This window comes from Battus philenor, unplaced genomic scaffold (assembly GCF_028537555.1).
Source record: "Battus philenor isolate CCGP_79_NKW_IND1 unplaced genomic scaffold, ilBatPhil1.0.hap1 SCAF_28, whole genome shotgun sequence".
Lineage (NCBI taxonomy): Eukaryota > Metazoa > Arthropoda > Insecta > Lepidoptera > Papilionidae > Battus > Battus philenor.
In genome coordinates, this window is record NW_027181691.1 from 9,391,697 (window position 1) to 9,463,785 (window position 72,089).

At 34.0% G+C, this 72,089-nt stretch overlaps 2 protein-coding genes across 2 annotated transcripts; one reads left to right on the forward strand and one right to left on the reverse strand.

Annotated features, from left to right (window-relative positions):
* The first annotated feature begins 12,488 nt into the window (after positions 1–12,488).
* Positions 12,489–46,549, forward strand: LOC137925916 (thyrotropin-releasing hormone receptor-like). The gene is made up of 4 exons (XM_068769402.1): positions 12,489–12,957; positions 25,716–25,896; positions 45,424–46,238; positions 46,317–46,549. The coding sequence occupies exons 1-4, from the start codon at positions 12,489–12,491 to the stop codon at positions 46,547–46,549; spliced, it is 1,698 nt and encodes a 565-aa protein (XP_068625503.1).
* An 18,292-nt stretch (positions 46,550–64,841) lies between these two features.
* On the reverse strand, positions 64,842–67,147 carry LOC137925848 (uncharacterized). Its single transcript, XM_068769310.1, has 2 exons — positions 66,439–67,147; positions 64,842–64,969 (listed from the first exon to the last, which is right to left on the reverse strand). The coding sequence occupies exons 1-2, from the start codon at positions 67,145–67,147 to the stop codon at positions 64,842–64,844; spliced, it is 837 nt and encodes a 278-aa protein (XP_068625411.1).
* Between the last annotated feature and the right edge of the window lie 4,942 nt (positions 67,148–72,089).

Sequence of the window (72,089 nt, forward strand, 5' to 3'; positions counted from 1 at the left end):
TGTAGCTCTAACAATTGCTTGTCTAAAGTTGCAGTGCGCGGGGTACATCGCTTATGAAGCCAACGACCGGGGCAGACAGGTCATCAAGTGGCGACCACGATCTGGTAGACATTGCTCCCCATTAGGTAGACATGGCTCCACAGTAGGTAGACATGGCTCCCCACTAGGTAGACATGGCTCCCCACTAGGTAGATCGACAACATAATTAAGGTAGCAGGAAGGCGCTCGATTAAGACAACACAAAACCGGTCATAGTGACAATTTTCGGGGAAACCCGTGCCTTAGAATATACCTCTATCGGTAAAAATAATAATTAATTTTCACACAAAATGACCTAGTTGATTCTCAAACTTTTATAGAAACTTAATTACTCACGTAAGTATAATAGTTAGTGAGATATGAAAATACCATATACGTTTCGTATTCTTGGAAACGAAGCATCCGTAGTTATTTTAATCTGAAATTAAGTATTTGATTATAATCATGCCAGGTAGTTAAAATTTTATTTTTAATAAATGGACATATAAACATGGATGTTAATTTGATTTTATTATCAAAAATGTTCGGCGCCTTGCGTTTGACGATTTACTTTTTTAATTTGTCAATAAACTGTATTTAAATGCGTTTGACGTACCGACAAATTGGTATTTTTTAAGTTATACTTTTTTAATTATTTTAAATATTCTCATTTAAAAATTCCTCTGCTATGTTTTGTCTCAGCATTTATGTATTCTTTTCTCGGTATAACACCTGCTTAATTGGTGGCCTATTTGTCGTAATTTGGCACGAAGGTTCTTTAGGAAACATCGACTGTTCAAACATAACACGCAATATTATCGGACAAGTAAACCGCGGATTGGGAAAAGGCTCATAATTCCGACTCAAAAGCTGGACTATTTCTACCTAGCTAACATTACTACCTCTTTGGAAAGAGAACTAGAAGAAGTGGCAGAAGATCATCTAGCAGCGCTTCTGGTGATGAAAGCGACCATTACTGAGCGAAGTCGATATTATTTAAGACCCAAAAAGACAATTTGTAGGTGACTCTGAACTCGCCACGTATAAAATAAGTCATAAATTTAAACGACAAAGCCACCAATACTCTTTAAGTTTCCAGGCTTCCTTGCTTTAGTATTAACAAACAATATATATTAAAAATACGAAACTTGGGATGCGGCATTAATTCAGTCACAGCTGCGTCGAAGCGTGTGACCTATAAAATATTCAATTGTTCCGTGGACGCGCGAAATATTAAAAACAAAGTATAGCTCTATAGGAAATGCTATGTTGTTAATTTTATCATTATCGTCATCATTTCAAACCTTTGGCTGTTCACGAAGATGTCCAGTAGTAGTCGTAAAGACGACGTCGTATAGACCTTTCTATAATCTTACATTTTGTGAGTGAATGTTCTAAGCTGCAATCTAGTCCGTGGCAATGTCTTCTGGGCGCTATGTGCTCTGCCCACTGCCATTTCAACTTGCTAATCAGTTGAACAATGACGATAACTGTCGTACCTTTACCAATCTCCTCATTTATCACTCGATCCAACAGAGAAATCCCGAGCCGTTCTAACTCTTTGAGCTTACCAATGAGGCTAAGTGAAGGTCCACAGACCAATATTCGTCGTAGACTTTCGTCTGAATGTACTGACCGGTATTGTTTTCAATGTTAGTAACTTATAAAACTGTTATATATCTTAAATGAATTACGTACTAACAAAGTTGTAAGCATTAGCTGGAATTAAACAAATAATAAATCCTATTTCAGTTCACGAAAACATCGGGAAAAAAAAAACTTGCGAACCCAAAAAATTAAACAAGTCTGAACCAAAACATATTTACATAACACCGAGCAGAGTAATTTAAACTTTATGCCGTGAACAATAAAGTCGTTATTCGAACGCGCGAGCGTGGCAGTTAATTGAAAAAGATCATCCATAATTCAGTTTCAGAACTAGAGCCAAGTTTTAATGAAACACATTAAGCCAGCTAAGACGACGCCGAACAAAGTGTGCTCGTCCATCAAATGGGGGGATTTGTATGATCTATAGATCCACCCGTTTTTATAGATGAAGTATTGAAATGGAACTAATAATTCTATAGATGTATTTCTTTTAATATCCGTACATGTATTATACTCTTTATTTACTAGAGACAATTAGGAGACTTCAACCATTGATCATACAGTATAGAAACGTTGCTGGAGTTCCTTCTGCTATTTCTTTTCGCATCGCTAACGTTTTCCGAAAAACTAGTAGTGATATTAGTCAGGTAATATAACCAGCTAAGCCGAGATTCGTCTCTCTAACGCCCCCTTGTGTCGGAATGATGAGCGAGTATTATCGACAAGTGACAGCCTAAGCCAAGGTCCCCTCCATGACCTTAGTCACTCCATGGAGCGTTCACCGAAGCGATCTAACAGCTCGGCAGCCTCTCAATCTGGTAAAATAGTAATATGTATGAGCCCGAGCTCAAGATCACCTGGCAGTCCTTGGACTTGGTAACTTTAAAAAAGTCTAAGAGTAGGCGCATTCCACGCCCTGCCACCTTATACCAGCAAAATCTGCAAATTCCATTTGAGCAGCAGTGAGATTCTTTTATAAAAAACACACTTGGTGAACATGAGACCGTAGTAGCATTTAAACATATAAATGCTACTAGAAGAAAAATAAATACATTTAAAAAACTTAAATTCAACGGTTTTTTGATACCCATATTGTGGTGGTTGTGAAAAAATATGTACCTAGTCCGCCATATTGGAACGGCGTCCATCTTGAATTTTAAATTTTGACATAATCATCGTGTTTTACTAGTGTAGCCCTTTCATTTGATACCCATATTGAGGGGGTTAAGGAAAAATATGTAATCCGCCTGTGGCGTGCTTATCGCGCGCCACTCAAACACCAAGCTCTTACCCACGTGACCGTCAATCGCATGGCGGCGGCGGCAGTGAAACAGATACATGACAGATGGCGCCACAGTAGACGCAACGAAAATCTGCATCGCGCTGTTGAGAGTCTCCGCGCTCATTATAAGGGCTAGCGGAGGTGCGGTCAACACAGGAAGAAGCAACTGAAGATCAAGAAGCAACCGACGAACAAGAAGCAATCGACGAACGAAATACAACCGACGAACTACCGAAGCACAAGAAGCTACCGTACCACGACCACTCCTACACGCCATTTTGTATCGGCGGCCATCTTAGATTTATTACTATATTATTGATTTTATTGTATTGTATTATCATCTAAATTAAATGTGTGTACCAAATTTCAGATCAATCTGACAACGGGAAGAGGTGCTTAAATTTCAAATTCTAATTTAGACCTAAATAAAACCGTTTAAAAACAAGATTACCTATGAAGTACTTAAACAAGTCGATTGGTTATATATGTAATAGCTTTCTTTAAAAGAGATGAATACTCTCATTTGCTGTCAACTAACAACAACTAACTATATATGGTACAACCTATCCAAAAATGTATTATTTTAGAAATAGTAAAAAACACAATATATTAAGAAAAAGCTATTTTACAAAATTCGTATTATTGCGTATTAAAATTATTTTGGTTTGCTATCTGTCGCCACAGACTTTGTACTGCTAGAAGTTATTACCCTGTCGCATTACTATAAAAAATTGACATGTTTCAGAGCGATCAAAATAGGTGGAAAAGCTTCAAGGTTTTTTGCTGATAAATAAGCCATACATTTTCCATTTAAAAGCACACCTGTAATCAATTACTCTGTATAAATAATACCTTCAATAACATTAATGTGAATCATGATTTCTATTATTAAAATAGAATAAGGTTTAATTGTTGTAGACAAAACTATTCCATTTTTTTCGTAGCTACATGGATTATAATTTGCAAAGCATATTATGTTTAAAGTACGAGAATTCTTTCTCACAGTACTGCAGTTGTAACGACGATGGTCTAGTGCAGTGATTCCCAAAGTGGTCTATATCGACCCCTAGGGGCCTATGACAACCTGCAAGGGGTCTACATCAGCGAAAAAAAATTTGGGGGTACATGAAATGAAAATGGGGGTCCACAGACTGGACATCATTAGCCGAGAAGATTTAAGATTAACCCTTACAAAATTGACGCCAAATGTTGATAATTTATTATTAAAGCATCAGGTTCATCCTTCTCACTAAAAAATTGACTTATTGCTTATGCCATTTCATTTATAGTTTATTTAATGTTACGTATATTTTACATGACAGATATAAAGTTTTATTTTGAGTAGTTTTAATTTAAATTAAATTAATAAATGTATAAATTAACGTGTTTTTACTTTAAGTTTTTAACACTAAACTTCACTACAGTTAGAAATTTAGAGGAAATCAATATCAGGTAAGTAGGGGGTCTACCCGACACGGAAAAACATGGCAAGGGGTCTACGACACAAAAAAGTTTGGGGAACTCTGGTCTAGTGCCTCGATGTAGAGTAGAGCTGGGTAAAGCTGCAGCCTGCCAACGTTATAAAGACACTATTAGTTCGCGTATGCTGTAAGGTTTTCTTGGAACTTGGAACTTTGGCCTTCCTCAAAGATCGCCTCGATGTCGGGTCTTGCATTACCCACATTAAACGGCTTCTCCCGATCTTTATTTCGTCGGTCCAGCCAATGGGGGGCTTACTCATCACGTCCACCGGCTCGATGACATATTATCTGTATCTTATAATTCTTACCTTCAAAATCAATATATACACGTCGATCATTTTTTTCCTTTACGTTTCATCACAATGTTATTTTGATTTCGATCAGATTTATTACAGAACACACAATAAAAGAATCAAAAAAGGAAAACGTTATCTTTACACATTTACTTAATGTTTACAACGGAATTGATTTAATAAATACTTTCTTTACAACCTCGCTATGTATATCGCTTATCGAGCAATCAGCGATGAGGTAAATTAAAAAAAAACATTCAGTTGTCCAACGCCGGCGTTTTTCAATTAACAAAGCCCCGCTATAAAGTATTTCGGATATAACACAAATTCCAGCACGGTCGACGATTTGATTCATCACTTATACCAATTCTGAAGGCAGACAAAATGTAATATTTTTTTTTTCGTTTTTTATCGTCGAAAACAATTAAATGGTGAACAACTTATGACTTCCAAATGACGTAAGCCTGTTGTGGAGGTTGTTAATTTTTATTTTATCACATTTGGAACGCAAGCCATCACTTATTAGTAATATTTATCACATAGGATCACTTAGGTACATCGTGTGAAGAACTCTTCCAATATAGTATAAACTACATTCAGATCAGAACTTTAACTCCTTCAACTTTAAGTTACAGTTCCGAAATCTCTCCAAATATGGTTTTTAAAAACACATAGGAACGATATATATTTTTAATGTAATTACAATAATGAAGAAACATTCGCAAGACATTAGAGTAATAAACAAGGAAAACATTGCTTTTTCCTAAACATGGTTTATGTAATCAAACAATGACATTTTTCCTTTTAACATTGTTTATAACTATACTAAATATTATATCATAATATGTATTTTCTAATCATTATTTGAATTCTGAATTTCGTAATTTTTATAAAAATAAAAATATGAACTATTTCAAATTTCATTTATTTTTAAAAACTTAAAAGATATCAAGTTGGTTATCGCGCTGTATCTGTGCTGTTACGCACCAAATTAGATTCTCAAAGAACTCAAAACTGTAAATATAAGCAAAAGATTTGCTTTTAATTTAGACATTAGAAAAAGATGGCTTTCGTGTTCACATCTCTCGGAAAGATAGAAGTACAATGATAGATACCAAATACATGTATTTACCAGATTCTAATTTATGTATATAACAAGAGATGTATATAGTAATATAGCATCTATCTCCTCCTTTCTAATTTAATTCCGCAGCGGAACTGAGCATAGCCTTCTCCATTGCTCTCTTGCTGAATTTTGAATAGCTTGTTGGTAGAAGAAGAGGTAGAAGAAGTAACAGTAAGTTGAGAGTTCAATCTACTGCTTCCAATTCGAATCCAAAAAACGTAACCACGTGACCTTTTGTGAAAATCTTAATATACCTCCGTTCAACTTACCGGACCTTCTCAAGAAAAAATCTACAGCAGAATCTTTTGATAAGTTGGCCCGGCACTTTGTCCTATATCTCAAGGCATTTAACGGTCTGTAGCACTTGGGCAGTAGCATGAAATAAAATAATGTACCAACTAATGTATAATTGAGTAAAAATTCCAAATTGTATTGTTAATATGTATAAATTTTAGATGTATTTAAACATAAGAGAAAATTGTATAAAGAAAATTGCAAATAATTGTTAAACGCCGTCGTGTCTCGCAGCTGGGAGAAGAAAGATCCGCATCAAATAGCAGCAACCCTCTCACACCTGTCTGCGTTTAGTAAAAGCGAAAAAAAAAATTATAAAAAAAAAACTCTAGCGATACAAATAAATATTAATAAAAAATAGGCGGGCCGTATAAATTATATAACGCTGCTATTAACAGAAGGAACGAAAATAATAAAACATGCGAAATTCGAATCCGCTCTTGGTCCTGATGATGTTGATGTTCAACAGTTTCTTGTATCCCCGTGGAGACATTACAAGGCGTAGTAACAAGATATTATTTGTAACGGATATTATTTGCAACGGCGCCTAAAACCCTACTAACTTTATTACTTACGTATAGTTTGTCGCGATAAAACTTAGCGAGGGCGCAAAAGACATTAAACAGTCAATCAAACTCATAAACAAATTGCAGAAGTTGTAAAATTAGCCCATACTGAGTTATCGCATTCGATCCGGGGACTTAGATGTTTGTCTTATGAACTGTTAAGTTTTAATGATAGTTTTAAAACTAGGTTCGATGAACAGGAAACGTTTTACAAAAAATAAATACGTGAAGTGTAATAATCTATTTCTATATAATGGATCATAGAAAATCAAAAAATAACTATTAAAATCACAAACTTTTTTATCGCGATCTTAGGTCGCAGATTCGGTTTTCAGCATGCAATTTTATGTAATTCATTCTTCCACCACTGCCACTTCTTAAAAGCAAGTTTCTTGATGATGGGCAGCAGCGTTCCCACCTTCCGCCAGTTTTGACAATTATTTTATATTCAGCTGTTAGACGCCCACTGCAAGGCATAACCGGTAATCTATCTTTTCAGCTGATAGACGCCCACTGCAAGGCATAACCGGTAATCTATCCTTTCAGCTGATAGACGCCCACTACAAGGCATAACCAGTTATCTATCCTTTGAGCTGATAGACGCCCACTGCAAGGCATAACCGGTTATCTATCCTTTCAGCTGATAGACGCCCACTGCAAGGCATAACCGGTTATCTATCCTTTCAGCTGATAAACGCCCACTGCAAGGCATAACCGGTAATTTATCCTTTCAGCTGATAGACGCCCACTGCAAGGCATAACCGGTAATTTATCCTTTCAGCTGATAGACGCTCACTGCAAGGCATAACCGGTAATTTATCCTTTCAGCTGATAGACGCCCACTGCAAGGCATAACTGGTAATCTATCCTTTCAGCTGATAGACGCTCACTGCAAGGCAGAACCGGTAATCTATCCTTTCAGCTGATAGACGCCCACTGCAAGGCAGAACCGGTAATCTATCCTTTCAGCTGATAGACGCCCACTGCAAGGAATAACCGCTAATCTATCCTTTCAGTTGTTAGACGCCTACTGCAAGGCATAACCGGTAATCTATCCTTTCAGCTGATAGACGCCCACTGCATGGCATAGCCGGTAATCTATCCTTACAGCTGTTAAACGCCCACTGCAAAGCATAACCGGTAATCTATCCTTTCAGGTGATAGACGCCCACTGCATGGATTAGCCGGTAATCTATCCTTTCAGCTGTTAGACGCCCACTGCAAGGCATAACCGGTAATTTATCCTTTCAGCTGTTAGACGCCCACTGCAAGGCATAACCGGTAATTTATCCTTTCGGCTGTTAGACGCCCACTGCAAGGCATAACGAGTTATTTATCCTTTCAGCTGATAGACGCCCACTGCAAGGCCTCCTCTAAAGATCACTACTATGATCGGTCTTGCCTTTTGGTTTTTTACCTTCATTTTTTACCTTTCGATATCTTTGTGTAAGTTGCTCCTCTAATTTAGAGGTTAATTCTTTTGTATTATTATTATAATAATATAATAACAATAATATAAATAAATACATATAATATAATATATCTTATTAAAAATAATAAAAAATATATAAATTGTCTAATAAATATAAATAATTAAAATAAATATGAAAGTATATCTATATCAACAATGGTATATTAATTGTATTCACCTACATCGATAGTACGATACATCCAATGTTATTACTTAAATGTATTTTTAAAAAATATATGTAATAATATTGTGTACAAATAAGTAAAAAAATTCAAAAATTATTGCAACATTTTAAAAGCAAACACTCTATGGAATGTAAACGTTGATCGTAAATGTGTTTACCTGTTTACATTTCAAATGCGTACCGTTGTGTTTGCGTACAATATTTGTCGAGACGGCTGCGACTGACGCTTTTGTATGTTTCATAATATCATGCACATATATATACATTGAGTAGCGAATTGGCAAGTTGAAGTAACAAATAAGCCACACGAAGCCTTAAGGTTTTGAAGTGGAGTTTACAAACCTACAAGCTCAGCGTAGAAAGTCCAGCAGTGAACAGACAACCTATTTAAGATATTAGGACGAATCTGTACGCTTTTCGCTTTCAAACGGTGGTTTTGAAATTCTGAGATGAGATATACGTCCAGCAACGGATATCCATACGTTTAAATGATGATGATATATAAAATGAATCCTTATTCTAAGTATGAAAAGGACCAACATTTAGCCGCTTCCGCACATGCAGTGATAGTCGTGCAACAAAGTGCACCGCCCGCCAGCCCGCTGATAAATGCGCAAGAGAGCTTCTATGGTTTGAAACAATGACAACTGTATAACTATTTCATAAACACAAATATTTATACCTCCATATATAAATTGAAATCAATACAAATGATAAACAATATTGAAAATACGTAAGAAAGGAAAAAGAAAACATTGCGAGGAAGCCAGCATCATCTGGAGTTAAAATTGTAGTAGATTTAATATTTTCTTTCTTCTATTCTTTCTCCCTCTCTCTCTCCGTTTCTCTATTTATCTTCCTTTTTTTATATTCGATTGTTTCTTTTATCAATCTCATGTGACACTTTATTTTCTTGTGATATATTTTTTATCGCATTTTCTGTGCAGATACCTTTAAGAGTTTTATGCTAAATAAAAGTAGAAACCTATTAACTTTATAGTTATATATATAGTTATTAATTGTTTTATGTATTCGTCATACGTCATTTGAACGAGACGACGCGACATGTACGTCAAAGATTACGAACTTAGCAAGTTTATAGGATGCGGTATCGTGTGATAACATGTAATTGGCTCATAACTTGACTACGCTCACTATTACAATATATAATTACATCTATTACTTACTCCCTCCATAGACATAAATGATAGACAAATTTACTGCAATAGAAGAAATTTGATCAACGTCCAGCCTTCTATAAGTTTTCCTAGTGTTTACAGATATAAAAATGTCCCACTTAGGAGACACTAGCAAAAAAATTTGACCCACACTCAATGAAAACTTTTAAACCTTTATTACTATTTCAATTTATATAGCACACACTTTATATTGTACATTTGGGTATTCACAAATACATAAAACAAATAAACATACAAACAAGCTCTCACACGCAAAAACTAACATACACACGCTCATACGCCTGGGGAACCCTGGTTAGGCCGGAAGGTCAACACTATATGACTTTCCTCATAACGCCTTAGGAAGCTAGGAAAGGCTGAAAATAACCAGTGCAGAATTAGCATATATGCCAGCGCAAGTTTAATCGCTACCTGTTGTCTTTGTTATTATAGTATATATAGAAATATCTGTTATTATAATAAGGCAATGAATATTTTTAATCTCTTTACTTATTAAATAATATTTAAATATAAAATAACGGTAGAGTAGGTAGGATAACGATATGAAATATTAATCAATGAAGCATTTCTTTCACCGTGTTTATCTATCTTTATCTTTTAAAAAGGATAAATATAGGTTTACAATGTTTCACCAAAATAAAAATTGCCACCTCCATAAATTTAGTAGATCGATGTAGAGAGCATTTCCATTATAACAGGTGATCGTAGCTCCAAATTAATTCGACACCGCGACATACAGCGGCTATAAAAGTAATGAACGTACTCCAACACCGGCCACCAATTCGTTTTTACGAGACAAGAGCATCAGTTTATTTTTGCATTTCAAAATTTAATTGATTATTTTTAATCTGTATGTATAAAATTGGTTGGCATATTCCGGCCAGTTAAAGTGACATTTGACTATTTTAATACTAACTTTATTTGTAATAATTGTAAAAAAATATATATTTTTGATCACGTATGTATAGCGTAGCCTCAAATATATTTAAAATGACAAAGAATTTCTTTTTTCAGATTTTATTGTTCAAAAACAAAAGTTTTTTTAATAAGTACGAAATAAATGTATAAATTTACATATTAAAAATTATACACATAATTATACAGTACCCGACGATATATATTGCACATCGACCTTTGTATTTTGTATTTTATGTTGATTATTTAATCTATACATTTAACACTGAAGATTTTATATCTATGACCAAGCATCCTGTAAACTGGCATTATCAGCAAATAACTCTTGTTTTATATTTAAGAAAGTAATAATATGTGTCAAACAGAATAGGCATGTATTCAATCCTTGACTTAAATCTTTCATCGGTAAATAAATCCTCTCATCAAATTATAATAAAAGCGAAAGGTCGTATGAGGTATAAATAACTTAGAGATATAGGCTTCATCACTATATTTCGCTACATAAATCACCAGTGATGGGAATTATCGGTGTTTGAAAACAAGTAAGAAAGGTTGTTTTTTGACTTCGTACTGTCAAAAGTTTAATGACCTTTCGCAATCTAATCTATCTATATCCTGTATATAAGTTACTTTACTTATCTGTTTTGGAATCGTAGTTTAGAAATATGAAATCTAGTAAAAAAAAATTTCCGTAAAAAGATAGGCTGAGAATGGACTTTTATCCGCAAGTAGACATATTATATATATGTAGCTAGAATAGTAATTTATTTATAAAATGCCTTTAATAATTTAACGATTAGTTATAAAAAAAAACGATTTTGTGATATTATACCAATGATTTCTTTATTCAGACGATAAACCTATCGTTAACCTTCCAAAGCTGTCACATTTCAATTATCTCAGGACTTATAAACTTTGTTCCTAATCTTAAATTACTACTTAAAAATTAAACATGTCTCCTGGTGGGTTAGTGTATTGTGTATGCGGTGCGTTCCTGTTCCCGCTGTCGCTCGCCGTTTCTTGTCCCGGAGTTCCTTTTGGTTTCTTATTTTCGGTTGGCACTATAGCTTCGGCATGTTCAGTCATTTTGTATGTCACTTGTTTATGTGGCTTCCCTGATTTTTTTGGAAGACATCTTTTGATTACTTTGTCCGGTGCTGCGTGGTATGGCCCACGCTTTTTATGGTAGGATTGTGACCATGATTACGCCACTAGTTGGACCGACCACATAGTTATGATCGCTGGAAGTCGCTGCTTGCGTGCAACGTAAGAGTGTTTTTGTATGGGAAAATAAATTTGTTATTAAATATTTTTTCATAATAATGCCATTCTTTCTTTCTTTGGAGGTTTTACGAAAATGTAATGAAAATTGCCGAATTTGTCGAAACTTCCATTAGTTTTGCCCTTGTCATCACATTCGGGGATTCCTCATAATACAAATTTACAATCTTCCTAATATATAAACAATTTAATAATGAAATAGTTTTAGGATCATAAGTCATAAGTTTGTTCGTTGGCAAACGCAATCATTGTACGAGTACAAATATTGTTATAGAAATGGAGTCGATGTTAAAAAAGTAAACTAGTATTAATATATAAATGTGTAATAGAATGTTTGTCTGGATGTTTTTTATTTGGGCGGCTTTTCTATTTTAATAATTTATTAGATCTATGATAATATTTGTATTTTATTTTTATGTATTATAGTTTGAAGTGGTTTGAAGTATCCATAGTTCTAGATCAGACTAAATTGTTAGTTATAGTTTGAAACTGTGTACATATTTGAAGTCGATCGAACTAATACCTATAATTAACAGGTCTAAAGGAATTTCGGAATAACTATTCTGTGCAATGACGAAAAAAACCTTAAATAATAAGTTTTACCCTATAAATTACCAAAATGTTTTAAACAATATAACTAAATAGTTGTCTTTACGTTGTTACAGATTGAGATAGAGCTGTAACGGAGTCGGAGAAAGAATCAGAAACCAGCGCCGAAGCTGATAAAGATGTGAAACTAACCACATGATCACCCAAATCGCCAAACGCACATGATTTCTATAGCCAATCTAACGCACACAACCAATACAAATTCACCGCTCCACCACTACGATAACCGAATACAAAACTACACATACAAAAATGAAACCCAAGGGGAGACATACTCGAAGGCGTCCGCGATATTCGACACGAGATTCGAATTTCAATCGAATTCAACATTCGAAAATTCAAATTCGTCATACGAGATGTCCAATGACAACTTCACGGAGTACGCAGAGATACCATATTACATAAAGGCGACGTCGATGACATTCTGTATAGTTATAATGTGTTTAGGTGTGATAGGTAACGTGATGGTGCCAATAGTAATTCTGAAGACGAAAGACATGAGGAACTCGACGAATATCTTTCTGGTGAACTTGAGCATTGCAGACCTCATGGTATTACTGGTGTGCACGCCAACCGTCCTCGTGGAGGTCAACTCGAAACCGGAGACGTGGGTGCTTGGTAAAGAACTATGTAAGTGTTGTTTAATATTACCACTGATCATCATCATTATTATATCAGCCGTAGAACATCCACTACTAGATATAGACGTTCCCCGTATATTTTCAATTACAACGGAAGCAACCAACCTGCAGACCCTACATTCCGACGATCTTTACTACCTTGCCAGCGCATAGTCTTAACTCCAAAACGTTGAGGCTCCAGCTACCATTTGTTCTGCGCGTAATTTGATCTACCTATTGCCACTTCAACCAATACTAATAGAAACAAACATAAAAGTAATTCTCTATCATCACAATCTTTTTAGCTGTAAGACGATCACTGTTGGACTTATGACTCCCAATGAATTTCCAATAGGAACTTCTCCTAACTTTTACCTTCCCTTATCCATAGCCTCGCCTTTCTACTGCATATCGTGGCTAAAGAGTTATATATAATATTTGGCGTTGAGTGGTTACCGAACGTTGTTATATCTTAAGCTCTAGGACAATAGTGACATTGGTGTAATGTTGAGTTCACGTTATCTGGAACATTCTTTTCAAACACCATGTTTCCAAGTTATCAATACGCTCCTTCTATCTCACGTACCGTCAACATATCTGAGCCGTATAGTATCACTGGGAACCGTAAGGATCTTACAAGACATATATTTGTTGCTCTCATAAAGTTATGATCTTATACGTATGTATATATAGAGCTACCGAAACCGTTGTACCGCGCCTTAGGTAACTGTGAAGTGGGGGACGAGGAAAAGAGTATGAGCGCCAATACCGCTAACGTTCACAGCGAACTGATTTGACGGAGCGGTTGATGAAGGCGATCATACCTAAGGCGTGGTACAGCGGTTTCGGTAGCATTATATTTTTGGTTACATCACTTAATTTCGCCTGAGTCTCCGACATCTTAGACAAATGATCCTAATTATATGTACATCAATACGACCTCAAAGTCACAGACCTCACAGTGATAATTGTATCAAAAACAATTATCAGCAGCAACATATACTTGCATCAAAACATTATAATGTGCAGCTATACAGATTTCAATAAAAATGAACATACAATCGTAAAGATGAAGTTAAAACCAACAACATATCAACAAAATTATTGACTTATAATCCATTCGTTGTACAACAGACTCACTTAGGCTCTTAACAATTTCGGTTCCGTGTACTTACACATGGGAGTATATTTACATAAATTGTTACACTAAATCCGCCGCCATATGCCTTGCCTCGTCATTTCTACGTTACAGACCATTAAACAACAATTTGGCTCACATTGAGACAGAAACATCGAATAACGTATCAACATTACAGTAAGTTATTATTTAAATTCTCGAATATTCATGGTCCAGTCACTTCGGCTTATTGCTGGTCATTAGGAATTTATATTTTCATTGGAAATAAAATGTAATGCTTATATTCAATTAAGTGAGCTTCGGCTGCATTATCCTTCCAGTTTGCATTCTTCGCCCACCCATATATAAATGGTATTCAACGCTAAAACTCTTTACCAAATATCCTTAGTCGATCGCAATAAAGTTCAAAATTGCAAGTTATAGTTATCGTTAATATGAAAGGTTTGTTATTGGAATATACGTTGTAACAGAACCGCACTGTCTTTACGATCTTGCTTCGAATATTTTAAATTAAAATTTTCAATTATCACCGATGCTAATGCGTATATAAATTCAAAATTAATATTCGGCTTGCTTTAATTAAGAATCAGAAGAATACGATTATTATTTTTGTTGACAAATATACAATTATTTATACAAATGTGACTTATTTATTAAGTAGTGTTAGCTCAGGGGTAGAGTATTGAGACTTGACGATTTGTAGGTTGCGGGTTCTATTCCTGAAATACAATCTTATATGATTCACACTAGGTGCATTCATTATATAGAATTTCCACTACTAATAATCAAGTTTCCTGAGGATGGGAAGCCGTGTCCTTTGCGTACCATAATACCACACCACAATTGGCCCCACATATATCTGTATTGGGGCCTCTCGTATATTCTTTTATCTTAGGTACGCAGAACAAATTTTGAAATAATATATTCACTTTTTAATTTTATTTCCCTCCTCTTCTTTCATTCTTTTCAATTTCTCACACTAGGTTCTCTTTTTTCTCTGACATAATCTTTCATTCCGTTTCATTTCGTTATCATTTATATATCAGCTCTTTTTCTTCACCATTTTTGGCCCATACCTAGCAGTGGGCGTTTATGGGCTGAAACGCTTTTAATTTATTTAATACAGGTCATGGAAACAAAATGACATGAATAAATAGAGGCATCTAATAAATATTCCGTTAAATATTTACGAAATCATATTTAACAAGTTATTAGTTTATAATCTTATAATAATTTTCACAATTGACAACCCTAATTAGAATAGAATCTTTTATGCGCATTTATCAGCGGGCTGGCGGGCGGTGCACTTTATTGCACGACTACGACTGTATGTGCGGAGGTAGCTATATATTGGTCCTTTTCTTACTAAATATGATTTCGTAAGTTATAATAATAAACTAAACAAAAGCCTTCAAAGATAGTAGTATTCCAAGTGAACTTATCAATTAGATGACAGACGCTCACTGCTAGATAGATCTTCCTTAAAGATCTCCGCGATCACATGTCTTTCGCTGCCCGTATCCAACGACTCACCGCGATTTGGACTTGAACTTGTTCCAAAATTAAAAAAGGTTCGTTGTTTTAGTGGCCATACTCAAAACTACCGCAATTTTGTAAAAATTATACTAATCAATAATATCTTATATGTTAGTTAGTTTATGACCCTTTATCCCTCCTGTACATTCCCCAGTCTCATGTACGAAGGGATAGAATTTTTCTGAATAAAATTTTCACTGATTTTTTTTATTTGCATCCTTATCTTCCTTTGTGGGAGTCGTATGTATACTGATGTGATGTCTGAATGAATAATAGGTGTAAGATTTTGTGGGCGAGCGTAGCCGACGGGCGAACTTAGTGTGCCGAATTAGTGCAGCGGGCACATGCACGCACCGGTGACGCGGGCGCAGACCTTTTGTTACTGTTGTTTCTTTTGTTTCTTTTATTTCTTTTGCGCCTTTGTTCTATTGCCCGCTTTCACTCGGTCGCGGAGCACAGTGCGCCCCAGAGTTCCACGACGAATGCACGTCCTTTTTGCTCGCACTCAAGCGCTAATAAAAATTTGTTCGTGTGTTAAATAAATTGTTAAAGTGTTACAAACGTCTTTTAATAAGACGCTTACTCTTTACCTTCATCCATACTTTATATTTCTTTCTTTCGTCACCTACCTTACTTCGCCTTCGCCTGCAGATCACTACTTGTCAATAATATTGTACATTGCTACTTAAAAGTTAAAAATATTTTTTATTAGTCACAAGTCTTCAAAAGTGTAAATGTGGAGTTAGGATTAAGACAATAAGCAGTTAATCCACTGCCAGGAGAATTGAAGATACGCTCGTTAAAATATTTATAACCGCTGACTTGATGTAACAGATGCCAGCTATAAAGTGTTACTGGATTCGGAAAACAATAATTGTTTATAATGAAATCGAAACCATTTCTTTTCCTCTCTTTCCATTTTCATTAATTTTATTAAATCAAGAATAATCAAACGATATCATTGCCAAGGTTCTTCTTCTTGTCTTTATAAATTATTTAAATATTTCTTTATTCAACAATAAGCCTTTTCTGTCAATTCATCTTTAAAATGCGTTTTGATTTTTGTAAATGATAGTCCAATAAAGTTTTGGGGAATTTTCTTAAAAAATCTGATTCTATTTATTACAAATTAATTACAGTCTTTTTGCAGTCGAAACTTTGGTACAGGCACACGGTGACTAGTAAATACACCGTGGACATCCGCTATTTTTTTTAATTTATTATGTTTATTGTATTATTATTGACATACCCAAAAGTCGAACTAAACGGTTTGACAGCTCGTTTTTGGTGAGGGTCGCCAAGAATTGAAACGACCTGCCCAGGTCTATTTTTTCTGATAAGTTGAACTTTGCAACCTTTAAGAGTAGAGTAAATGAGTGAGGTTTCTTTTGGTTGGGCGTCTACTGCCTTCGTCTTCATCTACACTTTCCATCAAGTGAGATGGAAGACAAACGCCTATTCCATTATAACCATATAAAAAAACGTACAAGATGTTATCATAAACATATTGTAAGGCCACTGCAAGAATATTGACCTCCTTAAACCGCTTTCTCAAGGAGATTTGCGACCCTAAGATGTAAATAGCTCGAATGGCTCTCTTTTGCAAAACAAATAAATTTTCAATCTCCGCACCTCTACCCTGAAACATCAATAAATAGAACATAATGCTGTGGAAATAACTAAAATACATTATATTAGCTGTATCAATATCAGGGTAGTGTTTTATCTTCCTATCAGCATAAGCTACAACAGCCTGCGAGACTCAATGTGAAGCCTCCATTGAAGTTAAGAATCGATTGCTACACCCAGGCAAGCCGTAGAGCTTACATAGTTAAAACCGTAAGTTCTGCCGGCCAGCTGGGTCGCGCTGGGTTTGTGTCCTCGAGGGCTGGTGGGTGAGCCCCGCTGCTTCTATCTCGCGGACACTACCTTTGTGACTTCCTCGTCTCCCCGCCGAGTACTGATAAGGGTTCGGAAACTCGAATCTTGTAAATTTTATATAGTTCACGGACCCTCCCGTTCCGTGAACTCATTTCCGATGAAGCTGTAAAAGCCGCAAGGCTAACACAGCACACGAGACTATAGACTATAGTTAAAAATTATTAGGAGTATTTGATTTAATGTTCGACAAAGAAAATTTGTTGTGGCGAAAAGGTTCTCAAGTGGCAGACGCGGCGTGAATAGGTCCCCCACAAGGGGAACCGTCGACATAATTTAGGTCACGGGAAGTCGTGGATGCAGGCAGGGCAAGACAAGTCATCTGAAAAATTTATGCATTTAGTTATTGTATATTTTAATTGAATCATTTCCTTTTACTTGTGAATAAATAAAGTAGTGAATAGGCCACTAAAACGCGGTACAGTCTTACCTTCCAACGAGTTTGACGTCTGTTCTATAATTAAGTATTTTCAGCCGGTTTGCAAATGATTTTGGCAAGACAATTTAATTTGACACGCTGTAGTGCATTAGCGGGACAGGTTTATGGGACGAAACATCTGCGCGGCGTTTTAGATATCAATTGTTGGCACTATACTAACGATCTACCGTGACTTATGCATAAAGGTGGGGCCCGTATGTCAACGATTATAAGCAATTACGATAAGTAAATTTTAAAAATGCAATATGCATTCTTAACTAGTATAAGTCGGATCCATTTTATTCTTATTTGGTAATTAATTCCGATTCAATGGAGCAATGTTCTTATATGTGACTACCCATATCGTGTCGTGTCGTTCACTAGAGGTGAGTATAGGATGTCCTATAATTAATTAATAAAGTAACAGTGTCTTACATTTCAACTATCAAAAACTAAAAAAATTGAACCAGTGCCCAAAATATCTATTTTTTTTAAATATATCATGCTTTTATCGAACTTAGCGTACTTTCATGTACACCACGGTGAATAAAATTTAGACATTCTTAATAGAAATGCTATTAATTATATAAGTAGGTATTCCAAGATTATCCACGGGACAGGCCTGTGTAAGTACGTCTGAGTCTTAATAAAAAAAGAAATAATGATGTGGGTTGATGTGATTTTATAATCATTTCAATCGAAGTTAACACAACAACTTTTCGATTAAAGTTGCCGACGCCTTTAGTAGGCTAAAATCGCTCGGACGTAAGTCATTCAACCAGTCGACAACGTTGTAAATTTTTGAAGTGCTTAGCCGATACAGATCATACTACATAGAAGTGTCGCTTTAGTTCCTTCCGCCATTTCTGCTCTCAACGCTAACACTTTTAGAAGTGGTAGTATTATTATATCCCAGGTAATACAGACCGATTAAGTCAAGTTTCGGACATCTTGTGCACTCTTCTGTCGGAATATTAAGCAAATATTATTGATGAGTGACAACCCAAGCAAAGGACCCTTCATGGAAACCCTTGAGTGTCGTCATGCCATGGAGTAGCCACCGACACGGTCTGATAACTCGGCGGCCTCCCAATCCAGTAAAATAATACTATGTAGCGGTTCGAGCTGAAGCTCCGCCGAATGCCCTCGAGTCTCGGTATTTTAAGAGAGGTTTTAGGTTCGGTGTACTCTACGCCCTAAACTTCGATACCGCGGAATCTCTTAATATTATTTCGGCGGCAAATAGTCCGACCTGAAAAAAATTTAGGCCTCCATTATTGTGACGCCAATTGCTTTTAACAATCATTACTATTTTCTGACGAGACAAAATTGTAAAAATAATGTTACCTTTTTCTTGTTTACAAATTATATTTGTATAATAAATCTAAAATGAAAAAGTAATTTGAATAATTCAAACATGGCGCACATTAAGTTGGAGTTATAACTCAAGTTTTACTAACAGCTAGGTTTAAAAGAAAAAAAATTATAACCTAGTCCAGATTAAAAAGTAACAAACTGAACTTTATAGGAGACAAAGACAAAAAAAGCAATTTCAATTTTGCAATTCCACTAACCGTTTCTCCAATAAACGCTCGCACTACGCCGATCCTTTTCCAGTGTCCATTGGTGGCACATGCTGGCATTGTATTAAACGATCCAAGCCAACGATACCAAATTCAAGCTGCACCCCGCCTAGATCTTCTTCACAACGCAATTAAGTCTATATTCCCTTGACCGGGTCGAGTCGTAAAACTGCAGTCGGAACCACAGCTCGTCCTAATTAAGTGCAATAAAGTAAACGTTCGGTGAATTTTTCCTCGCGTCGTACAACTTGCCACGATGTTCGCATTTACTTTTGAATTTATATCACGCGACTATGTGCCTTGTGGTATAACGTTAAGGTAGATTTTTGCATGAAAATTCCCTTCAATTGATGATGGTGAATATTGTTGATTGTATTCAAGTGAAAAATATACTTTCTGCGAAATAATGATCGTTTTATGTTATTTTATTTTCTTTTATTTTTGCCAAATTATGACATAAGGTACTCCATTATCAGTTTATTATGATCTTATCATATTTTATTATGATCTTATCATATTTTATTTGCAATTAAAATTCTTCGAAATAATTTTGACAATTCACACGGGGCTTCGACTTTCACTGCGAGATTAAATACGGAGATTCAAAGACAAACGAATTTAACAAAAATAATCCAGTGAAATAGCAAGTTGTATTAGAAATGGGCAGACCAACTCGCAGAACACATGGATGCAGACCATCAATCGGCAAGCAGTATAGGATATCCAACGACAAGGTGGTTTATAAAAAAGTAGTAACAAAGTGCCGAATAGTAAAAGAACAAAATAAATGTAAATAAATAAAATAAATATAAAGATTCTGAGAAAAGAATAATCTGTGATCTAGGAATGAAGATGAAAGAAGCAAGGAGATGCAAGAAAGAAGATCTGCAAACGAGAAATGACAGACCATGTGAAGCGTAAAAGAAATGAATGATGATGTGAAGAACGAAAAAGAATGTAAAATAAAAATTTAAAAACTCATTTTACCCGAATTTGCAACGTCACTGCCCCACACAAAGCAGGGGGAATGACAGGCCCCTAAGGCGGGAGACCCCAACATTACAGAATAAAAAAAACACAATGTGGACAGACAGATGACCTTTAGACGACGTTAAGGTCGGCCAAATTGTAGACACCTAAGAGCTAAAATGAAAACATATAGCTTTTAGATAAAGTATGCTATTAGACTCTCACCACACAACAACAAACGTTGTTGTTGGATCCGGATCCTTCCTTGGCTCACCTGTAGTCCCCGCTGCCATCCCAAGCTGCATATACACAACATCAACGCTACAAAGGTCTAGCTCTAGCGATTTACTACGTGCGAACGTTATTGTACATCTGAAATGCGTCTGTCCAACTTCTGTTTTATTTTAAGTTCAGGGACCCTTTCGCTCCGTAAGCCATTTCCGAAAAATCTACAAGAACCTACGGGCTATCAGAATCAACTTCAACCGAAATCAAGCCATGCCATAATGGGGGAATTTTATCCGATTCTAATTTTGATTGAAATTGAACTTCATCTAGAAAATTTATAACCTACAAGACTGACTATAATTATCTTATGTGGATAGTAATATATGAACGTCATGGTAATTAAATAAACACAAACGGCTTCTTGTTAAGCAATTAATAACAAAGCATTGATAGCTGATTGGTTTACATTTACATTCGTACGCCATATTGCTTTGCCGCCATATTGAATTATGTGACAGTTCTACACATGACAATATGGCGGCGATATGTTATTGTTGTCGATAGCCTATTTAATATTCACAATGCGTCATATGCTTCCACTCAAAGAAAGGGTATAGGGCGAGACACAGGATGATTGGAAATAGATACTAAAAGCTTTAAAGGAGTGAATGTATGGCTATGAAATGATATCTTTTTTTTTAAATTACGACTGGCCAATGACTTCTGGCAATATAGAGTATAAAGGGATAGATAGTAAACAATACACTAATTAATTTTAACATATAATATTGTTGTAATTTGAATTATGGAAACGCTTTTACTTACAATGTTACATTTAAGTCATTTATTATTTCTAAAATGATCGATTTTTTAGATAGAGTGTACTGTGGAATAATTGACAGCTAATGAGCATTCACCTCTCTAAAGAATTTACACATAGAATCAATCAACCTGTATACATCTAATATCTTTTAACACTAATCATACCGACATTTACCAAGTACATATTTTTACCATAGCGGGTCAATTGATAAGAAATTATGTTTCCCACTTGAATATATCAAATATGGCTGTTAGGAAGGAAATAAATTTTATTTATTCATAAAAAGAAAGGGAAAAAATAAAATAATAACTGTTGATTAAAGAGTAAGAAAAGTGCAAAAGAAATAACACATACACCTTCAGAGCAAAATCATCAGTAAAAAAATTATGTACTTAAACACATTTTTTTCTTATTTCTGGTATTTATCAGTGGGACTGAAAAGTTACGTCGTTTCTGTCGACGTATTTTACGGAAAAATCGATTGATTTTTACCGGTCCGGTATTGAAAATTTTGTATACTAGACGGCAAAAGGTTGTTGATAACGAAGGAGAATATATTGTCGGTTAGAAATAAAAACTTGTTAAAAATCTAGTCGTGCGAGTTTAACTTAAGAAAGCGACATTACTTTCCGGTCCGGTATGTTATATTCTATCCATTCAACAATTCTAGAAATATCGACAGGCATCGCTGAAACATGAATTGTTTTTCTAAATCCGACAAGATGTTTTCCTCGTCCGAGATATAATTGACAGAGCAATGCCTCACTATCTAGCCTCTATAAATCAGTTGCCAAAAAAACGTCTATTTGGCGGCGAAAAAAAAAACATCGTACGCCGATAGATAAATAGAAATGCGGGTTGAATTTATTGTTAAGATAAATCGAAGGTTGTTTTTAATGTATCCTCTTGTTACGAGTTAGGTGAAAGTTTATTGTAACATTGTAATGTTGTTGTAAAGATATATTTAAATATATCTGTTTACTGTTGCAACATTTTTAGCTTGATGACTGTTTTGATATAAATACTTATAGTATTCTCAGAATAAAGAAATTACTTCAAATTTATATGAATTTCCGTGAATTATTTATTTATTTATTTACTTTATTGGAGATAGACAATAAGAAAAGGCAGTAAGAAAGTACAAACTTAGAAGCTTAGAAATATAAAATTAGTTGCAGTTGTTACCTTATAACTTATATCGATGAAAAAACAAATAAAAATAAAAACATAACTAAACAGGGATCAAAGACTATGGTTTATATATTTATATTGTTTGTTTATATATTTAAATTATATATTTATATTATGATTTAAATTGCATTGTATGTACTCAATAATTTCGAACGAAATTGTTTTTTAAAAAGATACGAGAGAGCACGAGAATATATCAATATCACTAACATATGAATTGTGGAGGTCACACATTCTGTATAAGAGTGCATGTTTACCGATAATAATAATAATTCAACGTAAGTTTGCCAAGTTATAGAGAAGGTATTTGGTACGGTACTCGGAGCTGATAACAGGTACGGAGGGACAAACCAGACTAAGGGAAGCCATGTCGTACTTATTTACGTTCACGCTCACGGACCTGATCTTGTCAATGTTTTTTTCCTCTTGCACCCTTACCTAGTTTTGTAAACAGCTTTACATTTTTAATATGCTATTTATTTTTTATTTTATAACTAGCTGATCCCGCAAACGTTGTTTTGCAAAAAAAATTAAAGTTTTAAATTAACAAATAAAAAATAAGGGTTAATCGTAGAGAGGTGAAAATTTAGGGTTGTATGCATTTTTGTACGCTGTATCATAATTAAAGAAAAAAAAACTAAAAAAATTGTCTAAAAAAATAAAAAAAAATTAGGGGTGGACCACCCTTACCACTTAGGTGTATAGAAAATAGATAGTAGCCGATTCTCAGAGTTCAAGTTCGAACACCGTGACACGAGAATTTTATATATTAGATGTTTATAACATTTTTTCACGTAAGAAAACGACCAATATTTAGCCACTTCCGCAAATGCAGTGGTAGTCGAGCAAAAAAAAAATTCCTGAAGATGCCCCGTAGAGGGGTGAAACACGTGTTGAGTGATTTAACAGTGGCAGTTGTCTAATTCGCATTGTTTGCCGCATACGCATTTATCAGAGAGCTGGCGGGCGGTGCACTTTGTTGCACGATTACCACTGCATGTGCGGAAGTGGCTAAATATTGGTCCTTTTCTTACTTAGGATGGACTTCCGCAAGGTAACGCCTGATTCCATTAAACATTTTTTCACAGCAATGTCTTAAATTTATTACATTACTCCTAGTTTTTTATATACTTTATTATTATCTCCATATTTTGTTTACAATTCTTGTTATACTTTTATTTTTACATGCTTAACCGCAGCCCTGCTAATGTTGCTTTAGGAGTCCATAATCAAAATTTAATCCAAAGGACATTTAATGCTGGATATATGCCTGCAAATACAGTTGAAAACATTTGGTACACTTTTCAATCCGTGGTCGTCTCTCTTGACCATGATTGCACAGACTTATTAAGACTAGGGGCCACTCGGGCAAATCATGAACTGATGGCGGGCCGGCCGCCAGAAGTATAGGAAATTAAAGACAATAAAGAATTGATAATAATTAGAATTCAATATTTTTCGAATGTACGAGAGTATTATTTTTGCTGTCGGCGGGCCACCAGTATTCGACCGGCGGGCCTTGGTCTGTGCATCCATTCTCTAGACTATCACTTCTTCATGCTATGAAGCTCTACTGCCTCTTTCTTCGGTCCTCCTTAGATTTTCTCACTCCTGGTTCGGCCTCTTAAATATCTATATATATTTATATATGTTAATAGATGTGTGTTTGTATAGATCAAAAAGCACTTATATATTTTAACCCTTTAAAAGTCATAAGGAGTGGACAGTGGAAAAATAAAATTGATAATGGTTAAGGGTATATAATTAAATTAAGAACATATGTACATATGTTCAAACTTTCTATTGTTTCTATTGTGTCAAACTGTGAAAAAATACGGCTGGTGGACGAAATTTCGGTGATAAAAAAAGAATAAAAATCATGGTGGTGAAAATATCGCCTCTGACTTATAAAAGGATTAACTTAGTTGGTCTTATATATCTTGCACTATGTGATTTCAATATATAAATAATAAAGAAAGGTTCCTTACAAAAATAAGTTTACTTTTTTATACACTGTAAGACTACACTAATTATATGTCATTGAAGATATAATCATACGGAAAGATATTGGTATGACAAAGAGATGATATTATGAAAAAAAAAAACCAAATTGTTATGACTGTTTTCCTGGTATTTTTTATTTATTGATTTAACGTCTTATTAAAAAAATATTATTTAGAAAATAAACTTTCACTTTTACATAATGCATGACTTTAAATACACGATTAACGCAAACAAATTAGTACAAATGTTTTAATTTACACTGTGGTTTGTATGTGTATAAAAAAGTGGTGTTTTATGTATTCAACGTAATTTCAACTTATTCTCTATTACGACTGCTCTTGTGTCTTATTGAAAATATTAAAAATGGAATACTGGGATTCATAGAAGCGTTTAGAAAATTTGGAAAGCTATGGGCAGTACCTATGCACTTTTCTCTCTTTGTGGACATCCTTTAGAACGTTCACTGGTGGTAGTGAAATGTTGATGATTGTTGTATAAGCCTTTGTAGTAAGTTTAATATATATCCTAAAATCTTATACAAAATTTTCATTTAACACGTTCACTGCGGCTTGAGGTCGATTCAGCCTCATGGTAGACTTTGCACTGGTGCGGCGCGTAAAACTCGTGTTTTCTCTCTAGTGCGGCGGCTGTTTAAACTCAACCGTATGAGGTATGACAAAGACAAATATAGCTTTCTTTATGTCTGCGAAGCATTGACTCAATATTGTAAAAAAATATTGATGAACATGAGGCAGAAAAGGCCTCAACCGCACTACTAGGAAGTTCAGCTTGAGGCTGATTCGACCTCAGCCGCACCAGCTGAAAGTTCTTCAAAATTGTGCCCGCAGTGAACGTGTTAAGATACCATCTGTTGATTTGCGTTCCACACAAATACATGTCTATATTACGTAAGCATTCTATGATGTCTTATTCTTTCCAGGTTTGGCGGTGCCGTTCGTAGAACTGACTGTAGCTCATGCATCAGTGCTGACTATACTAGCAATCAGCTTCGAGAGGTATTATGCGATCTGCGAGCCCTTGCGCGCTGGGTACGTCTGCACAAAGACTAGAGCTACCCTCATCTGCGCACTGGCTTGGTTCTTCGCAGCCCTCTTTACCAGGTATTCATATAGTCACTTCCATACTTTTTTTTTTGGTTAGTGTATTAAATATTTTCATCCTCAGATGTTCACGTTCAGAAAAAAAGGTTCTTATGATGTAGATGATTAATAAAAATTATACTCGCTATACTTTCGCCAATATCTTAGATGGCTATTACCAAAACACAAGGTTTTAGTACACTAGAGCAAACGTCAAACGTCAAACGTCAAACGTCAAACGCCAAATGTCAAAAGTTAAACGTCAAATACATCTTAGCAATTGTGTATAAAATTTTTCTAGCGCAGTTTTGATTTTAACGCTATGTACATTACATGTTACTTTTCTCATAAGAGTTATATCAAATTGTTAAGATGACTAATAAACAATTTTAATGCATTTGCAAGAGTCCTGAGAAGACGGACCAGATGTTATAAGAAATTTTATTTTTAAACTATACAAGTGTTGGAAAATCGAGTTTTTTAATGTTATTATATTAACCAAAAATTACCAAACTATTTAGTTTAACAGAAAAATAATATTTTTTTATAAACTTTATTTTGAGACACCGAACAAAAGATTCTAACACTAAAGGTATACTGCAAAAGTGGTTAGTAAAAAAAACCGTGTTTCGGTTTAAAAGTCGATGGCATTATAACCATCTCGTCATTAAAAGCGTTGGTAACTTAATCTAAGCTTCCATGATAAGTAAAAACACAGTTAAATTAGTTTATAGGACTCTGAAAAGATTTCATAGCTGTCAAATCCGATAGACGTAATCCTACGTATTTTTTTAAGACATTAAATGACTTTGATATTTTAACCTCACCAAGTTTAATTTATTTATGTGTACAATATAATTTTTTATGTAAATACTATGTATTAATAATAATTAAAAACATGCGTGTGTTATGTAAGAAATGTGTGTTATAAAATGTCAATTTCGGAAATTTAACACAGATTAAACAACCTCACTAATACACAAGCGAAACTTTTATTAAATAACCAATTTAACAAAATTATTAATGTGTTTTATGTCTGTGTTTACAATAGCTTGCTAGTTTTGAAATCATCTTAATTGTATTTTTAGTCATTAAATATTATTTATTACTATACGCATCATAAAATTATTGTACTAATAAACATTGAATTCTTTTTTTTATTTTAGCCACAGATAAAACGTATAACATTCGTTCTTACAGTGATTGACGTTTCGAGTATTTCATTTTTACAGGGTACAAAGCAGCTTCCAAATTTGCTGTAAATTAATGTATATTACGATTAAAAATAAATCAATGGTGACAGAAATAATAACGGTATGAAAATACAGTAAGAAAAAAGACAGAAACAATTGTAAAATCGAACTACTACATATTAAAATTAATTATTGTTATCTATTCCTGCAGTCTGTATTGCCAGGAGTTATTTGTCTGTAAAAATAAAAAAATAAAAATATCTAATCATTTTATAGAGGATGGATTGGAGATAGATACAAAGGCTATAAAAATGTTTGCTGACAAATATACATTTATTACACCTATACCCAATCAAACTGTATATGACAGAGCAGATTTTATATCTATAGTATTCTGACAGCGTTTTCGACATCAACGTTATTTAGGTGATATAAATCGATATATCGGAGTTTCTTGTGAACAACTGATGATGGAGTAAAGATTTTAGAAGTGTTGTTCAAAGCTGATGTCGGCTCTTTCATCACTAACATTTTATAATTAAGCTTTTTCAATACACCTTAGTTTTATCTTAAAAGATTTTATCTTCTACTTGAATAACAAAGTAAGAATATTTTAAAAGAAACGAATACATTGACGGTTCGTCCACTACTGACTGTATTACTATATATTTCAGACTAAGGAGGCTTTAGGGGGCAAAGCATTGACATTGCTTTACCTAAACATTCTTTACCCTATTTAGCTTTAGTTATCCTGGGGTCAGTTGGTCGCAATATAGAATTGCAAGGTTGTTACGGTCTTAAATCGTTTTATTGACAAACATCTCCACAAAATGGTATGCCATTCGATACGACGCGTATGTTAAACTCAATATTTCCGCATGTATATAAGTAGCTAAGAAATTTCGTAAGTAAAAATATTCCGTATAGACATACGGTGTACTTCACAGTAATGTTATTAATTTAAATTATGGTAAAAAACCATTCTCTAATGCTACAGTCATCGTTATTATGTTAGCAGATAGAACCTCACTGGAAGGCATAGGTCTAAACGAAACACCGCGACGATGAAAAGTCATTCCGTGAACTTAATTATGTTGATCCACCTGTGGAGCCTCTTGTTTTTCAAAGATAACGCAAATAAATAAATACTTAAATCTGTGACGAATTTAGTGTGAATAGTAATGTAAATACTCAATTATAAAGTAAGAAAAAGCATAGAAATAAGAATAAAGCAACACAACAAATGTAAACCTATTGTATTTTATAAAGAAAGAATGAAAGGATTAGAAAAAAATTATGGAATGAAATAATTAGTCAAGAATGAATGAAAAAGATGAGAACGCAAGTAAATTGACGAAAAAAACATTTTTTTATTTACTAGAAAAAAAATTAAGAGCCTTTCGCCATGTGACAAGGCGATGGGCCTCGCGGTCATAATTAAAAAGTATTCCGTTCCCAACGGCTATGGGTTGCATGAGTAATGTACCCCGCCCACTGTCAATTCAGACGGGTAATTCTTCGAGCTACGTCAGCAACCTTTATTCTACCAGATCTTCTCATTTTGGAAAGTCCGTGCATAACCCTCTTTTTTCTCTCCCTAAAGTACTAAAAATTTAGAAATATTTCTCTTTATTTCGTTTACTTATTCCTTTTCCCGCTATATTGCTAGTAATATTCGCCATACTGTTATTTAAGCTTATTAATAGTGCAACTGCACAAACAGCTATTTTGTGTTGACTGCTATAAATAGCATTATTTCTCTCCATCTACGAAGGCCGTGTACCAACAACTCCCATTTACGAGCAATAAATTTCTCCGTCGAAATTGGTGGAATATTTGTACTCGAGTTCAAGTTGTGAGCAGAACTTAGCTAAGTTAGCATCTAAGTTGGTCTCGTTGAAGTTTTACTGCCTTATTTATTTGCGCTTCGCGGTTGACGTACTTCGAATACAGTTACTTACGCGGTTTGGAAATAGAAACCTGGATTTTATGTTTAGCAAGTGTATTTTAGTATTTCGAAATGTTTCTAAGTGCTATAAGTATTTTAGAATACGTTAATATTATTTTATGTGACAGTTACACCAAAAAGGATCTCACTCACACTGAGTATATACAAATAAAAAGACGTATATTAATGCAGAAAAATACATCTCTTATTGAGTCTACAACTTATTCGGACGATAAATAAGTCATACCAGAGAAGTAAGAAAAGGACCAATATTTAGCCACTTCTGCACATGCAATGGTAGTCGTGCGATCGTCGTGCAAATGCGCATGCACAGAGTCTGTGTTTGGTACTAATCGGTGTAACATAACTCCCGAAGATGCCCCGTGGAGATGTGAAACACGTGTTGCGTGATTTGACGGTGGCAGTTGTGTAGTTCGCATTATTTGCCGTATGCGCATTTGTCAGCGGGCTGGCGGGCGGTGCACTTTGTTGCACGACTACCATTGCATGTGCGGAAGTGGCTAAATATTGGTCCTTTTCTTACTTAGGATGGACTTCAGCAAGATAACGCCTGATTCCATTAAATGTACCAGAGAAGAATAGATCAAAGAAACACCGCGGGGTTACATATTTTTTAGATTGATACAAAAAACTTATTTAATAAACATTGAAATAGCAACGTTAATATAAGAGATTGTAAAAAATGAAACGACAAAATGAATTTTTGAAAAAGTAGTATACCATAGTACCGTATAATAGTTTACCCGATTTATAAAGTCCCATGTGGTAGGAGGAAGGAGAGGTCTCAAAACGAGACGAACATATCACTCCTAAGTTGTGCTATTTTTAAATTCTAATAAACCAAAAAAATAGGTTGAACTATGTCACTACGGATATCTTCATTTCTGATACAATCTTCGAGAAATACCGAGCATAGTCCTCTCACTGAGCTCGACTATGAGCTTGCTGAAGAGGTCCACCTGGGTAAGACGCATTCGTAGAATACTTTCGTATTTAGGAACACGTATTTTTTGGAGATGTTTCGATGTTTCCAGAATGCTACCCAGCCAAGTAAAATTAGCCGGTTGACCTCTTTTACTATATTATTTATTCTATTCTCAGCAAATATAGTTTATTTATAATACCAAAGACACGTCTAGCCAAATAATGTAACACTATAATAAAATAGAGCTGAGAGATTTGCGATTGTAATCGAGCTCTTTTTATGGTGTTAGCAAAAATCATGGAGAAAAATACAGTAGATTATCTTGACGATTTATATGTGCAATAACTCTTGAAAGAGTTTCTACTTTTTCGCTTTCAAGTGGTTTATTTTTATTGAGTTTGTAAAAAGGTTTATTCTAGAAATACGATCGCGGTTTCAAGATTTTTTTCCTATTCTTCATGTTTATTATTGAACATAGGCCTCCTTGAGATATTTTCTCTAGTAGCAGTTTTTTTTAATAGCTAGAAATAACGGGTATTGGGGCATCTCAATCCCCTTTCTTCTTTTTGGAACGAGGATATATTTTACAATGATTTTTTCGTTAAACTTTTTCATTTCTCTCTCCCTTTCTTCACGTTTTCTATCATTCTCACAACATTCATTTACATTACATTCAAGCATCGCCTACCATCTTTCGCGACATTTCTCCAAATTTTAATTATTTACATTTCACAATTGACTATTTATATTTTCTACAATTTTTCTACATTGTGTTATTAAAACTTTCTCGTTTTCTATATAACAATTTCTTGTATAACATCGTCTCCTTATTACCCGGTTTTGTTAGGCTTCAATAGTACCGTCTTTCGAAGACTTTAGCAAAGTCACCAGTTCGTTCTGTGGTCTCTCTTACGCGCCGCCTTGATCTCGAACCTTCAGCTTCAGAAAGCTTCAGAGTCCATCTGTTGTGTGGGCTATATGGCCCGCTCCTTCCTTCCTTTTTTTCAGGCGATGGAGACTCTCTACTAGGCATAGGCATCCCCAAAAGATCGTTACAAAGACCTATCCTGCGCTTCCAGCGATCTTCACTATGTGTGTGTGTGCAGTGGGAGACCTACACACGCCACGTCTACTGGCTAGTGGTGGCCACTTGAAAACCTTTTAGCCCCAACGGCTGTCAGCTGCACGAGCGATGTTTTCCACCCACTGTCACTTCAAACGAGCAATTCTTTGAGCTACGTCGATGAACTCAGTTCTCCTTGATACTCCTCATTAAAATAGTTTGTAAATTTGCTTGGCTTTGTATATATCGTTCGCCCACGTATCTCCATCTAGCTCATTCGATTTCTTAAAGTAATCCCAAACGGCGGACTCAAAGTAAGCAATAAATGTAATGTTGCAAAATAAAATAGTAAGGAAACCTAGAATGTAGTGGTTGAGGATGGATGTATGGCTAATGGAATGAAAGAGAAAGACTGGGAAAATTGTAGAATGAAAGAAACAGTATGACAGATAATATGATACATGAAAGAGAAGAATGATAATAATAAAAAATATGAATAAATTACTAGAAATAAAAAGTCCCTGTCCTACACGAGATAGGGGAACGAGAGGTCCCCAACAGCGGGGACCATTAAAAAAAAAGTAGCCTGGTGATGTGGTGATTTCAACAAATTTGCTTAAGAGAATACCAGATTTTACATGAAAGTTCGTTATCAAAATGCTATCGATACCAATGTACTGCGTTTTGACGGCCAATAGCGAGATGGCCGGCTGCTGCAGCTGATATTACTCTTCTCAATTTCGGTAGCCTTGTAATTAATCACCTTCTTTACTTATTTTGTTAATTTATATCAAAATCTTGCTCTATTAAAATACATCATTTATCGCTTCTAGTATATAGGGTGATTGGTAAGTGATAAAGTTTTAAAAGGGTTGATGTATACTTTATTTTTCAGAAAAAAAAATGTTCACACCTATTTCTAAACACTATGTTTAAATTGATCACTTGGAAATATGTTATATTCATATTTTTTCCGTTGTAATGACAAAGGTCAATAACTTCTGGCAGTACAATGTCATGTACAGATAGAATAACAATTATTTTCACTATTAAACTAAAAATTGATTTTCAATAATGTACCGAATTTTAAAATGGCTTTTTAATATATATTATTACTAGCTGATCCCGTAAACGTTGTTTTGCAAAAAAAATTAAAGGGTTGATCGTCGAGGGGTGAAAATTTAGGGTTTTATGTATTTTTAATGCCACATTATAAAAAAATAAAAACAAAAAATTTCGTCAAAAAATTAAAAAAAAATATTTTAAGGGTGGACAACCCTTATCACTTAGGGGTATAGAAAATAAATAGTAGCCGATTCTCAGACCTACTGAATACGCATATAAAATTTGGTAAAAATCGGTCAAGCCGTTTCGGAGGAGTACGGTAACTAACATTGTGACATGGAAATTTTATATATTAGATTATTACAGTATATATCATCATTGCTTTAATTATTATTTCAGAAATTATTGGTTTTAGGAACAGTGTGTTCTATGCAAATGTGCAATGGCCATTTGTAAATAAATTTAAGTATTAAAGTATTCCATGAATTCAATAATACTTGAACTCTCAATATACTTTTTAATGTATCGAAGTATCTATATTAAAAAGAAGCGAGGGAAATCAATTGCGATTCTGAGAGAATGGAAGTGATTTATTCAAGTAATACCGTTTAGTTTCTTATGAATGTCTCGGTTGCAATGTCTTCTGATTTATTAAAGCCAAAGTGCATTCTTTATTGTTACTGCATTGTCGTTTCACTTGGTATTTCTCGGACAATTCGCTTATACGGGGTTAATAATAAAAGGTTCCCGCCTTGACGTTTATATATAACTTGGGTTATTTTTATTTTATTTATCAATAAACTAACGGCTTTCACGATTGTGTGTTAAATTTTTCAACGTATTATCGTTGAAGGCTGTTAAAAGGTTTTCGTGTATCGTCATCTTTACAGACGTCGTCCTCTACAATTTTATTAACTGTGAATGGCTCCTTTATTTTAAGTAAGAAAAGGACCAATATTTAGCCACTTCCGCACATTTACAGATGTGGCTAAATATTGGTCCTTTTCTTACTTAGGATGGACTTCCGCAAGGTAACGCCTGATTCCATTAAATACTTTATTTTAGACCTCTAGTATATCCCCTGTCTTTTGTAAACACGGAAATTACTTTTCTTAATAAGTTTTTCATTTAATAATTTTATACATATTCTAAAATAAATTTTAAATTACAGATGTTATTTTTTTTACATTTTAAGTCAAAAATTGTTTTTGATAATTCTGTCTATATATTCGACAATAATTATTCTAAAACCAATTAATGCAGGCATTGGAAATCCAATAAAACGTATCACCGACGAAATAGAGCAACAGCCGTTTGAAACGGTTCAGTGAATTTGCTTCTCGCTCTATAAATTTGATAGTTTCCATGAGTCGATGTTATAGTCAAACATGAAACGCATAATGTGTATAATTTTTTTTTGTTTTTGTTGGCCCCCGCTATTGGGGGCCTCTCGTACCCCTAATTTCTTGGGATCAGGGTCTTTGTTTATTAATAAGTTTTTCAAATTTTTATCTTTATTCTTTACTCACTTTCATACTTCTCAATTTCTTTTATTCTTACCTTTTTTCCTTCACAATATTATTCATTTCGTTCTTTCATTCCTTCTTGCTTTCATCGCCTTCCTTACATCATCATATTACTCTTAGGTGGCTTGGTACATTTTTTTTATTCTCTATTTTATTATTTATATATTCTATTTTTTATATACCACAGTTTCTTTGGGTTGTGCTTTCTTAATACATTACTACACTTCTCTATTTTTAGTTTATTTTTTTCTATTATTAATTGACTAGTTATTTTATGTGCAGTTTATTTAATATTTATCTATACTGTTTTGTTTCTATTAACAGTGTCACTCAGCACCCTACGAGCAAACGTTAGGAATGATGGGCAAGGGTTGTCGTGGCCCATCATTAAGGCGATGCTCTCTAAATCTATCTTTAACTTTACCTCCGTTTCCACGGCACTGCGCATCCTTGCATGTGCGGGACAATAGGCCCCAAAGTGGGCCACGGTCTGGTCCACGCCCGGTTCGCAGTAGCACGAGGGGTCCTCCTTGAGCTTGAACCTGTGAAGGTACTCAGAGAACCCCCCGTGCCCCGTGAAGAGCTGGGCCAAGACCGCGTCCACCCCTAATGTGTATATTACTTTAGGAATATAACATCGTAATGTTATAAAACGTACTTTTATCGTGGCTTTTTCCGGTCCCAGACACAGTCTTTCTCCGGTACAGCTTTCAAGTTTTTCTTCGATTCGGATTTGTCCACCCAATTGAGTTTTCTGAATAGAAAAAAGTAGCACAGAACCGAATGAGGCGAATAAAGTGGTAACGGAACAATAGTAATAGAGTTTTTTATGGTTTCTTTCGATTGCTACCAGAAAACCATCGGATGAAGATGAGAACAATGAAGCAAGGGATGGTTTAAGCCGTACATAATTAAAAAAAAACTACACATATATACACGTATACATACAAAAATGTAGATTGCTATACAAACACACACACATGCGTATGTGTGTATGTGCGTGCAAGCGCGCGCATGTTTGTGTGCGTGTGTGAGTGCGCGTGTGTGAACATTTTATATTAAAAGTATATAACATAAATGCGATTAGGTAATAACTGCCAGTCAACGTCTTATTTTAGGGTCTAAGGAAGTGCTCTTTCCCTTTTTCTTTTTCCTATATCGCTTCAAGCCTTTGTAAGTCTAAGCTTCCTCCACGATCCTTTTTCATCTCCATCTTCAGCTGGTCTTAGCCAAGATGTCTTCCTTCCGATACTCCTGAACACTCTACACCTTCCAGCTACCTCTCGGACCCAGGATGTCTTCCTCGGAATCTTTTCTTTATTTTCTTAATACCAAAAGTTTTCAACGGATTTAATAAATTGCACTGTATGAAGGTTATATTTAAGAAAATAACTTCTCTATATACCGGCAAGATGTTCCATTATTATAGCATTGGACGCTGGTGTCCGGTTCAAGCAACATGACGTCACAGCATTGTGCTGGTCGTGTTGCTTTGTGCGTTTCTTCTCATGAACGCAATAGCTCTGCAATAAAGCGGGGGTGAATTTTTATTAAATTCCACTGTCCGCATATTGTTAGGAGAGCGGTTTAGAAACACCGCATATTTCTTGGAATGTTTATCTAATAAAGATGATACAAAAACGTCTAATCTACATGTTTTATAGTTTCTTTTCGACCGCAATTTTTCGAGAAAAATAAATCAAATGTAAAGATGTGATTACATACGGAAATTTAAATGGGCAATTGACTTTTTCTCAAGGTATTGTTAGGGTTGGGGTTATATCCACCGTCTTCCGAGACGGTGGATATAACCCGCTTTCAAAAGGTCCTGTTGGAACTCTTCTGAGGAGGTTTATGTCCATTAGTGGACTTCATACGGCTGAAACGACGAATGATGATGATTATAGTTTAAACGGAATTTCTTTTGTATTTTTAATCTATAATTTTTTTATATTTTTTATCACCAATTCAGATTTTTTTTGAAATTCAATAAAAAAGATGGTCTTTTGTCCCCATCTTATTTACCATCATTAGCTTCATGTGATTGCCATAGTTGCGCAAGAAGCATATCAAAGTACAGATTAAATAAAAATGTCAGCAGGAATATGTCAAATTACAGATTAAATACAAATCAAGTCATACACACATAATTTACATCAATAAGAGAATCTATGAATTCATATTTGCTTACATGTATCTATCTATTACACACCCCGTCATTAAAAACTAATAATGTGGAAACAAGAGTCTATCTACAAATACGCTAAGTCTATAACAAATGTTTTTACCGGTGACGATTTAACACGTTCACTGCGGCTTGAGGTCGATTCAGCCTCATGGTAAACTTTGCACTGGTACGGCGCGTAAAACTCGTGTTTTCTCTCTAGTGCGGCGGCTGTTTACACTCAACCATATGAGGTATGACAAAGACAATTATAGCTTTCTTTATGTCTGCGAAGCATTGACTCAATATTGTAAAAAAATATTGATAAACATGAGGCAGAAAAGGCCTCAACCGCACTACTAGGAAGTTCAGCTTGAGGCTGATTCGACCTCAGCCGCACCAGCTGAAAGTTCTTCAAAATTAGGCCCGCAGTGAACGTGTTAAGACTAAAGATCGTGGTCTCCCATCGCTCTTTATTCGCAAACACGCAGACTCTCAAAGACCTATAGCTATGCTCGTGAATTTCTCTACAAATCAGAGATGTATAAGACAAGATCCAAAGAACAAAAGTTACCAACATGACCTAGCGGATAGGTTAGTTGAAGTGGCGATAGGTACGTCTAATAGCGCGCAGAACAGATAGCCGCTGGTGCCTTCATGGAATGAATACCACGGCCTGGCAAGCGGAGAGTGTATTGTCTACCCAAGGTAGACAGTCGACCTTATTACGATCGTTGAAAGACGCCGGACATAAGTAGCTTGCAATTGTTCATGTCGGAAAACAATACAATAGTGAAAGTCCTATATATTTATAGTTATTGTATATATATGTCATTCCAGTCATAGGACATTCACTGCCCATATTGCTTCCGTATTGTTGAACCAATTGTAAGCTGCCTATGTCCAGTTTCAAAAGCTGTTCCATATTGAAAATAATACTGCACACGAGAAGTTTCGATATTTAAATAAAAATTACTTTAACAATCAATCATAAGAAGAGATGAAATTTTATTTATAACTCTGCGATGAAAAAGTAAGATGAATTTGTTTATAAAATTTACATTATTTATTTATTTATCCAAATCAATTTCATTTCTCTCAAAGTAATCTTCGTCCTATAAAATGCAATCATTCCAGTCCTCGAAACAGTGTTAATATTCTTTTATAGCCTTCACACCTTTGATTCGGTTTTAATCTCCCTAATCGAATCAAAACTACGACCCAGCATTGGTATTTGTAGAATAGCCAGAAGACACACGAAATCAAATAGAGTCAAGTTTTTGACGCTTTTTTTTCAAAAAATTGATCGATCTACCCATCGAGACTTGATGCATTTAAGACAGAAAACTTACGTGGTGCTTAGGCCAAATTAAATTTCAATTTATGCAAAACAGACGCTTGATAAATGTTATAGACAGTACTATCAACCTAGGAAAAGCCTAGGCCAGCCTTCCTTCCCGGGAGTTTTGATTCACAATTTCACCTTACTTTTTGATCACAGTAGTAGCTGTTAACGTATTGGATCTTCCACAGTCGTAGCCCCATCTACCGTCAAACTTTTATGAGCAGTGAATGGAAGAAATTAAATATATATAAATAAAGTTCAAACGTTTATATGTAACCAAAATACAAGTGCTTAACTAAACAAAAATTTTACACGTCATCATAACCCTTTAAGATACAAGGTTCGTAAAAATTTCAACACATTGTATACATAACAGCTATATTGTATATACTTCGCTTTTAGTGTTACTTACATTCGATTAGAAACTGTAAATATTAAGTATGAAATACTCCCAAAGTTGTGGCAACTTATGTTATAAAGTAAATATAACACACGTAGATTATATTCTTAACTTAGTCTTATATTTTTAATCCCTGTAAACAAGTAATAATATAAAAACATATTTACAGAATTGACAATCAGAAATATACTAATATAAAGTTTTATTAAATATACTTCTCTTAAGGCGATAACCTAAAATATATTTGAAGATAGCGTTCGAAATATATATTTTATATATGCATTTATACCAGCATCAATGATCGGATTAGTGGGATTTATTTGCAAGCATTATAGTATTGTAATATTTTGAGATTACGAAATATTCAAACAGAATTTCGGAATTCGAAATTTAAAAATAATTGGTGGCCAGTATCGATGTTCTTAATTTTGTATCATCCTTTCATTTATGAACACCAGATATTCGTAAGTTGGTCCATCAGACCGAACGATCGTGACAAAAAGTAATATCGTATGTCTGACGGTATTACAAGGAGAAAAAATATCCAAGTGATGGTTTCTCTAGTGATCGTGAAGAAAGAAAGAGTCACACTGCACTCAACCGATCGTCAATCCATCACGGCCGATCATCAGTCCATCTCGGCTTGCGCACCGCTGACATCTTTTATCTAAAGGACCACACATCGCAATATTTTAATCTCGTTTGTGTATGTTGTTAAAACTGCACCACAATAAACATGTAATTTCATAAACAATATAAAAATAGTAAGGTTTCATTGTTAAAAATTAACCAAGGTCTAAAAAAACAATTATAAGGCTTCAAAATGGCTTACATTTATAATTATTGCCTTAGGACAAACCTTAATTTAAATTTCAAAATAATTACTTTTGTTTTCAGACAATATCTCTTACTCTCTCTTTGAATTTCCGTCCTTGTTTATTGTTATAAATAAATTTAAAATAATTAATCTTAATAATGATATGGTATATCAGTATTATCATATCATATTGCAATATGCAGCAATTGTTAAATTTCTTTACCTAATCCGATCATTGATCAAAAGCTATGATTATTTAAAATTCGACAAATTTTGGGATAAATCTAGAATATTTGAGATGTATTATATCCACAACTTTGGGAAGTTTTTTAGCTTTGTCTATCGCACCGCTCTTTTTCAATACACAACTTCATTCTGTAAATAAACTTCTTTTTATCTTTAATGTTCACTTCTACTTTTTACGTTAAATTACTTTCAAAATAATTTCTTTGCGAAATTAGTTTATAGTATTTAAGGAAGAAATGCAATGTAAACAATAACAGATGTACATGATACAATGTATGTAAGGTAAAAATACTTGCATTTCTTCCTAGTAGTGTTAGATTTTTATTTTAGCACGTAGAAATTGTACCTTTCGCTTTTTCTTCTATTGCAGTCCAATCCTGGCCATCGCAGAGCACCACACGATCACGCGTCAAGACGGGACAGTCTCATCGCAATGTCTCACGCAAGCCGTCACATTCTGGCAAATAACATTCTTTATCATGGTCATAATATTACTCTACCTCCTACCTTTACTTATACTTATAGTGTTATACAGTATTATTGCCAAAAATCTCATCACTGCCGCTTCGAAAGTTGTTCTGAATAAAACAGTAGACCCCTACAATACGAGGGCAAGAAAACAAGTTATACTTATGTTAGGCACTGTTGTACTGTGCTTCTTTCTATGCCTGATGCCGTATAGAGTCCTAGCTCTCTGGATTATTGTAACTCCATCAGAGCTTTCAGATAATATAAGCCCTGAAAAATGGTACAACTTACTCTACTTCTCAAGAATAATGTTATACATTAATTCAGCAATCAACCCGATATTATACAATCTAATGTCATCAAAATTTAGAATAGGTTTCTGTAAAATATGCATTTGCTATCAAAACTCATCAGACAGAACTCAGAACAGACGAGTGAAACGAACCGTAACGAACGGATCGACAACCAGCAGCAGTTTATCAAGAACGACAAATAGCTTGAAAAAGTTTTTCAGTCACAGAAGTAGTTTGGACAAAAGTGACAATGAATCTGAAAGCAGAGAAAGTAGAGATGAAACTAGAAAACATAACGCATGGAGAATGTTTACTAACAAAAGGTTTATAAGGCAGCAGTCAGCCCCAGTTTGTCCAAGTCCAAAACTAAACAAGATAAGCAGAATGAGGAGCGAAGGCAATATGCTTGAAGCATCAGATGTCTTCGATGTTGATCGAAAAACAAGACAAACCTATCCGAAAGACGTAACAGCAAAATTCATATGTCATTCTAATGTTAGCAACAAAAATAATAGGTCAGATATTGAACTAGATATATCTAATCGCAACCAAGGCTCCTTGAGGCGGAGTGTTCTAATAAACAGCGCCAAAGGAAAAAGTTTCGAAGGCGACGCTAATAAAAAGTTTGTGTCTTACCACAAGATAAGGGTCGACTGCGTGGTTGGCTTTAAGTCAAGCGGTGTCGATTACGGCTTACGGAACCCTGAGAGTTTCGTTTGATATATGTAGATTGTTTAGATACAGTTGTTTGTGTTAGCACATGAAACTATTCTCATCTTACCATTCTGTATCTTTATTAATGAACTTACAAATGATATCAACTATCATAATCGGAAAGGGATGAACAGTAATGACCTCATTCATACAAGTAAGAAAGTGTCTAATAAGATATTGACTTTCAAAATGGCATTCTAGAATCTTAATGTTATTGAACTAACGGTTAATCTTGTTTTTTATGTATCTATTAACTTGAATATATATAAACAAACAGATAAAGATAATTTTTTAAAATTTGTCACAATTTCCAATTTGAACAACTAAATAACTTCCAATCCACGATAAAAAAAACTATAGTAGCAAGCTTGTTATTGAAAGGATAATGCAAGAAAAATATAAAAAAGCATATGAAAACTTCTTGTAACAAACAATAAATTTATATAAAATTTAAGTACATTTAAATAAGTAATTATTGAAACGAAATCTATTTTAATCAATATCATCAATTTTTACAACACGACGGAAAGCTTTTATTTGAGTAAATAGCTCATTAAAGCTTTCAAAGTATTAGCAATATTAATGTAACAAACGGAACATAAGACATTTTGAAAATGAAAATTAATAATTTATGTATGTACTTAACGAACAGGTAGCTTTTGAAGCCAAAGTTCAGTGAAGACCACGGATCGGCAAACTCAACGTGGGGTATCCGCCCACATGGTGTACATAAAGCCTTATTGAGGTCCTTCGACGACGCTGAATATAATCAACTTCCAACCAATTCCATTAAAAAACTATGAGGAGAAGCCTTTATCTGGCATTGAACATCCTTTGCATATATAACAAGTAAACAAAAAAAGGTTGTTTTACACTGAACTACTCTGTGAAAATTTTATATTTATCGCCTGCATAAGTTATTAGAAATGAATTAAAAAAGTATATATATAGTTTCATGTGTTAACAATGATATATAATATTAAGTTTGTTTGTATTATATTTAAATTTAAATGTATATTTTAAAGGCTTAAATTATTATACGAAATATATTGACAAATGCTTAAATCGGTTAGACGAAGAAGGTTTTATTATACCAACGCCTATCCTATAATGCCATGATTCTTATTCCTACAAAACCCCTTTACTCTGTAATAAATCCTTGTAATTATATACTTGTTGTATTTTTACCTAATTTAAAAAACCAAGCGTAAAAGACAGTTAGAAATTTATATTAAAATAATTCCGTTGTTAACTTGATTATTACAGTAATGGCATATATGTATAATCGTTCGAAAAAAGGTTCCGTGCCGCGGCAAATTTTGAAGATTTTCCATTCATGCCGCGTGGGGCGTATACGACCCACACTTTAAAATTAAAAGAAGTAGTTTAAAACGTATGTTTTACACTTTTAACACTGCAAAACTATAATTAGTGGGAAAAAGTTATAGATTTTAATATGCTTTTATGCGCATGCGTGATGTGAAGTTATCTATATTAGATTGTACAATTCGTTTGTTTAAGAATCCTTTGTTTTTCAATGAGAACTGCAAGTGGCCTGAACGGAAAATGTAGCGGGGGTAGTGTACGCCCTACATGGCATAAGATATGTAAGTCTCGTATAACAGCCTGTAGATGTGGCGTGGAACGGTTCCCCACTAGGAGTAGTCAAGGTTGCTGGATTACGGCAGCGCAGGACCGACTATCGTATCAATCTTTGTGGTAGGAAATTTTAAAGAGTTTGGTAATAAATACACACTGCCATTATCAAGAGTTTTTTTTAACATAACTGTTCATAGTGTGGTTCTTTGGGGAAGGTTTGTACTGGGAGACTTGTAATGGGAGTCTATCAGCTGACAGGAGGATGAGACATACCGACAGTAAAACATAATACAAGCTTAGATTCGTTTCGTATAATATAATATATGTAGTAATATTTTTGCCCATTGTAGCAGTTGACAGCCCTGGCCATAATTACGCTAGCATATAACTAAACGTAAATAAATAAAAAATAGAAAAAATACGATAAAAGGGATTTATAATTAAAAAAGCACAAAAAACCTTTGTAAAATTACTAGAAGTACGAAAACTGTGGACCTATTTTTATTTCACACCAATACCTCGCTTTGCATCGTTTTGTTTTACGTTTTTTTCGAAGTTGCGTCGCTGCTTAATTAGTACTAATTTTCACTCTGTGTCGTTAGATTTTTGAGGTTGCATTATTTTGGGTTCGAGTTATTATTATTTTTTTTAATTTTCTTTTTTTTTCTTAACTATTGCAACACTTTTGCCATCAAAACTCGGGGATTCCTTTTCAATTTTAATACAGTTTTATTTTCACTTTGTTTTGCTAATTTTGGAGTTCAGTTTCAATAACATAGTGTGTTGTAATGTAGAATGTTGAGCTTTTTTTTTTAAGAGACTAATAAATTTATATAAATTTTTACGCGTTGTTTCTGGTTACAAAAAAGGTATATATTTTTCCAAATTATTTATTGGCATAGTTATACTATTTTTGTTTTTTAAATGTTTACTTTGTTCAATTTTCTTTTTAAAAAGTAGTATTTTCATAACTCTGGAACTTATCTTCGATCTTTACATGGTTTGCTATAGAAAATCTTAATTCACTTTGCGGCTTTTCAATTTGCGTCGTGTTTTTTTTGAAACGTAACCACGACGCAAAGTGAGGTATTGGTGTATATCGTATTTACTTTCAATATAGAAGTCTTGATTTACCACGTAATAAAAAAATCTGTCATACAGTACTATAAATATTATTTTTTTTATTTTAAAACTGAAGATATGAAACCTACGTAGAGATTTTATCTTTATAATATTATTATCGCTGATTTATTAACTCTGTATAATAATCCTATTGCCTATTATGATTAAAAACAGATATGAAAAAATCAATTTTTCAACCTGTTCACGCCTGTTACGGAAATATAACCCGGTTAAAAATTTCACTAGATTCGTACATTCAAGTAGCATGATGGGTCTCAGACGAATTTTGAGATTAATGTACTCAGAGCCACGGTAACGTGGAAGATTGCCAAAAAACGGCGCGTTAACCCAACGAAAGGTGTTCGAATTTCATTATTTATCAAACGATTTGGGTCAAACTTGAATCTCGGATCCATTATCGAAGCTTGACAGAATTAAATTAATGTTTTTGTCACTTACTTCTTAGTAAGGTAGATAATTATTAGTAATAATTACTCTAACTAAAGTTTCGTCAGTTTAAAATATCAACTGACTTCAACTACAACATGTATTTATTTACTTATTTACTTTATTGGAGATAAACAGTAACAAAAAGTAGTAAGAAAGTACAAACTAGAAGCATAGGTATATAAAATCAGTTACAATTGCTACCTTATAACTATCTCACTGAAAACATTTAATGATTTATGGTCAAACAATGATAGAACAAGTAAAAACACTAATAAACAAGGGTCAAAGATTATGGTTTATAAACTTATATTATGTTTGTTTATATATCTATATCATATATTTATATTATGGTTTAAATTGTATTGTGTGTACTCAATACGTTAAATTATTGTATGATTTAACTTATAGGTGATCCCTGTCACCTCTTTATTTTTTACTTCCATTATAACACGTTTTAATAAAGAAATATAAATTAGGAAACCCAATATAGACACACCGCACCCGTACACTATGCAGTAGTTGAATCAAAATTTTTATTAATATTATACACAAATTTACTGACGAAAGTATTCAACCAATGTATGTTACCGGTGATGACCATACAGAAACGTGATCTCTCACCTCTCGCCTTATTGACAAGCTCACAATTGTTCAACTAGCGAAAAGAACTTTAGTATATCGGATTTTAAGTTTCTGGTACGTTTTTCTCAACAGATCAACGTTCTGAGTCGATGGTAGCTTACTACTTATAATGTTAAAATAATTAATGATTCTAAAGCACAATGTATGTAAATGTTTACCTGATTAATGTTTTTTTAATCCAGTTTTTTTACTATGGTGTAATCATTCCCAACCTTTACTATTATTTCATTGTTCTACGTATTAAGGATGAAACTGTGTCGTAGATTCTTCTGAAGTCAACGCGTTTTTTAATCACTTCCTAGTCCGACTTTGACCACGTGCTCGCTTGTTGGAAAGCGAAGATATGGTCGAAGATAAATCACGCAGAATCAATAAGTACCTTCATTCACCCTGACCCTGAATCTCGATGTTTTCAGGAAATAAGGTAGCCGGCAGATTGTTCTATACTTGGACTGTGCTGATAAGAGAGGGTGTTTGAACCCATAGTGCATTAAGAATGTCATTATTGGGGTCTTCTAGCATATTTCTATGACACACAGTCAGTTCTAATGATGCTTGTATATATTTTGAATTTCGAACTTGAATATCCCCCAATAGTACGTAAAAATCTACGTACTATTGTAGGATATTCAAGTTCGAAATTCAAAATATTTAAGTAAGCATTTACATGAACTTTTTAATCGTTGATTATATTTAATTTTATAAAAAGGTTATTGTAGCCAGTCCGTTAGTGAACAACCATGGATTAGGAACATTAAAGAACCTACCAGAAAAATTTTCTCTTTTTAAATACAATTTTATGTATGTTATATTTTAAACGATTTTATTTAGTTCGACCCGTATGGAATTAATTTGGGTCAAAATTAGAAATCGAAATTTAAGCACCTTCCCGTTGTCAGATTGATCTGAAATTTGGTACACACATTTAATTTAGATGACAATACAATGTAATAAAATCAATAACATTATAAATCTAAGATGGCCGTCGATACAAAATGGCGGATTACATATTATTCCTTAACCCCTTCAATATGGGTATCAAATGAAAGGGCTACACTAGTAAAACACGACGATTATGTCAAAATTTAAAATTCAAGATGGACGCCGTTCCAATATGACGGACTAAGTACATATTTTTCCACAACTACCACAATATGGGTATCAAAAAACCGATTAACTTAAAAGTTTTTTAAATGTATTTGTTTTTCACACTATAATACCAACCCTGAAAATGAGTCTTATTATAAAAGAATACTTTGTTGAATTCCTTCGAACATACTGGTGATTAGGTAAAATTATTTATTTTATTTATAAGACGCTTAAATAAAATATCAACTAAAAAAACTTTGCTTTAATAATCAAAATTCTTCACTTATCAACACAACAGTTATATGGCCTGAGTGGTAATGATTAATATATGACATAATTCTTATATCACTTACAAAACGTGTAATTACTGCAGTGTAACCTAAGCTTTATTTTGCTATCGACTTCTTTAATCTAAATTTTGGTAAAAATAAATTAATTTAAATTTTTTTGTTTTGCAGTCCAATACTCGGTGTTGCCACATTCACCTACGAGAGATACGACGACGGAACCGAGGTGCCTGTATGTCTCACCCAAGCAGACACCTTCTGGTCAGCTTTATTCTTCATTCTAATAATCGCCGTCTTCTTCATCATCCCGCTCGGAGTACTACTCGTTCTTTACAGCGTCATCGCTAAGAACCTAATGGAGAACCCTATCATAATAGCTCAACACAGCAAAAACTCTAACAATGCCGGCAATGTACTGCGTTATAGAAAACAAGTCATATTAATGTTAGGTACCGTAGTACTGTCATTTTTTGTATGTCTGTTACCGTTCAAGGCTCTAACGCTATGGATTATCGTATTCCCACCAGAGACAATAATGTCGTTAGGTATAGACGGATATTATATACTGTTATATTTTTGTAGAGTTATGCTGTATTTGAATTCGGCTATTAACCCAATATTATACAATTTGATGTCTTCTAAATTTAGAGAGGGTTTCGTGAAATTGTTAAAGATAAATAAGTTGATGCGATGTGGCAGAAACATAAGAGAGAATATGCAAAGGAGAGATACATTCAACACGACCACGTCGACTGGATTCTCCAGCAGTCAGAACACCTCTGATTCTTTTTGGAGAAGATACAGTAACAGGGCGTCGTCACAGAAAAACATTCTAAATAGAAGTAGTACAAAAGTTAAAGAAGTAAAAGAGATTTTTGATACGAAAGTTCAACAAGTGAAAGTTGGTGAAATAATAAATGTTGAAAATACAAGACGTAACAGTATGAAAATGATAGCAGCCATGAATGAACTCAACGATAATTTAGGTGAAATAATTAGATTCGAAAATCAAGTTAGTCAGTCCATCGATGATGTTCATGTGGCTGAAAATGCAAACATACAAGTTGACGTTCACGAAAATCACTGGAACGAAGAATCAGAACAAACTGACGTGAACACTAATAAACAAATACAAATATTGAATTTAGATGCTAAGACAAATAATGTATATTCTGTAACACTAGACGTAAGCGAAGCAAGCGAAGGTAAAAACAGGTTTGTGTGCGTTCCATCGCAAGACAGAGAGAGTAAAAATATATTTGTATACGACTTTAAAAGTAATGAAAGTTTCGTTTAGATGTTTTGTATACTAACTGTAGTTATTTACAAATGATACGATTAAGTGAAACGATTTACAGATAATCATTTTAGACGTACATGATAATATGGACATTGTTATTAATTCAAAAATGCCAAAATTAAATTTTGAAAAGACCGTTGACAGCAATCCATGCGGATTTGCAAATTGAAGAGGCATTGTGTAGTCCACAAGTGCGAATAACTGATAGCGACTGGAGCTCTTACATTCTCTCATTCAGAATCGAGACCACAGATCAGCGTAGGATGTCCATGCCTACAATGTAAAGTCGTTTGAAGAAGCTGGATTCAGGCAACTTCTAACAAGCCCTATTAAAAATCTATAGATGTAGCCTATGTCCAACTGTGATCGAATTAGAGCTGAAATGGCGGTGATGACTATGAATATGAACATTAGGTAACCTTTGGTAGACGCGGCGTAGTTTGGCCTCCCACTACGTGAATTACGATATAGTGCAGGTCACACACAGAGCAGGTGCAGAACTGACGGCTGCTGTGAGCAACAACCAGGTGAATAGGCGATCTTAGTAAGATCATTGATGGAAGCGTGTCGCTTTCAACAGGTCTTATTCTAAATCTATGTCCAGTAGAAGTCTAACACCTGAAATGAATCATGATTATTATACACTTCTACATGGAGATCAGTTATGTACATCAAGAGAAGATAAAATATCATTACTTCTAAGTTTATGTTGAAGGATGACTTCAAGTTTCAAGTTCCAAATGTGCCCTGATCTGAAAAGAATATACAATAAAATGAAAGAATCAGAGAAATTCATTATCAAGCTTTATTATTACTAATAATAAAAAAAAAACAAATATAATAAGATTCTTACAGTATCTACTATCAATGTTATTATTGCAAAGTGCCAATACCGACAATCGTTTCATTTACATCGATCTTTGTATATTACGGTGCGTTTGACGTTACGTCAAGTAAATCATGCATTTATATATAATGTACATATTTATAAAATTGTACATCGCATGTTCCTAAATATGTTCGAAGCAGAGATTTTATATATTGATTTAAATTATTTACAAATAGTTCTTATATGGTTGATAAATGATTTCGAATGTTTGTGCAAAAATTAAATATAATATTTAAATATAACAATTGTAATAGACACTGCCTTCATATGTGCTATGTTTAATAAATGTTAATTTTATAACTACAGTGTATTTTATTTATCTGTGGGAGAAAAATGGTTATAGGGCAACATTAGATTAGAAGGATGTAAGGTTTGACATTGACAGCGAATGTCACAGGGACTGCCAGATTTGAGATGAACGACGAATGCACGAGTGTTTTTATTTAATTAAAGTTCACGATTTAAGCAAGTGTTTACACTGCTGGTGTTGACACCCTTACAGATATGCACCATTAGAATATAATTTAAACAAAGATTTGAAAGTAATTTAAAAATCTTCCAAATGTAGATTGACTAAAACAACCTAAAGCTTCCTCAGCTACTGCAGGAAGGTGGTAATAAATGCAATAGGTAAAAATAAAACAAACACTAAAATATAGAAATAAAAAGAATATAGTAGTACCAAAAATAGTGCAATAAATAGTATAATATAAGATGATAATTACAAAGAAAATACGTGTTAAATATTTGAACAATAAATGTAATGTTGCAAAATAAAATAGAAAGGAAACCTAGAATGTAGTTGTTGAGGATGGATGTATGGCTAATGGATTGAAAGAGAAAGTCTGGGAAAATTGTAGAATGAAAGAAACAGTACGACAGATAAGATGATACATGAAAGAGAAGAATGATTATAATAAAGAATTTGAATAAATTAGTAGAAATAAAAAGTCCATGTCCCACACGATATAGGGGAACCAGAAAAAAAAACAACCTAAAAATAACACGAAAATTAAAAATAATTTAATTTATTTCTTTTAATTTAATACTCTTCATTATACAAGTAAAAGAAAGAGATGCATATAATACATAGAGATATTATGACTTTAAAAAATCTTCGTTTCTCCCAAAAAACGTGTACTGCAAGGCATACACCTTCACCAAAGATATCTATGGGAATATACATTAATCGCTTGGCAGGTGAGATGAGGATCGCAGTGTGCTGTAAGCAAAGGCCGCTGCAGTCCATCTTCTGGAAACTTATTTATGAGCATTGGCAATCCTATATAGAGTGTGAATTATAAAAGATTGTATCCCGGGAAACTAAACCGCGACCTATAATCACAAGGCATTATTCTATACCGCTGGACCACCACTTCTCTAATAAAATAATAGAGACAGATTTCTTCTCAGTCGACCACTATTTTCAGAGTGGTTGTAGTCATTGGCTCTCATTTGGCGGAGTGAGAGCATTTATTTAATGAGTTTTTAATGCCAATGTAAATTAGATCGACGTATAAATTATAGTAAAAATGTTTTTTAATTTGTTCCGAAAAACAACAATAATTTAAACACGATGTCTTTATTGTAATAAAAAACAAAATACGAGGAACCTTTTATAAATAGGTTCAAAATTAGATAATGCTAAACATAAGAATATATCAGAGAACACGAGACTGATGTAAGTAAATGAACATTTAAATAAATTATTCTAAAAACATGGAGAAGAATCCATTACGACAAGTTCATATAAATCTAATCAAATTCGGAGACATTTTAGCTTTCAAAATCGTAATTCAAGATATAATAGGAAATGAACGTATAAAAACCAATTCATATTCATTCGAAAACAAACGTATTCCGCATATCTACATGTTTTGATTGCAAATGCCAGCCACCGAATTACGTGGGAGTTCAATGAAATTGTGTTTTTAAACTCTTAAATTATTCACCGTCTTGGCAGTTATTATTAGAACTGTAATTTTAAATATATATCGACTGATATAAATAAAATTAACCTTCAATTCATTACATATAAAGAATAATAAACACAATAATAAATACAATAATATATGTGTATCATCTTATCTTACAAGGTGAACAAAATGCTTTGTCTAGATCAGTGCTTCCCAACCTTTTCTGTATCACGCCCCACTTAAGCCTTTCTAAAACTTTTACACCCTCCTATGTAACATATAGAACATAATTTTAATATTTTTATATATATATATATATATGTATATTAGCAAAAGGATTATACTTGTGTCGGGTACATTTTCTTCTTGCCCCTCTTAATCAAACTACCCACCTGTGGGACGTGGGCCCCACGTTGAGAAACACTGGTCTAGATCATCTTAAGACGCTTACTAGAAATATAGTAGAAGCCTATTTCCAGAGGGATACAGTACGACATGTACCTGGTCTCTCACTTCAGACCTCAAGCTTACAGTCATTGAATAGACTATGAAGAGAGCTATGTTCGGGATTTCTCAACGAATCTGGAACGAGGAGAAGAGGGAGAGTAAATGACTTACCGATTGGCATTAAGCATGTAAAAACAGGAGGAAATGAAAATAAAAGTAAAACAAGAATTGTAAAGAAAATATGAAGGGAATGTATACGTTTATGTGTGTGTGTGTGTGTATGTATATAAATAAATAGAATGTACTGTAATATAAATGATTATATAATAATATTACTAATGTAAATTCCTTTCCAACCATACAGGAGTGTACAAGAGGTCCACAATAACGGGGGCGATAAAAAAACGGATCGGCGAGTTGAAATGACAGTGTGCAGTGCACAGACCTTATAGACACTGGGGCATTAACATACTGGAATACAGACTACAGATAAGCAAGTGCAGTATGGGACATCCATGCTGCATGTCGTTCAAAGACGCTGCAACAAGTAATATTGGAAATCTATAGGGAAATCTAAAGGTCTATGTCCAACTGTGGACGGGTTCGAGCTGAAATGATAATGATGACGATTAATAAGAACATTAGATAGACGATGTGATTAGACCTTATTATTAGGTGAACTACGACATAGTGAAGGTTGCAGGAGGTCCCTGGATGCAGCCGACGCTAGACCAGACATCATGGCATTGTTTTAGAGTCTTCTAGTGAGCCTCTATCAGCTGAATATAAATTATTTCAATTTATTTAACAAAAGTATTATTAAGCTGGTAAAATGTTGTATATCTATGAAGTTTACAATTCAATTCGTTTTGTTACATTGTGCTGTTGAGTTGTAATGTTAATTAATCTTAAATAAATTAGTCATTTTTAAAAAAAAACAAGAATTAAGACAGGCAAAGTGATATCATAAAATTTAAAGGCGTGAAAAAATATACATAATCGTAAAATTCAATTCTACTACAGTATCTCCGGATATTTTGATTTATTAAACCTCCCGTTCTAATTTCAAAATAATAAAATTCGTTAATGCTTTGAACATCAAAGGGAATGAAAAAAAAACTTCAATGAAAACAAGTCGTTCATTCAAGAAATCGCAAGTGGGAGACGAAAGCCATTAATTCTATCCGCATATTCTCGCATTACTTTATAGTTATGATGATTATGTTTATGTTCAGTTAAAAATAAAGATGACAGTGATGATGAAATGTCAATTCTGTAATTAAATATCAGATGTAAATTATGCTAAAAACACATTTTTCGGTTCAAAATTAATAATTTGTTTATTATATTTTTATAGGATCTTACAGTAGAACTTCTACCCACCATAGATTTTAGAATACACAGGTTAAGACTCAAGGTTGCGTTGAATAAGACAGAGGTCATCTTCTTCCACGCACCGCGGAAGGCGTCGCCACGTGATTCCTACATATACATATGTGATAAATATATATTATACTGCGCCTTTATACAACCTCCTTAACATGGCCTTGGCGACATTCGGGTTGATCCGCCGCAAGTAAGGAGTTGAGGCACTAGACCACCGCCGTTAAAACTACGGTAGTATGCGAAAGCCTTCCCGTAGTTTCAACAAAAGGCATTCAAGAAGACCGTTGTTGGCAATAGTACCAACAAAAAATATTTTAGTTAAGATTTTATCTATGGTTTGGCGAATCGGTAAAATATGTTTTTATTTGTGCTCTCTCTGCTCTCTACCGCCACCGAGCACACGTGTTTTCCCTTAATAAATTAATTCATTCTCTGGACCAAGGCCTTCTAATTAAATACAGTCCACTAAAGTCAATCAATCTTATACAACTGTTGCCCCCGCAACCAAGGGGTATCCTATGCAGGATTTCCCCACGTGTCAAAGAAATAGAACCTTAAACCACAAGTTGTTCAAGTCGTCAGAAAACTTTAGAAACAGTCCTTCAGGAAATCCAGCCACGTCCCGCTATTGAAATAATTATGATACAACGCACGCCTCTTAGAAATCTTATTTTCATACGGTCTTACAAAGAAATAAAAGGAAGGTGTAAGGAAAAAAAACACTAGTTGTTAGATATAATTAGCGCTCTGAAATCAGTAATTGTGAAATCATACCTGTTTAATCATGTAGATCAAGGTCTGTGAGATTTTACCACAACATTCAGAAGTACTAAGAGAAGGTTGAAAGTGACGTTCTAAAAGCAATTACCCTATGATTGTACTTCACTTAGCACTTCGCTAAGCACGTGATTAAGGTAAGTATCTTACGAAAACAGTCTGTGAAGTTAAACCACTGCATTCAGATGCACAAAGTGCAAATTATAAGTGAATCTATAAAGGCATATCCCTAAGATTGTAAAACTTCGTTGAGAAACATTTATTTAAGGTTAAATGATCTTTCTGTGAACTATACCTTTATGATTATACTTCTAAAAACATTTTCATTTAATTATTTAAATGTGACTGGCCAATAAGTTTTGACAGCACAAAGTTTGAAGATGATTAATAAATGAAAATCAATAAAACCTTAAGAAAGATAGGATTAATAATAATTTTCGAACTAAAATATATGAATAATAAGCACGAGTTACTCGTTTATTTATACAATTATATCATAATATATCTTTGCTCTATTGTCACTAATAAATATGTGTCACATTTTTCTGATATTATCTCTACATGCCATATGGAGTGATAGTAACATGAAATTAATGATTTTTTCAATAATTACAGTAATTTTATTTTTTATTTACATTATGACATATTATTAGACGCGCATAGACATACATAAATAAAATTATAGTAATGATAGATTCACACACACATTTTTTTGGTTTTTCTGAACGGGATGGTATCAGCGCACGCGCGTCTGTCTGTCTGTCTCTCTCTCTCACTCACTCACTCACTAACCCTCTCTAAATCCTTCCCTCCCCCTCTGTGTAAAGAAAGTAATTGTTTCCATATATATATATATATATATATATATATATATATATATATATATATATATATATATATATATATATTGTTTGGATGTAGGTTTAAAACTTTAAATATGTGAGTATACAGTTCATTTATAAGCAAAAGAACTTTAAAGCTTTTACATCTATTTACTCGTATATAATAAACCTGTATAAAGTGATCACTCTGAAATATGTTATATTAATTAATTTAGTCTGCAGCAATGTTTCCCAAAGTGGGACCCACACCCACGGGGGGCAAATTGAATGTGGAGTCGACACGTAACCCTTTTGCTTTAATATATATATTTACATATATACATGTATATGTATAGGAGAGCATAGGAATTTTAGAAAAGCATAGGTGGAACAAGGCACATAAAAGGTTGAAAAATACTGGTCTAGAAGGACAAATAGCAAACCATACATAATTTTAATATGTAGTAATTCAAATATTCGAAACATTATTTATTATATATATCAGAGTCCATTTATTTCTGTATGAGGAATGTACCATTACGCCGTTTCAGCACAAAGGCGCTCACTGCAACACATAGGCCTTTCCCAAATATTAATATATATACATATATATATATATATATATATATATATATATATATATATATAAGGAAGTATACTACGCTTGGCAGACAGGTTGGCGATCGCAGTGTGGTATTATGGTACGCAGGGAACCCTGCTTCCTAGATATTTTTTTGTGAGCAAAGGAAATCCTATATTATTAACGCACAAAGTGTGAATTATATAAGATTGTATTCTGGGAATAGAACCCGTGACTACCTATAACCAAACATCCTATATATATTATTCACGTAGTGTTAAAAATATTATGATAACACCGCACGTTTCAGTCTTAATTAATGGAGTCCTTGCTGAAAACAACAGCTTCCCGGGACAGGCTTGTCTTGGGCGGACTTTGATTAAGTGCTATCGGGCTCTTTGAATTAAGAAGGTGGGCACACAGCATGTGCCGGGTCGAGATAAAATAGATGCTGATCATTAGAAACAACGTGTTATATAAAATTATTTTTATATCTTTTTATATTTTGTTTTTCTATTCAATTTCACTAGTTTTTATGTTCGTTTGATGTAAATAAATATAATACTGTCAAAAAGTAAGGTGACTTTGTTAATGAAATTTAAATTCTTTATTTATTCTTCCGAATCAATTTTATCCTCTCCAAAGAAATCCCCGACCGATAAAATGCACTTTTGTCCGCGCTTTTTACAATCCTCAAAACAGTCGGAACAGTCTTTTTCCGGAGTAGCCTTGAAGGCCTTATTTCAACTATTTATATTTAGTTTTAGGTTTTCTTATTTAATTTTACTACTTTTTCATTATACTTTTATGTGAATAACATATTACTGGGATCAAAAAGTAAGGTGAATTTGTTAATGAATTATAAATTCTTTATTTATTCTCCCAAATAAATTCTATTCCTTTTAAAACAATTCCTCTTAAATAAAACACACTTTTGCCAACGCTTTTTGCATTACTCGGAATAGTCGGAAAAGCCTTCAAGAACTTTGATTAGGTTTTCATTTCCTCAATTGTGTCAAAACGGTGAGCCCGCTGAATATGAATCTAGTTTTTAACGCTTTTTTTTTTCAAAACTAAACTATTTTGATATCGGCCGACTTGACTGACGCATTAGACAAAAACACGTAACTCTGATAAAACCTTTTGATAAACAGACACTTGGCAAATATTATAGACAGTCCTACAAACCTAAGAAAAAATTTAGTGGCCAAGAGTATTATATGACAATTTCAGCTTACTTTTTGATTACAGTAGTACATATAATATAATATTGCGTACCAGACCGTCCACTTCGTCTTTTGTTTTTTTGGCCCCCGCTATTGAGAGCCTCTCGTTTTCATTTTTTTTGGGACAGGGACTTTATTTATAAATAATTTTTTCAGGGCTTTATCTTTATTTTACACTCACTTTCATTCTTCACAATTTCTTTTATTCATTCCTTTTCCACTTCGTCTTACGTAGCCTGACAGCAGACTGGGGTAGGATATCCATCCATAAGGTAGAAGACGTGGGATGCAGGCTTGAATCGATCCAATGGGAAATATGTAAGAAAAGCTGATGGTGAAACCATAAGCAGCCTATATCCTCCCATTGTTGTATATAAGCTTTCCCTAAAGCCTTCTATCACAAACGGTTCCCTATTTACCTCATCTATACACTTTGGGCCGCTATTCTGGGGTCTTCTTTCTATCAGTTAGGAGAAAGCCTTACACCTCCTCATCCCAGGTGAAGACATAACTCCAAGTTATTCTTCTCTATTTACCATCATCTCATCATCATCTACACGACAGACCTGGTGTTATTGAGCTTGTAATTGTCACATTATATGCTACGTACAATCAAAACAACCCGTGGGCCCCGACATAACATGCTTTGAGTATAGACAACTGTCTTTGAACAACTTCTTGTTTGACTTACGATTCACCTATTAAAATATGTAGTCTAATTCAGGGGAGAGCAACCTTTTTACTAAACAGGTCTATTTAAATTTTAAAACTATTTGGCGGGCCGCACATAAAGTAACACTTATTAATAAGCTAAAAAACAATATTTATAATCAATATATCAATAAAAATATTTGAATCTTTTTAGAAAAAAGTAAAGCCTTCATTTACAAATTCTCGTCGCGTTATTTTTGCATGTTTGAAGTCGTTGTGTTAGTACTCGTACCAAACTATTATAGTTTAGTATGTAGTACCATTTTAATTTTATTAATCTTTTAATAATATATTGATGGGACAAGATATAAATCAGTTTTCTAATTCAAGTTTTTCAATGCTTGGAGAGCAGCATAAACATGTTAAAGTGGTCGCTAGCGACCCACGGGCCTGACTTCATTAAACCCAAACAAACTAAATAACTTACCCAAACTTACCCAAAGAATAATTAAGACGGCTGTGAGCAGGCAGGAGAAATGAGCAGATCTACAGAAGAACCAGAGTAACTGATATAGTATTTAATGGAATCGGGCGTTACCTCGCGGAAGTCCATCCTAAGTAAGAAAAGGACCGAAGAAGAGTTTGAGACTCTGTGTTTGGCACTAATCGATGTAACATAACTTCTGAAGATGCCCCATGGAGAGGTGAAACACGTGTTGAGTAATTTGGCGGTGGCGGTTGTGTGATTCGCATTGTTTGCCGCATACGCATTTATCAGCGGGCTGGCGGGCGGTGCACTTTATTGCACGACTACCACTGCATGTGCGGAAGTGGCTTAATATTGGTCCTTTTCTTACTTCACTGATATAGCTCGAAGAATTGCTCGTATGTAGTGGCAGTGGGCGGAACACATTGCTCATGCAGCTAACGGCCTTTGGAGTCCAAAATATTGGGTGTTCCAACTACAAAGCCAAGGTTATTGGATACGGGCAGTGCAAGCCTTACCGTATGCAATTTCCCTTAAAGTGTTAATTCGGTATTATCTCTGTCGGCCAAATGTCTGTATGTATATATATATATATATATATATGTGTGTGTGGGAGTGAATCACGCAGGCGAATAATAGATGTAAATCTTTTTTCAAACACTTTCATTTTTCACGTCTTACATAGTTGACATCAACCGCCCGACCGCCATCTTCCCAGCGAATGCCATAATCCATTCCTACTCTTCATTCATTCATCAATCAATCGCTCACTTCCTTTTCTCTTACGTTCCGTTCCCACATATATATATATATTCAAAAGTGTCGTCATAAGGTAACACTTAACAAGTTTTCACTACAATCACTGAACATCGTCGCAAACATCAAAGTAATCATCCGGACAATTCGCAGCTTATCTAAATGCAACTTCCGGTTCATTAAAACTTGGCGGTGCTTGCCTCCGACGAGGTAGTTTTCGTAATTTATCAAAGTCAACGCTTAAAGCCCTTTCACAATGTACAGACTTCGCGCGTTTATGCCTGGAAGAAAGATTTCTATTGTTGGCTTGGCTTATTAATACAGGCAATATATTATAAGAGTATCTACAATAGGAACACGTGCACTGAACCCAGATATATCTATGAAGGGATATAACATAACCATAACCATAATATATAACCCACTGTCGTTTTATGGAACGCAGAGGAAGCTACTGTCTATCCTCTGGAACTGTTTGTAAGCAGTGGAAATCCTATTTAATTAATGCAAAAAGTGTTAAATATAATAATAATAACGCTTTATTTCATTCCATACAAATGACTTAAAATTAGTTATCTTAAATAATAGTTTTGATAATTTTGTACTAAGTTTGTATGGACCCATCCCATTCACCCTTCGAATTGTGAAATATACAACACTGTAATCCGAAAATCGAACTCGCAACCTACGTTCGTAAGTTTCAAACCTTTACCGCTGGGCTACTACTGGTAGAAGATATATATTACATGTAAAAAAATATATAAACATGAATAATAAAGAAAAGCGTCGAAATGTTTTTTAATTATGTAAAACATGCTGGTAACATTTTTAAATACGTTTTGATTCTAAATATATAGAATATATAATTTAATATTTAAAATATTTTTCTTAAATCACTTTTTAGTATCGGTACTTAAAATGATTGTGGTGTGAAAAGGCCTTTAAATTACAGTACGACATTGTTTCCGTGGACTTGAATTTTAATTAAAACAAGGATCACTAGAAAACAAATTTAAGTACTTCGCTATTTTTAATTTAATACAACTTCGCAATGTACAGAGAGTTGAGACTTAAACCTCTGTAATCTAAAACCGGCTATTAGAAATTGGACGTGAAATATCTATGATAAGGTTAGATAAAATTCACTGATTCAACATTGGAACATTTAACAGAACTCTTATTGACTCTACTCTACTCTACGCTTCGTATTGTGTTATAGTTATGAAGAAGAAGCAGGAAGAAACTCCTCAAAAAATAAATGTTTTAATAAAGTTCAACAATACAGATTTATATAAGTACACCATATTAGATATAGCCTATATTAAACCTAAATATGTATCGACATCACTGCTAAGGATTCTTGTCATTTAAATATTCGTTTATTCAATAATAAGCTTTTTCCGTAAATTTACCTTTATTTTGCGTTTTGAAATTAATTTTAAACACATGCATTTACATCCAATACTCGTATTTATATATATATATATATATATATATATATATATATATATAAATTACATATATATATATGTATATACATATATATATAGAGAGAGAGAAATAGAATTATTGCGGATTCCAACGTCTGTTTGTCAAAAGTTGGAATATCGTTTGGTGCATCCCAAACCATTTTAAAGGATGTTTTGTGCAACGATTGGTGCTAAAATCGCCGAATTCTTTAGAAAAAAAGCGTCCAAAATACAAATAAGTTCGTTTCGCAACCACTGTATTCGCCTGATTTGGTTCCGTGCAACGACTGGCTATTCAGCAAACTCAAAAGACCAATGCAGTGACGCGATTTTGACAAGATTGAGAAGATAAAAACTGAATCGAAGGTGTGTGTGATACCGGAAAAAAACTATTCCGACTGTTTCGATGACTGTAAAAAGCGTTGACAAAAGTACATTTTATCGGTGGGGATTACATTGAAAAGGATGAAATTGATTTGGAAGAATAAATAAACGATTTCCACGTTTTATTAACAAATTCACGTCAAGTCGGCTGATATCAAAACAGTTTAGTTTTGAAAAAAAAAAGCGTTAAAAACTAGATTCATATTCAGCGGGCTCGCCGTTTTGACACAATTGAGGAGATGAAAACCTTATCGAAGTTCTTGAAGGCTTTTCCGACTATTCCGAGGAATGCAAAAAGCGTTAGCAAAAGTGTGTTTTATTTAAGAGGGATTATTTTAAAAGGGATAAAAAAATTTTGGGTGAATAAATAAAGAATTCACATTTCATTAACAAATTCATTTTACTTTTTGATGACATTATAGATAAATATATTATTTACATCAAACCAACATAATATACTAGTAAAATTGAGTAGAAAAACAAAATATTTAAAAAGATATAAATAAATATTATATAAACACGTTGTTTGTAATGATCTGCATATATTTTATCACGATCCGGCAGTTGCTATGTGGCCGCCTTCTTAATTCAAAGATCCCATCAGCAGTTAATCAAAGGCATATATATATCAGTACTTATAGTATATTTGTCAGCAATAACCTTAAAAGCAACAATATTTCTAATTCTATAATATGTTACACTAAGGTATACCATAAATTAATTGGCAGCAAATCAACTGTGCATTCCCCCCTTTAAGCCTTATATCCTTTTGCACATGTGATGACATTTTATATATTGTTCGTAAGAAATTATAGAGAGGCCTTGTTCAGCATAAGGAAATATATTTAAGCTAATTTTTGTTACAATTTATGTTATTTGTGTTATCGCTGGGTATATCCCGGTGGACCTTTTGGGACATTTCCTGTGATAAAGTGTCGTTAGTTCCAGCTGTTAACTTGCTTGCTTACTGAAGTCATCTTCCCTCTCTTATAGAGGAACCAAAGCTATATTTAAAGGCGGAAGAGAAAGGGAATGATTTTTATAGGTTTTCTATTTTATTATATCGTTTCCAATGCTATTGGAGTTAAGTGAAATATATTTTGCGAAGGAGAACAAAACAGTTCTTTTTTTAATTGAATATCTATATTAAGATAAAGAAACATTATTGATCGATAAAGATTAAAAAAAATGTTTACGGATTATATTTTTTTAATAAATCATTCCACAGGCCTATCCACTAGCTTCCATGTAAAGATTCAATCATCTGTAACAATTTCTATAGCACTCATCACCTTCTTGTTGATGACTAAAAATCGTAGCGCATTTAAAGCGAGGTTTCAATTGCGTTGTTTGACAAGTTGATAAAATCACCACTGACATCTTCGTCATATATGGGTCCCCAGATATAATCACAGTTATCGTATTTCATTATATATTATTCATTATTTTAAGAGTATAGATATATTGGTAAATAAATTAACTGTCACATTAGATTATTTTTCAACTGCCTCCTCGATGGTAAAGAGCATATGTTCTGAATATAAAAACTGTATCCTCGTTAGCAGTTTTTTAAATTTAGAAAACAACAGAAATTCACACAGTGCCAATTCAAAACTGTTAGATAGACTTTGTAAAAGTTTACGGACCCCACTTAAGCCTATACCCATTTGTTTCAGAAGGACGCGTCATAAAACCTTATTGAAGTAGGCATAACGATTCATCAAGTTACAAAGTTGATTTGAAATCGTAAAAAACGTTGCACTAAAATGTCAAAGGAAAATCATTTTTGTGATATATCACATCTTTAGATCTATAATGCAATTTAAATTTGGAACATGTTAATTTTTAACATTTATATAATCGAATTTTCATAACAAATTATAATTGGCCAGCATTCGATATATATATAAACATATATATATGTATAAACATATATATATATATATATAGAAAATAAACATTAGCAGCGTTATTACATAAAAAGTACAGACAGTCTTATCCCTCGAGGCAATTCCTGACAAACAACCATAGTATGTAAACAGGAGAAGCAGCGGGTATGGTTACATTGTACGAAATAATTTAGATTATTGTCTAAGACCTTCCTTTATTTTTAAATCTATACTTAAAAACATACTTTAAGCTAAAACCACTCGTTAAGATAATGTAAAGCATCATAAATAACTGTTTTTACTCCAAATTGTGGAATATAAATTGAATCGAGTTTAAAATTAGAACTTACATAAGTCATAGTAAAGTCCATAGAGTCGCATTCAACTAAATATTTATATAAATATATAATAATAAGGAGCGCAATACCGGTGGCTGTGTTTTTTAGCTTTAAATTTAAAAGTAAATTATTAAATAAATGTAATTATAATATTCAAGAGTTTTTAGTTGATAGATATACTTAGTTTATCGTCTCAATTATATGATTGATATTGTAATTTTACGTCAGACATTGTTCAATTTCATTTAAAGCAGCTGTTGAGTTTTTGGTCGACTCTTTTCAACGGAACAGCGTTCCTAGTCAAATAATAGATGATTTAAAATCGCATGTAAATGTCTATTTGTATAAAAATATTTTGAATTTGAATTTGACAAATGAAGTCATTGACACTACCATTTGACATTGAAGACAAATGGAGATATACAGGATGTCTAGTTTATTTATACAAGGAGTAAATGAGTTAATTACCAAAATTCAACTAGCTATGATTACTGGTAATGTGTCTGTCCTAAAAAAAATATAACAATTAATTTATTTATAATTAAATTCTATGTGATAGGAAATAAATCTCTTTGTTTTGTTTTGAAACATTCGTTCATACATAAATGATCTAATAATAAAATTGTTGGCATATTTTAAGACGAGAATTGTGATCACGTAAAATATAATACCATTCACTCATATATGCTGTTCTTCCGTGACATTATTTGTAAATATTTGTCATGCTCTTAATACATTGAACCTTTTACTAAACAAAAGGTTTACGGAGGACACAAACATGCATTAAGGTAATTAGTACACGGTCAAAGAAACGAAAGATAAATAAAGGTAAAAGGTTAAAAACAATTGAAGAAAAATTTAACATTCGTATTGAGTATACACCAATACCTCGTTTTGCATCGTTTGTTTTGCGTTTTTTTCAAAGTTGCGTCGCTGCTTAATTAGTATTAATTTTCACTGCTCACGACGCACAGTGAAAATTTTAGATTTTCGAGATTGCGTAGTTTTGGGTTCGAGTCTTTAATTTTGTTTAATTTTCTTTTATTTCTAAAAGATTGAAACACTTTTGTTTCTAATTGCGCCATGCCATCAAAACACGAGGATTTCCTTTTTATCCAAAAATCAGCGCAATTTTAATATAGTTTTATTTTCACTTTGTTTTGCTAATTTTAGAGTTCAGTTTCAATTACGTAGTGTGTTGTGCTTTTTAAAAAGAGAATAATAAATTTATGTAAATTTTTACGTATTGTTTCTGGTTACAAAAAAGGTAAATATTATTCCAATTTATTTATTGACACATTTATATTATTTTTGTTTTTTTAAATGTTTACTTTGTTTAATTTTATTTTTAAAAAATAGTATTTTCGTGACCCTGGAACCTATCTTCGATCTTTACATGGTTTGCTATAGAAAATCTTAATTCACGTTGCGGCGTTTCAATTTGCGTCGTGTTTTTTTGGAACGTAACTACGACGCAAAGTGAGGTAGTGGTGTATTTCTGCTAAATCGATATGTAAAACATCTGGGTCATCTACGTACAGGTGCAGAGAAAAGGTAAACAAAGTTTTATAAGCTCAATTCGGATAGACGTTCAAAAAGGATGAAATCTTTCTATGTCGTAAACAAACAACTAACCCGTATAAGATACGTAATTAAAACCCACATTAAAAACAGAATAAAACACTTTAAACGAGTTTAATTTGGCATATCAAAGTCTATGTCGCTACATCTAATGGTACACTCTCTTTTAATACGGTAACTGCGGCACTGTTTGCACGCGAGTTTCATCTAGTACGTTGTAAGGTCATATAGACCCTATGAGAACTGTTTTATTGCGACGTGACGTCATATTTGTCCACAGATACTGTCAGTTTAAATCAGAGTTCCCCAAACTTTTTTGTGTCGTAGACCCCTTGCCATGTTTTTCCGTGTTGGGTAGCCCCCCTACTTACCTGATATTGATTTCCTGTAAATTTCTAGCTGTAGTGAAGTGTAGTGTTAAAAACTTAAAGTAAAAACACATGTTATATTATACATTTATTAATTGAATTTAAATTAAAATTACTCAAAATAAAATTTTAAAATCTGTTATTTAAAATATACGTAACAAACCACAAAGCGAATACCAACATCCTACGACTAACACAATTTTATAAACATATATAATAATTTTTTTACTTCATAGGTACTTTTATAAATTATGTAAATGTTTTGATATTATAAGATAGTATGATGTAAGTAAATAGGTACTATCAGTGTATGTGTTGAGATCCACCATCGAGGACCCCATTTTCATTTCATAGACCCTCAAATTTTTTTTCGCTGACGTAAACCCCTAGCAGGTTGTCATAGACCCCTGGGGGTCGATATAGACCACTTTGGGAATCACTGGTTTAAATGAACTGTAAATCAATAACGCATTGAAATATCATTGTTTTTAATACATAACTATTAGATGTAACTGCGTTTTTAAATTAAAGGCACAATATATGTATGAAAAAATAATAAATTTGTGAGTAAAATTTGACTGAGATATTTCTACCGTACTAAGGGATAAAGCGGTAATTTTCTCTACGAACACGATGTAAGGTATGTGTTTGTCAATATGACCGCGTGCAGCAGTAACCTTGTTAACCTGAGAATTTTGATACATGACCATAACATTACGCATTAGTTTACAATTTTAGTTTTAAGAGTTGATTGAGAAAGAAAGGGAAGGTAAACGCATTCATCATTATCATCTTTTCAGCTGCAGCATCTACTGCTGGATTTCCCCCATAGATATCCAATAGGATCGATCTAAAACAGCTTACTGCGTCTTTCAAAGTCTCACAAAATCTTTCTAACTTATGGATGAACCTTCTACTCCGTTTTCAGGTCCGTGGTCTCCCTGATAAAACCTTAAGGCCTCAAAGGCTTTATGTTATATAGCCTACCCACTGACACATAAAGAACGATTTCACTGGACTATATAAATTACTTTTATTCGTCTATTAATCTGGAAAAATTCAACAGTAAGTTTAAAATCGTTTAGAGAAACGAAATTAAAAACAAAATATACATTCGCTCGTATTATTTAAATGCATTGCTCCACGAAATATCGACGGTATCCAATAATTTTGATTTATCGAACTAAATTTAAATAACCATTGTGTTCCAATAATAATAGGTGAGATTTATGAATGCACTATTTGCTACAGTTGAATTGTACTATTAGTAATAATTTTAAAATTAAAAATATACAATGTTATCGTAGTGGTTTCGAATCATGACGTTCGATACTCGGGTTCGATACCCGGCAAATATAATGGCAACGACAATATCGCCACAAATGATGTCAATGGTGCCACAAATGTTCCGAAAGTGTCAAACTTAAATGCTCGACATTTATTGCATGGGAGCTCGTAATTCTTTGCGAGAAGTTATTATTAAAGCTCATATTCTTACGCTTGCATCTAAATATATCTATAACAATATGTTTATTCGCAGAAACGTACAAAATTATTTTAAAAGGCAGTGATAGACATGATGTTAATATAGGGTGGCCCAAAAATTTTTGCAAATAGCAACACTTGATTTCTGCAAAACCGTGAGAGAGAGTTTTTGACACCACAGTTGCATGAATTTGAAGGATACAACAGCCAGACTTGGATGCAACAAGATGATGCAACATGCCATACCTCAAACGTGACTTTACCAGTGGTCAAAGAATTGTTTCCTAACAAATTGATTTCTCGCAGAGGTGATATCCCATGGCCTCCCAGAAGCCCGGACCTTACACCTTGCGATTTTTTCTTGTGGGGATATCTGAAGAGTCGAGTATACCTTAATAAACCGACGACCATATCCCGATTAAAAGAAAACATTCACGAGACGGAGCACATCTCGACGATGTAATTTTTAAAAAATAAATTTTAATAAATGATAATTACGGTAAATAAATCATAAACAAAATAGCATTTGTACTTTTATTTCTACACATGTTTCAAAAGTGCAAAAATTTATGGCTCACCCTATACAAGGTACGAGTATATAAATTAGATGTATAGTTTTTGTCTTTAAAGTGGAACGTATACGTATGTACAATAATATTCCGCAATTAATTCCAAATCTGCCACTAGAGAGATTTGAAACCAATGTTAAAAATATAATATTGAAATAATTACTATTCTATCCAAGAATATTATACTGATGTTAATGTGTGGATTTAAATGTTGTCGATGTTCATTCAGGAAGCTAATTACTGTCAAACACTCTTAATAAAACAATATTTTTAAAGTGCAATTTGAGTTTCCCGCAGGTTCTTCTCAGCAGAACTGCCTTCCGAGCCGGTGGTAACTTTCCGTAGGGATAACAATGCCGATATTTTAAGTAGAATGAAGATTCGAAAGTTCTTGTAGCCTATTCGAATAAAGAAAATTTTGTTTAGATTTTTCAATCTGTTCCGCGAACTAGTTGGCTTGTATACTGCGACTTCAACTTTTTATTTTTTTTATATTTTGATGTACATCATAGATAATAACAAAAAAAAACAACAATTTATATCGAAGTGGCGAAGGCAAGAGGCCGTCTTATGGCTCGACCAGACAACCTTTAGATGTAGTGAGAGACATGAAGGAGAAGGTAATTTAGGGTATACGTACATACAAATATATCCATACACTATACCCATAAACATGTGTGTAATATATATATATATATATATATATATACATACAATTATATATGTATATGTATATACTCGTATATATATATACATATAAATTTACATCTTTTTAAATGCTGTCAGTGATTTAGCGTATTTAATTGGTAGCATAGTCATTCCATAACCTGACAGCGACAATAATGAAAGATTTCTCCATAAACATAATAGAATGAGCAGGCGCAGTCAATTTCAACTTCAAAAAAAAAAGAAAGAAAAGAAATCTAGATTTAAGGTAAGCAGGGGTCAATATGTCGGCAACTTTTATTCTTTACTAGCTGACCCGGCGAACTTTGTTCCGCCTTAATGGCAATAAATAAGCAGATTGTGTTTTTTTTTTGGAAAAATTACAAAAAAAAATTAAATAACTACATTAATCATTCATTATTATTTCTGTATTTTAGTACATAGGTTGCTCTTCACTTAAGTACCTTGTGATACACGACATTTTTTGTTTTATTATCAGGCGCAAAAACAAACAACGCAAATGGTCTTCCGACCCGTGAACATGCCACGTATAATTGACCATGTGAAAAACATGAATGTTCTAGATTTAAAACACAAACTTTTAAGGATTGGCCTTGTGATTTGTTGATGGTCATGGCGAATGCAAGACGTATCGGAAATTGAAGTCTTTTAAATTCAAACGGCATATCGGTTGGAATCATCGGGATCCTCGGAATGAGAACTTCCTCACCTTTGAATTTTCCTATCATTATCGTAGCGTAAATTACATTGTTCATCAATTTACTAACCACCAAACGCGTACCGTTGCACAGTTTTGGTTGGTTTATGTTTCGAAGCATGATTACTACGGAGCCAACCTTTAGGCGTAAATTGTGCGGTGGTAAGCCAGGCACGTCCAAAGAGTTTAAAAATTCAATTGGATAGTTGGTGGCTTCATCTTCATTTGTGACGCAGTCAATAGATTTGAATGAATGCATTGTTCCAATGATCTTATTTTGAAATATGTAGTTCAGGTCATCTACATCTTTATTCTTAGCCGCTAAAATTGCTCGCTCACTCAACCATTCATTATTTTTGTAGTTAGAAATAATATTTGGAAATACATTGTTGATAAGTTCGTCTTTTGATGAGACAAAATTACAGAAATTATTTGGAAATGATATTAATCCGCTCGATTCATCGACAGGTACTTGACCATTACCAATAGTCAGCAATTGCTCCGAGAAATCTTCAGCAGATGTATCATTAAGCAATGTAACTCTCATGTTTGTTGTCAGCTGCAGTTTCTTCACATAGCGCCATAGATTTGAAGATTTGAGGCAAGCGTTTATTTCATCGGCAGCCGTAGATCTTGGAATTACTGGCAGTATTTGGCGGAAATCGCCAGACAGTAAAATCATTGCTCCTCCAAAACATCTCGAGTCATTGCGTAAATCTTTTAATGTTCGGTTAAGTGCTTCTAATGCACGTTTATGCGCCATTGTGCATTCGTCCCAGATGATGATTTTCGATGCCGCTAAAACTTTGGCCATTGCTGAGTGTTTTGCAATATTACACGTTGGTTCTTCAATAGTTTGAAGATTTAACAGTAATTTAAATGCTGAATGAGCCGTACGGCATCCTTCTAATAATGTGGCTGCTATTCCAGAAGAAGCAACTGCAACCGCTATGTTGGATCTCGCCCGAACAGTTGCTAAAACTAATGACATTAGGAATGTCTTGCCAGTTCCACCAGGGGCATCTAGGAAATATAAACCACCATTTTCATCAGCGATTGCCTTCATTAAAGTATCATAAACTTCCTTTTGTTGGTAATTTATCAGGGGTACATTCCTTTGAACTACTAAATCTAATTCCTGGTGATCATATTCACGTTCCCGTTCCAGTTCTCGATTAAATGCGTCATTCATTTCACGATTTGGCGCTGGCATTCCTAACCTCATTAATAAATTACCGCACATGAGGTAACACATATCTTCGATCAAGAGTAAAGCACGATTATGTATCTCCTCATTCATCTCAATATCGTGATTTCTGGAACTGACACGACTTTGATGTAAAATATCTTCTGACATACTATCCTTGTATTTGTGCCACAGGTTACATGGGTTTGATGGAAAACATGTCGAAATTATGATAGCGAATAATGTGCGTATCTGACTTGGAGATGCAGAGATAATGGCTTCAGCGATTGTCGTATCCCAATGGGTATCGTTTTCTAATAAGTTCAATTCTTCACATGCAGCACGATATGTTGGGAATATTACACCATTAACAGTTCGTAGTGTCTCAAATGAAGTTGGCCCACGCACATTTACCAGCAACAATCGCAAATAGAAACATTCATCATTCTTTGGATGAACTGTATACATACGACCAAGAGCATCAGTAGAACGCACATCTGGATACCCAGGAACCGCATCACCTTGCTTCCGTCTTTGAAAATTCTTAGATGAAGCATTCCAAGTATAATAACGTGGCATCTCCGAGTAAAGCAAAGTTCGTGCAAACTGATCGCTTTGGCAGATTGCAAAAAAACTGGTCAATGTAGTTGCTGGAGGTGTTTCAGCACGTTGCGTAGCATTCGAAGCCGTGAAATATACTCGTTGACCATTCTCCAGATGCACCGCCAAATGTATAACAGTAGGATGACGTTCGTGAATTGGAAATGCGAATATACGCCAAATCGCTTCATTACAGTTCACATAACGACCAACTTGATAGCGTGAAATTTCATCGTTGGTCTTTGAGGATTGCAATCCGAAACCGCCATATCACTGCCTTTCGTGACATATTTGCAAATATATTTTATGGACTTAACTGAATTGCAGTATTCAAGGTTGCAATGTGTCTTGAACGTTTTAGAAATAAGTGGCGAATATGGAATAATCCAACTGTTGTCGACAACGAAATCCATTCTTTTCACTTTCGTTGTGACAGTTCGACCGTTGTCATCTGGTGATCGACGCCGATACAGCGGATACCCATCGTTGCCAGTGACAGTCTCCGCCGTTAATTTCCGTGGATATCGTTTAGAGCACTTTCCATCGACCATGCAAGGTGATTGGGGATTGATGGCACCACACGGTCCATGAATCATATTAGTAGTAACAACATCATGTAGGTCTGGATCGACTTAATGATCAGGAATCTCGGCACATATGATATCATCTATTAGGTCAGGCTGAATTCTTTCCACTAACCAAATAAGAATGTGTGCGTGCGGCAGGCCTCGCTTTTGCCATTCGATTGAATACATCCAGCATCGAGTATCTCCAAAGACGCGTTGTTTAACAATAAAGTTCATCAGGGACCGAATTTTTTGCCTGAATATACGTGCTGTGATGTCGTGTCTATCATTTGATGATTGTCCGGGAAGGAGCAATTGAGTAATTTCTATCCATTTTGGATTACAGGTAAAAGTAATAAAGAGATCTGGCCGGCCGTAATGACGAACATATGTCATTGCATCTTGTGCATATTCATGCATATGTCGTGGGCTACCAATGTACATCGCCGGCAGAATAGTTAATCGACCAATATTAGCTGCATTTCCTTCAGTACTAACTGCATCACGTAAATGGATGTACTCCTCAGAACGCAGTTTGGCTTGGTTCAACCTAATAAATGTTAAACGTTCCGTTTCTATTTTTACATACATGTCAACGCAATACTGCTGAAACAATCGACGAAACCGCAGCAAATAGTTGTCAGCATTTTGACGAATCATCAAACGATATGCATAATAATTCATTGAGCTAACTTTCTTTGTAGTTTCTTCACCTGAAATTCAAAATTTGATAATTAACCATTTCAAAGACAAATAATACAGAAATTAACCATTATTAAGATACTGATAATTTACCATTCAATGGATTTATCATTTTAATATTATAATAATATCCATCTTCTCCTTGCCAATTCATCAGTGGGTATTGCAATGCGTCATATGATCGATGAGTTTCAGATATTTGTTGCAGTTGCCCAGTATCGCGACATGTAAGCACAATATCGCGTTTTTCCAATTGTTTACCAACAATCAGGATGGTAACTTCGTCTACTGTTGGAGCATTAAATGTGCATTCGTGTGTTCCAGATGGTCGTTTATCTGCTTTGATGACAACTTTATAGTCATCATTTGGCATTTGCTCTAAAGCACTCTTAAACAACCTGACCAATGCATGATGTTCATGAAGCATACACTGCAAGTCTTGAATAATTGCTCGCTTCATTCCTGCATTGATCCCTAGGCGTCGATCAAGTTGTTCTTCCATGTTGCCCATGAAATATATTTGTAAAAATTTATTCTGTGTATCTTCGAAAGGTAGTAATGATCCAATTCAATGGTGGATCTGTCCTTGTATCTACAAAATAAAAACCAGACAGTATTAACTGGATTATAAACACTTTTTCTGTGGGAGAGTAGAGTTCAGTATTAGCAAATATAATACATACCAATAGATAAAGTAAGTTATTCTTTAACTACATTCTATGTAAGTACAAAAATAAATACCTTAAAAGTCGGATTAAATCCTCCTTCTTCGATAATGTCTGCCCCAAATGACGTCATTTGGAAACAACTATTGTATTTTCGAGTATTTGCAAGAAAGTGGCGTGATTCTTGTGTTTCGCCACAAAGCAATGAATACAATGGCTCATGTGGCGGAGTCAACACTGGCAATTTCACTTTATCATTAAGGCAGCATAATCCAGGCGTTTCTCCGGAAAACTTTAATGCACCACAATACTCGCAAACAACGTCCATTTGCCCAATGCAAACGCTAGGATGCAAGCTGTAATCATTGCTGCAATCGTATCGAAACGCTGCTCGATTCAAATCAGCTAAATATCTTGTTCTGCGTCGCACATTATCTATTTGTTGCCTTCTGTTGTTCGCTCGACGATTCTGCATTGCCAAACGAGCTGTTTCACGGGCTGCTTCACTTTGCTCTCGTGATTGAGAAGCACGAAGTCGAGCCATACTATCGCGGCGCTGTTCACGTGCAAATTCTTGTTCTTCTTCAGTCCTTTCATTTGCAGTATTTTGTATTCTTCTTGCATTACGGCTTTGTCGGGAAAGATTCGATCGTCTTGGTCGCGGCATTATTAATTAAACTTCACTTCACTTCAATCCACTTGTTAATTATTTATTTAATAGAAATAGTTTTAATATTGATTTCTTACAAATATCAAATTGTCATCCATACGTCAATACATAGCTGTCATTTTACGTCAATTACATAGCTGTCATTTGCGTTTTGTTATTCCAAGTCTGATTCTTTTTTGTTACACCACGTTTTATAGTGACTGACGTTTCATGTCAAGTCACACGGGAACGCTGTCAAACGGGATAAAAAGTATCCTATGTCCATCTCCCGGCTCTAAGCTACCTCCCTACCAATTTTCAGCCGAATCTGTTCTGCCGTTCTTGAGTTATAAGTGGTGTAACTAAAACGACTTTCTTTTATATATATAGATGAATCACTTTGTAACTCTAGAGCTATCTTCACTCCTAAAATTGCATCACAATGTACACGGGCAACAGTAAATTATCTTCTAGCGATGTTTTATTATAAAAATCAACGACTGCTTTTTTATTAAAAGCCTTTCATTATAAGTCAGGTCGAATCCCTGGTTATAATTGCTTTCGGGCGAGCGTATTAAAATTAATGAGTTAGCTTCAATATTTTATTACTGTCGATTTGCAACTTTGAAGGTATAGATGGATACTTATGAATTTGGAGGTCGCCAAATTTTCAAAATGTCTTCAGGATAGCCAACGACATTATACTGATGATTAGCTATATGGGCTTTAAGAGAGTAAATGCATAAAACAATTTTCATCTCATTTTCAGTTAATGTATGGTACACCCTTTTCACAAGTCAATGATAATCATAATGTATTAAAAAAGGCGTATCCAAATTTTAGATCATGATATGTACCACTTAGACGTTTTAACACATAGACACCCTGCAGAACAGTAGCTAAAACAGTAATAAATAGGAACAAATGATAAAATAAACAGTGCAATACAAAAATGTACATTAGAACTAATCATAATAGAAATAAATTAAATATATAAATACTAATATTGAAAATAGAATTTAACTAAAAAAAGCTGTGATATATATAATTTATATAAATAAACTAGACTGCAGTAATTGAGGATGGACGAAATGATATTAGACCGGAACAGAAAAATATACAGAATTATGAAATGAAGAACAGAACGATAGAGATTGTGAAGAATAGAAGAAGAGTATGAAAATGATTAAAAGGAAGTGAAAAATTTAATAAAGAAAGTAAATCCCTGTTTCCAACAAAATTGGGAATGGAACAAGAGGTCCCCGATAGCAGGGGTCATTTAAAAAAAAACCGTAGTCGCCCACAAGGTGTAGACTTCCCCCAATGATATCTACAGAAATACAGAAAATAAGAAAAATAAGAAAACTGTGATATATAGATATAAGATGTAAATTTAAGTAAAAAAGCTGTGATATATAAAAATTATAAAAATAAACTAGACTGCAGTAATTGAGGATGGATAAAAGGATATTAGAGCGGAAGAGAAAAATATAACCGAATTATGAAATGAAGAACAGAACGATAGAGATTGTCAACGAAAGAGAATGGAAGAAAAGTATGAAAATAATAAAAATGAAAGTGAAAAATTTAATAAAGAAAGTAAATCACTGTTTCCAACAAAATAGGTGGAACAAGGGGTCCCCGATAGCGGGGGACATTTAAAAAAAACCGTAGACGCCCGCGGGCGTAGGCTTCCCCCGAAGATATCTACGGGAGGATATATAATCGCGTGGTGTGCGGGTTGGTGATCACAATGTTGTATTATA

Bases quoted from the DNA above. Each gene is read 5' to 3' on its own strand.
- LOC137925916 (XM_068769402.1), top strand. From the start codon at position 12,489: ATGATTTCTATAGCCAATCTAACGCACACAACCAATACAAATTCACCG. The intron at 12,958-25,715 runs GTAAGTGTTGTT...TATTCTTTCCAG, and splicing joins GGTGCTTGGTAAAGAACTAT to GTTTGGCGGTGCCGTTCGTA. The intron at 46,239-46,316 runs GTGAAATAATTA...CAAACATACAAG, and splicing joins TGAACTCAACGATAATTTAG to TTGACGTTCACGAAAATCAC.
- LOC137925848 (XM_068769310.1), bottom strand. From the start codon at position 67,147: ATGAATGACGCATTTAATCGAGAACTGGAACGGGAACGTGAATATGAT. The intron at 64,970-66,438 runs GTAATGGTCAAG...TTATTCGAATAG, and splicing joins GGAGCAATTGCTGACTATTG to GCTACAAGAACTTTCGAATC.